Here is a 59,333-nt window from a genome sequence, read left to right as displayed (position 1 = left end):
AACTACAACTGGCTCCAAGTGCAGTGCAGCACGCACTTTTGCAATGCTTGTGGAAAACAAAGTCCCCTCTCTTTTGTTACTGGTCTTCAGACAACAATTGAAACAGGAAAAGCAATTATTGAAGAGATTGTCCCACAGGCTCTGAAAAGCTATCAGCATGAGGGTTGGGATTGGCTTGGGGGACACCTATGGCCCCATGCATTATCCTGGCATGAGGTCGCTTTGGCAATCGCCTGCCAATTTCCACCAGCACCTGGCTTTCCCATCCCTCCCCCCTTCATCATGCCCTCCTACCTGGTTCCCTTTTCTCCTCCTACACCTCCTCCTCCTCTCTAAAAAAAAACAACACAAAAAAAACCCCTGTGTGCCTGTTATTGTCCCAGGATGGGGACCATTAATAGAACAACAAAAAGAAGAAGAAAATCTGTACTGTTCGCTGAGTATGCCACAAAGTTGAAGGCATGTAATCACACTGCATTGTTTCCCATCATGATGGAATTGATTGTTGATACTTCTGGGGGAGAAAATCTCTTTGACTCAGCTTTGATAGAGTAGTTAAACACAGAAATGTGAAAATACCTGCAAACCAAAAAACTGCAGAGTGTATATCTTATGTTGCGAAAATATGAGCCAGTGGTGTACTGTTTGGCCAAAAGGCACAGTTGGAAAGCAGAGCCTAGATTAGTGGAAAAGTGGGAAATAACTGGTGCTATGTCTAACACTTTTTATTATGGCTGTTGAAAACCTGTATAACACAGCTGTTGAATATAACTCTCTTTTAGCACCAGAATCCCCGCCACCCACACAAAAACCTGGTCTTTCTCTGTTAGCCAAACACATCTTATTACAATAAGATCACCTCTGATCATGGGCTTACAAGAGCTAACAAGGGCCAGGGCATTACATATGAAAATCCAGATTGCATTGTTGTTGCCTTATGCTTGCCATTGTGTGTCATGCTTCCTCTCTTTACTTATATTAATCATTACAGCAGTCTCTGCTGCTGGCGTAGCACAGATGTTAGCGCATACTAAAACACTGGTTCCTATCCTTAACCCTCTTGAATGACTGCTGCAAATGCAAGAAATGACACCTATTGTTTCCTTCAAAATATAATATTTTTCATATTTTTTATGTTTTTCTTTCCTTGACTCTCACAGAACCTCAAACATATTTTGTGTATATATTTATGCTATATATACCTTGGTCCCTTTTCATTGTTATTCTCTTTGCAGGAATGTGACTGCAATTGTGTGTGCACATTTGGAAACCTGCTTTAAAAGATGCATGCGTGGAGGGTGAAGATTATTTTTGTTTCACAGAAGGCACATTATAGCACCATGGTAGTCATAACCACAACAGGTCTGTTCATCTCACGCAGTTAGGCCCAGTCTTTAAGGAAATAGACTCCAATCAGTGTTTTTGGTTACTAGTAACTGGCAATGTTGACTCTCAGTCCTGATCATATTTGAAGCATATAACAAATATAAAAGAAAAAGTAAAGCAAAGTCAAGTTGGGTTAAAAAAAATCACGTAAAATAATCCTAATATAAACCCTTTCACAAAAAGCAGAATTCCCCCCTGAACAACATATTGCCTACATCCTTCTTCAAATGCAATCAATTTGTCATCATGGTGACACTAGTTATCATGTTATGTTTCCTGAATTTAAATCACAAAGATTGTTTTCAGTCTTTAAAGGCGAATATACTCTATTTGTAAAAATAAAAAAGCAGGTCAACCCCCACCGCCTGCCTGAATGGGAAGTTGCGGGAAAAAAGTAGTTATCTTTCATTGTTTCTTCCTTTGTTTTTCTGATGCCAGAAATCATGTAAACACGTGCTGAGGCTGTGGCGGGATGTTGTTCATGGTGCTATCCCTGCCTCATGCATATCCATAACGGATTAAAGATTGCGCAGACATTATGCAACTAGATCTCCCCCCTTTATGCCTTGATTGGCATTTCTGGGACACAATTGGTATTGTTGTTTGTTTTTATTTACTTCTATCTATCTATCTATCTATCTATCTATCTATCTATCTATCTATCTATCTATCTATCTATCTATCTACCAACCTTCAAAATGTGGATGTTCACACTAAACCCATGTGCGCCCTCTGATTGCTCTGATGTTCCAGCAAACTTAAGAGCGTGCAGCCGCTCAGGGCATTGCGCACGCGCGAACAAAATCGCCGTGACAGGCAATGAACGAGCTCTTTAAATAATGGAAAGACGCTCTCCAATTCTAATTCATTGTCTTAAGAAGGGGGCTAAATTAACGACATTGTCATTTTTATTTGAAGAGAGCAATGAATATGTGAGCGCAGCTGTCCGTCCCCTCGGGGGAGAACCCGTCCTGTGAGCTTGAGTCTGTCTTGTGCTCTCAAGTTGAAAAACAAAAAAAAGTTTGTTGGAGATGCTGAATCACGCGTTTAATGCGATCTGAACTAATTGTAGCTTTTTGTTGACTCTGCAGGTGATGTAAAGGCCAAATATAATGGCCGCTTTGGCTGTAATTAACGATTTAATTGCAGGTGGTGAGAGTTAAGGGCACACACTGTTTAACGGTTTAAGTGAACGTCAGCATTACACCTTTTTTCAATAATACGCATCTCAGCGATTCATAAAACTGCTTTCGCTTCCTCAAGGGGAGAGCAGTTAGGGAGAGGCTTGTTATTGCTCCTGTTTGGGAGGAAGCATCACAACCGCAGCGTTCAGGGCAGAGCAACGGGTCATTAAATGGATGTCAATTGCTCATTTACCCATTTGCCACCTCTCAAAAGTGTTGAAAATATATCTGTCAAAAGACAAACGCAAGGCACAATTGCCGAACATCTGCTTTTCTGAATGAACGTTTGCCAGAGACCTTACTCCAGGGACCTATTAGCTTTGATTCCTGCGCCCGCTCTGATAAGGAATTCATCAAGTTTCTGACACCCTGCCAGATGTTGGGGAATTGCCGCTGTCTCCTGTTGGACATCCTGCTAATGGATTGTCTTTCAGCTCACAGCATAATAGAAATGTTTTTGAAAGAATGCTTTGTTTATCTTGGAGGGAGGTGGCTAAGAAGCCTCGAAGTAAATTTTATTTCGAATTATAATCCCCAGGTGCATTTTTTAGGCAATTTGTTGCTGCTGTCAAAGTGTGAGACGTTTTAGAAACTGAACTTGGTGAGTAACTTATTTTATTTTGCGATGTTTTGTTGTTCTTTTGTGGAAATGACAGGCCAACAACTTCCACTCATCACCTCGTGCGACACAGTGTTAGGGGCAAATAAATCGTCACGAAATGTGCATTAGGTGAGCGTCCAACCTAGCCTAGTGTGAGTGAGTTGAAGGATAATTGAAGGCAAACACAATGCCATTGTGTTCAACAGTTTCCATCACAAAAGCCACAAAACACCTTAACATATAAAGAAACACGTGGACTAAGGCACCTTGCGGATGCATATTCAGCACCCTGCCGAAGGTGAAACAACCTTCGATTAACTTCAGCACAAAAGGAGGCTTTTAATTATCAGATGTATGCAACTGATTGTTTATGAAGCTATATGCAGCCGCGTGCTGTTACAAATCCGTTTCATTTCAATCTCTAATTGTCACGCTGAGTTTAGAGGCACTATTCTGGTTAACCGTGTAGTTTTAATGCCTTCATTAAAAATATATATAAATATCAGCAGTGTCAGATTTTTCGTTTCTGTATGCGGAGATGGAAACCCTCTTATTTCACTCACATTCATATCCTCACACAGAGAAACAGTACACACTCCCATGCTCGGTGCAGTTATTCCATGATGCTTCAGTTTTGGCAGCATCCCATTAATTAAGGAGTGATGGGATAAAACCTGAACGTGTATCAGCAAAGCGGTCATGTGCAGATGTGCAGGCGCTGTCTCCGATACAGAGTATCCCAACTGCCGTGCTGCTGTGCCTTTGAGCAAAATAGAATACACCCTAAGTTATTAAACAGCCTTGTGTCAGATAACCCCTTGCTTAAAGTGTCGAATAAAAGCTAATAATAGCCTTGCATCTCCAGCTCTATCTTTTAACCTACTAACCGAGTTACTTGTGAATTGATCGAAATTTATCTTTGCACTTTGTGTCCAATAATGACTTAATTTTCAGTTAGCGATAAATTAGCTGCTGTTTTTTTCCTTTTTTTCCCTTTAAAGATCACAGCCTCCGTTGCGTGACAAAAGGCGTTTGGGACCTGCTTGTGTCAGTTTATCCTCTTAGAGCGAGCTCTCCCGCTTAGCCAGCGAATACTCTGGTACTGAGAAAACCGAGGAAGGTAAAGGGGTTGGGGTTGACCAATCAATCCGATATAAAACTTCAGCGGCGTGCGCAAGCGAGACGTACGTCTCAGTCCATTTTTTCCCCTGCAAAATGCACCCCCCCCCCTCTCCGCACCCAGCCCCCCCGCTCCCCTCCGCCTCCGATCCCTTCCTCCCCCACCACCACAAGAAGACTATATAAGCGGAGAGATTATAGGCTGCTGCACGCTGCCAACAGTCAGCTGCCATCCTCCGAGTGCACACACTGGAGCCCAGTACGGCAATCCATAAGATAACCCAAGATGAATGAGCAGGCTAATTGAGAGCCAGTTGTTGTCTGCTACAGTGGGACATTGTTGTTATACAGCCGCTAGTCTTTACACAACTGCATCCACGTGACCATCACTGCTTTCTAATCCATTGAGAACCCACTAGAAAAGAGCCTTTCATGTTTTTATCTCCGTCTGGGTTGAATCATCGGTACCGAGTTCTCATATAGTGTGGAAATGATGGCTTGTTTTAGGAAACAGCTTGAATGCACCTTATTGGCAAGCTGCATTTTAATTGCAGAGTTAAACGCACCCCTACATTAATGACCCAAATTCACATGAATGTGCTTTTTAATGACACTTAAACTGAGGTGTGATTAACTCTTAAATGTAGGTATATTAGAGTTGTGTTTATTTCCTCGTAGTATGCTTTCTTTACTCTTATCACGGTCACCTGCTGCGGGTCAGAGCGCAGCCACGTCTGTGCTTAGGACATCTCAAATCCGCGCGTAAAAATGCAACCTTCGTGCGAGCCGCCGTGCTTCGGAGAAAGCCGGGTCTCGGTTATTTGACGTCACGGTGTGTGAGAGGAGCAACTTGAAATGTGCGACTAGACTAGCTGGGAAGGGAGGGAGGAAAAGGGTAGGAGGGGGAGGCAAGGAGGGAAGGGGTGAAAAGAAATGAAATCAAACCAAATGCGAAGGGTGCGCTTGCGCAAAAGTAGAACAAAACAGAATTAGAATCAGTTTTTCTCAATAACTGTTTATAGCTGAAGAATACTGTGTGGTGGGGGTTTAAAGTATCCCTCTGTGTCAGACTTACCGGGAAGTAAAGTCGTCAGATTACACCAGTCTCCCAGACAGAGCAATAGGAAATGTGCATTTGTTGTTGTTTCTTTTATTTTAAAGCACTGAATAAATTCCTATTTATTACACGGGGCTTTCCCGATGTGTGCATGTGCACTTGTTGTAATTCAGACAGATTTTTTTCGCCGTTTAAATGCTTATTATGGCGCCTATTGATGTGTGTTAACTCCTTTGGTTGTTTTTTATGTAGCTGTGCCTTGTTCGGGTAGTGGGAGACGCTGAGGCACTGCCACTTTTGGCAACGATTCCTGCTCCACTTTCACGGTCACACAGTGTCCTCAGTTGCCCGTCTTCCACTCTGCATGACAGGATTATTATATATTTTTTTCAATCACTGTAAGCAGTCATTGAAGAAGAAGAAAATAAACTTTACATTTGCAGCTTTCATAGTCATAAACAGATGCCTTACCGGTCTTTCTAAAGTCCCTACACACTGCCAAGAAGTGGTCCTTCAACTTCCTCCCCCTAGGATTTCCATTGAACACACACACACACACACACACACACACACACACACACACACACACACACACACACACACACACACACACACACACACACACAAACAAGGCCAAGATACTAAGATGGCGCCTTAATCAGTGTCAAGTTCAAGTGACTCCTACTAAATAGCATGGCAAGCAGTGTCGGTTATATGCGTTAACATGCAGGGTGCAGAACAACATGCTGATAATAATCAACGGCGCAGTCTGACAGTCGCTTTTCATAATGTTTTGTTTAATTTCAGTCAAAATTTCCGTTCACATTTCTTCATAAATAGTTGATAAAATAAATCAACCAACATACAGTAGCCTAAAAAGTACAAGGAACGTTTGACTCTGGTAGCTATAGGCTAACGCATAGGCCTGCTGTTGTAACATGGTTTGCCTCGATGTGGCACAGTGACACAGTTCATCAGTAAAACATTTTTGCTCTTCAGGAATAACTTGGATTGTGACCCATTTCTCCCAGAAAGTGTTACAACATCACATTCTAGCTGTGTTTATACATCAGATATTATTCTCTGACCTCTGGACATGGGGCAGAAAGGTGGTGGGAATAAGAAAAAGTACTTCTTTTAAATTAAGGTATAGAAAATAGCATATAAAACATATATTCCTTAAATTATTTAAATAAACTTATTTCATATATCACTGTCAAGAGGTACCGTTTTTACATTTTATTTTAAAAGTAGTGCTGGTGGTCTGAAATTGTTCTCATATGAGTACAATATACTTTGTGTATGCATAATATTTAATTCTTGAGAATAGGTTACAATGCAATGCTGTAACTCTTTTTGCCACTGAACGTGTTCTCCCCAACCCACATAGATCTAGAATTCCTTCCACTAAATTTTGTTAAACACAAAAATGTCATCTTGACAAGTTATTCACACAAAACAAGCAAATGTGTAATCAAACTGCTCTATATGCAACACCACAACAAATAACACGCTTAGTTTCACAGAATTACATTTAAAACAATGCAAGCTGACAGACAAAAAAACCTTTTTTATTTTTGAAGATACTGTGTTGTGACAGTTCCATTGTTGCCGATGCACACATTTAAACATACTTGCACAAAGACACTGCTGGAACTAGAAAGGTTGCCATACTGGCGCATATAGTTCGGGTCTTGACCCCAATTTGAAATACTCAAAATGCTGTCACCTTGATTTGGAAATCATGACTTCGCACACTCTAAGACCTGTAGTATAGGAGTGCAATAGGCTGATGGGTTCATTCTTTTCTCTCTTTTTTTTCTTCTTCCCCCAATACTGAGTTTATGCTAAGCTTGACATCTAGTTCTGATTCTATAAAAGTAAAATACACAAAAAGTTTAAATTTAACCAAAAATAAAGATAACAACAGAACCGTTTTATAGCTTCTCAGCTCAACTGAACTCAGCTCTACAAAGTCAATGATTTTACATGTCAATGGTCTCATAAACAAAATAAAAGTGACGGAAATATCTGCATTATATATAGACAAATCCATAATATTCATATAAATGATTTAATTAATCCAAATAAGACACATGTAGGCCTATTGGTTAAAAAGGAAAAAATAAAACAACAACAAAAAACAGAAGGATACAATCGCGATGTTGGAGCTTTAGTTTATCATTTGTTCCATGTTAAGCTGGTTATGACCAAAACTGTACAGTTCTTGTTAGAAAACATTTCCATAAATATCATTTAAGTTTCAGAACTTATACCCATAATTAAATTACAAATTGATAAATATGGCATCATGGATATGTATTTACAACGGTATTAACAAAAGGCAACGTTATATTCAACGGTAACAATCGTAACCTAATACCACATTTCTCCACCTGAAAACGGACGTTGACAACAGATTCGACCCCATCAAACAAGGAAATACATTCACGAGATAATATTTAGTTATGATTTTTTTTTCTGTGTTCAAGTTCATGACAAAGACTTTGGCACGTTTCTTAAGACTGTTTGAAGTTTCAACAATCAATTGAAGAGGCGACAATAGAGCGTCACCGTTATATAAAACAGCGTGAAATAATTTTCCTTTTTTATTCTTTTTTTTTTAAATAAAAATTTGAGAAAATACATAAAATGAAAAATAAAACATTTTTTTCTGAAAACTTTAACTAAAAGATAAAAAAACATTTATTTATATTGAGAAAGTATAGCGTTTATTTATTCGTGATTTATTTGATTTCCTCAAAACTGCGGAATAAAAGTCAAATTTCGTGATCCTGAGAACGGACGTGGCCTGCTTGGTGCTGGCTTTTGCTCTCATCTCCTGCTGTTGTTCTTGTTCCAATCCCATTCGCGTGTGTTTGCGTGTGTATCTGATGATGATGATGATGTGTGCGTGTGTGTGTGTGTGTATGTGTGTGGAGTGAAAATGAATAGTTTTTTTTTTATGTTTTCTTTTCCTGCTCATCCTCTTGGTCCACATTGAGAGGGAATTTGTTCTTCTGACTTCAAACGTACCATTCATTAAAGTTGGGTGCCAGTCCTTCGCTGTGACCAGACGTGTTTTGTACGGCTGACGGCGGCGTTTTTGTCGGGTCCTCAGTGCTGGCTGAGACCAGGACTGGCGGTGTGGACGACTCGTATCCGGAGCTTGCTGCTGGAGACGATTCAGATCCTTGAGACTCATGAACCTGCAAAACATGGGGACACGAGCACTGAGTTACTGAGGCAGTCATTGTAAACGGTGACCTTTAAGTGTCTTTATGGAAGGAGACTGAACTTAAATGCGGATTAGCTCTGAGTTTTATGGGGCAACTGTAATGGTAAACAGGCGAGCTTCTGGACTGCATAGAAATATCCGCATCAACATACTGTTAAAGTTTATATAAAAACAGGTTTTCTCAAAGTACTAGATGGTTAAAATATATTTAAAAAAATTGCTTATTGCTAGCGGATATTTATAGAAGACGGCTATTTTAAAGAAAAATACAAATCAAAATCCATCATCAGAGAACAACAACAAAGGGGGAGGTTTTTTTAAAACTATTAATCGTTTAATCTTTTAGCTATTTAAAATCAAGAGCCGCTAACACACTAATTGTGATTGCACACCATTTTTGTACCTTTTTTTGCAGTGTGACTGGGCTAGCCTATAACATCTTAAAAAAAAAGCCTAAAGTTGTGATGGTCTCTGTCTGTGGTAAAGGAGGTGTAGTGGCGTGTGTGTGAGTGTGTTAATGTGTTTAAGGAGTAATGAAGACGTTAATTACCTTCATGTGTTTCCTGAGAGAGCTAGGGTGTGTGTATGACTTGTCGCACACTTTGCAGATGTATGGCTTGTCTGATGTGTGCACATGCATGTGCTTTTTCCTGTCGCTGCTGTTGGCGAAGCGTCTGTCACAGCCATCAAATTCACACTTAAACGGCTTCTCACCTGGAGGATTAAATAAACATCGTGAATTACCCCTCAATGGCCCGCACAAACAAACCCCCATTGTAACACCGACTGTAAATCCGAAGACACAAGATGTAAATTGTCTGCAGTCTATTATATAACAGAGTAACCTACATTTTCGGGGCGACATGGATACTGCTCCACTACTACACACTGCTCTGTCAGGCTTTATTTATTCAAGAGGCCTGCTCCTTCATGCTACTACTGGCCTCCTCAGTGCGTGTGCTCTTGTATAGTAAATACTGAATCAACAGGGCATTCTGTACCGTGCACTGGCTGAACTAGAGCGACAATTATGAACGCAGCCAGAAATTGCTTACTTGTAATGATGTGTTCAAAAAGCACACGAGCCCCGTGTCTGCCCTAAGCACCAATACAGCAAATGCACCGAAAGTTTGGCGTAAAGTAAATGAAGTATCTTTTGGACTGGCACAAAACTTCTCAGGACAAAAGCTGAAAGAATTAACGAGGCTGAACACTACAGCAAAGTTGCAGAGCAATGTGGTTTATACTCTACTGTGGAAACATTATCCAATCTGTATATTTTCAAATAATTTCGAAAAAAGGAAACTGGGAGCTTATCGCCATTAGAAAAGTTGGTCCAATTTCTGAAAAGGACCCCGTAAACAATAACACAACAACATGCACGTTTATATCTGGAACACTGAAGCACGGGGTCTATTTAAAAATAGGCTCTCTTTCTATATTTTTTACATGATGCTAAGATGCTGTTGGTGCCTACCTGTATGTGTTCTTTTGTGTATTTTCAGGTTTTCCGATCTGGCGAATATTTTCCCGCATCCGGGGAACGGGCATGGGAACGGTTTCTCGCCCGTGTGCACACGGATGTGATTGACGAGTTTGTACTTGGCCTTAAAAGATTTCCCTTCTCTCGGGCAGTCCTCCCAGTAGCAGACGTGGTTGCTCTGCTCGGGGCCGCCGACGTGCTCCATGGACACATGAGTGACCATCTCGTGCATGGTGCTGAAAGTCCTGTCGCAAGTCTTTTTGGGTCTGTTCATCTGGTTCTCGTCTATCCATTTGCATGATAATTCTTGCTTGATCGGTTGCCTCATGTATCTAAAGAAGGCTCCCGGACCGTGGTGTGTCGGCACATTCATCCCCATATTCATGTTGATGGGGTGGTTGTAGTTGTGGAGCTGAGCCCCGTAGTGGTCTGTCCGAGGGCTCGCTACAGGACGATACGGATCAGGTCTGCCGAAAATGTCCCCGCGCAAGCCAAGATGCATTTGGCTGTTAACAACATGTCCACTGGGTGAAGTGTGGCTCACTCCCTGGTCATGAAGTCCTGGAAACAACAAATGTCCTGGGTTATCGGTGATCCCGGGCGGCCCGTGGAGGCTCCCCGCCGAAGCTGCAAAGATCCCATGCTGGGTGCTCGGAGCTGTGGACTCTCCAACGCTCCGGTTCCGGAAGAGAAAGTCTCGTGTTGAATTGAAAGCTCCCCCGCCGTACGAGCCCACCTGCCCGCCGTGAGAGTGTCCCAGTGCAGCTGCATATCCACTGGCTTGCGGTGTGAAAGCTGATGTCTGGCTGGAAGCGATATCGTGAGCCACGGGGCTGATTTTAAAAGCAGCGGAGTGGGAGGAATCACTGAAGGGATTCAGTCCCAGACTAGGGTCTCTGTTCCCGATTTCGTGGTGCCGCGGCGTCCCGAAGCCCCCCACTCCTAACGATGCAAACTGCGGACCGCTATCAAGAAGCATAGTCATGAGCTTGAAGCAAACTCAGGAGCTGGGAAGAAAAAAACTGAAAATAAAATTAAAATCCAGTTTAGCGGAGCGCGCAAGCTGCACACTGCGTCGAGATGTACCACGTTGCGCGGAAAAATCCAAAAACAACAAAAACAAACCAAGCCAAAATGGGGAAAAATCCTATGCAAAGAGTTGGGAGAAAAAACTCCCGTTGACTGCAATCCGTGAGAAAGAGGATCAAACTTCCCCCCCTTACCAGGCGGATGATGTCCTTGGACTGATAAAGTCAATCACTCACTCCCAGAACATAAATGAACTCGGGAGGCAGTGCTACGACGGCCAATCGGCGTTCTGCTACCCCTGTAACACGTGACTGCGACGAAGGGTGGTAATTGGCTTGATTTCTGGTGATTGGCACAGTTTGGTATTGAAGATGGCAGTTCGTCTCAATTGCTTTCATTTGATTGGTTGTTGCAGGCATTATTTTGCAGGTATAACAACGCTCTAGCGCAGATCCTGCATGTGTTATGTGGAGCGCATGTCAAATGCAGCCGTACACGAGTCGTACTCCTGATGAAACTCCCAAACAATTTTAAAGATTCAGAGAAATATATAATCTACAATCTGTAGAGGATATACTAGAAAGTTAACTTTTCGAGCAACCACTTATGGCACTTTTGAACTGAAATTTGTAGTATTGAACTTAGAAAAACTAAAATGTGTTGTAGGTTTTATATAGTATCTATCTATCTATCTATCTATCTATCTATCTATCTATCTATCTATCTATCTATCTATCTATCTATCTATCTATCTATCTATCTATCTATCATTATCCTTTATTTTTTCTCTTTCATGTGACCAGTTTGGCTCTTATTAACTGAAAACTTGAATGTACTTGGCGCAGTTCCAAAATGTGGCTTTCTTGAAGCCGCTTGAAAGGGGAGGGGGGTATTTTTTTTTTTTTTTTTTGCAAAAGCTCTATAGGGTGTAAGACGGAGGAATAAAAGACAGAAAGAAAGATGGCAGTAATTGTAATATCCTGAGATTTTTTCGCTCAGCCAAAAAATTCGTGCCATTGAGCAAGTTTCACAGGGCTGCCGCTGACTCGCTGCAGGACACATAAAATCTGATCAAGTTCAGAGACGCGCTGAGTGCTTCAAGCGGCGCTTTTTAACTCCAAGCCTTTCACATCCTTTCCCCCTCAATCTGTCCCAGGAAGGAGCTCACATTCTTTATTTTAGGGGATCTGGGCTAAAAAAAAAAAAAAAAAAAAAGCGAGAGAAAAAAGAGAGAAAAAAATCAAATCAGTCCTTCATTCTGTTCTCGCCCTCATCCTACCGCATTCACTCCCAGAACATTTCGTCGAGAAAGAGTTATAGATTGAAAAGGTGAGTTTTCCTACTTATCCGTCGTCTTTCTGTGCTAGAGAGAGAAGAAGAGGCCTGTGTGAACTGCATGCTGTGGAAGTGCTAAACTCTACACTTTATTTAGCCCGTGGAGGTTACACGGGATTTAGTTTTGTTGAAGTGAACCTCGGCTGCTTAGTGTTTAGGCCTGTTACTCATATGTTGATTCAGTTGTTGCAAGAACCCGCAAACCTCAGTTTTTTCTTTTTCTTTTTCTAACCAGCTCGCATACTAATGTAACAATTGCGCTTTTGTACATAACGACTCGACAACATAACTCAATAACTTATTTTGAAGGGGGGAGAGGGAAAAAATGAGATTCACTTCATCGTTTTTCCTCCATAAGCCGCTCTCTCTCCCTTTCCCTCTCCCTCTCTCTCGCTCAGCCTCTCTCCCTCCCTCTCTCTACTTTTCTTCATCTCTCTCCCTTTCTCTCTCTCTCTCTCTCACGACGAAGGGATAGCCTCTCACAGTTTACTCCCCCCTTCATTCTCACACACTCGTCTTCTCATACTGCAACACAGTAAGCGCGTACACACACACACACACACACACACACACACACACACACACACACACACACACACACACACAGTGTAAGACGAACACATACACACAGAGAAAAAAAAAACTCATCGGGATTTATTGCGACCTTTGTGAACTTTCGCAAGCGACAAGCAGCCTGTTAAGTTTTCCTAAACTCCCTCCATATTTTATTGGCTCGTTGAAACGTGAATGCTCCATACACCACTTAAGGTTATGTGCCGTGTATTCGCAAGCCATATTACCGCTATGAAATAATTAAGTGACATGGTTAAGATGAGTCACAAATGTTTGTGAGCCACAGAGCAGCAGCGTAGGCACCGAGCTCTTGCTGAGAAAAAGGGGGGGGGGAGCTGTCATCAGCCAGGCCTAATGTAAAGCAACTGTTGCTTGAGAGTTAAATTTAAAACTACCGCTGATCTCTTCTTGTATCCTGGCATTTGTTGAATATTTTTTATTCAATTCACTGCACGAATGTGGAATTTGACAACTGGGGACATCAAACACTCATTTACTAATTATTCATGCTCTCATCAAAACAAACATAAAGAGAGTCAGGATTACAAGAGTATTAGGTAGCATTTTTATTTATTTTTTTATTTTAAAATTTCTGTTTTGTTCTGTATTTTATCCACGACTTCTTGCCAGGAAGGGGAGCATTTCCCGGGAACGTTAACATTATTATTATTATTATTTTAATTATTATTGAACAATAGAAAATGTGGGAACTTTCAAATAGTGGGGAAATAAACTTTCCAAAACTAACGTGACTGCGGTTTTGCGTATCGTTTGTCTCATGCACATCAGCTTTTTTTACCCCAAAATATTTAACATCGAGCTCTGCGCTGAGTGGCGTTTTCCTCTCACGTATGGACGTATCTATTTAATTTAATGTAGGTAAAGCTGCAAATCCATTTTACAATCATACTGATTTGTATATTTAATTTAATATTTTTATATGTTCTTTTTAATTGCCAATTGCATTAAATTCTTAGAGGAATATGCATATATATCATTACTTTGTATTTGGGTGTGTGTGTTTTTATTCATTCTGTAGCTAGACACATGTCATCCCCCCCCCCCTTTTTAAGTATCCGTAATGAAACGTGCCAATTTATTGAAGGCTCTTCTGCAGGACTGCGGTATTTATAATTTGCTTATTTAGTTATCTTTCCTGGGATTACCTCACTGGGCGTTGGAATAGCCTATTGGTTATAACATAATCTTCTTCCAACTGAGCATGCGCGTTACCTAAAAAATATCAGAATATTTTAGTGTGCATACCTCTGTGACAGTAGGCCCACTGCTGCTGGAAAAGAGCAGAACATAATCATCACCCTAAATGGTAAACATCTCACATTTATATGTTTATTCTAACTAGATGTGTTAGAGTCAGTAATTATAAAGGATTTTTCCATTGTGTAATTTCGTAAATGACCTAGATGCATGGTAATTCTATTCTTATATAAACCAGTAGACATATCACAGCCCAGTCTTTTTTCTCTCTCTGTGTATGTGCGTGTAGCAAAGTTGAGTGATTTTTTTTTAGTCCATGATGTCTGGCCTGTGGCCCACACTATGTTTGGCCGGCTTAGGCCGCTAGTGCTATAGACAAGTTTGTGGACTTGAAATTAACTCAGTAGTGACCAGACAGAAGTATAACCTTAATCTCTCCTAAAATGGAAAAGCTGCATCCGAATGCCACTGTATGTGATCCTGTTTTCAGTATTTACATTTTAAAATGTAAAGTAAAGTGATCAATGTATCCCAGAGGCACAATTACATGGATGATTCTGTGATTCACTGTTTTGGATAAATAGACAGTGTGAAGACTGAACTTCCACATTTTGCTGTGGTTGAAATGTGTCATGTCTGTTGCTTGATTTATTAAGAAAATGAATTGTGGTGCTTTGTGTGTTGAATAAGGGTGCATTCTCTATCACTTTTCCCACTTCTCTTATATTCGACGGAGCTTAAAACACTACAGTGGCTCAGGTTCGCATTCACTCGAACATCCAGTAAATTTAATAGAGTCTGAGAATAATAGAGGTTCTTTTATTTGTTCCAGTTCTGCTATTTGTCTTCATAACATGTGCATCCACTTATTTTCAGAATGCATAGTGCTTTCACAAAGCAAAAATTTACATTATGCTTTGTGTTTTCAAAACACAGGGAGCTGCAACAAATGCTGTTTTAGTTTTTCCTGCACATGTAGCAGCTGATAATGAGAAGGATTTTCTCATCATATTGCTTTACAATACAAACGGTAATTTAACTGTCTTGTAATATAGAATTTCACAGTGCCTGTATTACATTGATACTAGGCATGTTTTTGTGCTATGCATGTGTTTAGTTTTTTTCAATTCTCATGTTTTTCAGTGGCGAAATGTTTCCGCAGTTCCATATTTTCGTCATTTATTTCATTACAGGCTCATAACTGTATGTAATACAATAATAACTGTGCAGATCGTTGCATGTGTTTCATAGATTATATGGTCAGTTGGGCCTTGACTGACTACAGCACGTGGAGTTTGCCTTCATATGGCTGATGGAGAGGGCTAAATGACTTCTTGCTGTGATTTGCTCGAGCATCTGTCTCCAAATGGACTCATCCCAAACCTGTTAATTCATCTAAATTTCATAAAGTCATGGCAAGACTGCACTGCCATCCCTCATCAATTATAATATTTCAGCGCACTCCACACTAATGCATGCAGTTGTTTAAACAGCCACACAAACCCACATACACACGTTCTTATTACTACAAGAAAACACAAACACAGCTCACACAATCACAAATGAATATGGATACTTGAAATCATTTTGTTTTTGGTTTTCCATTTGAAGTTTTTTTTATTATTATTATTATTATTTATATCTTGTGTTACATTACAGCATTCACCATGTGTAACGCTAGTGATTTGTATACGGATAGTGACTAGATTATTATAGAAAAGCAGCCGTATTATTATAATATAACCTACAACAGGCTACATTTCATTTTAATATGTGTGTGTTTATGTGTGTGTGTGTGGTGGTGCTTGTTTTTCCCTTTTGTGTGCAAATAGTTTTCCCCAAAAAGGGTCTTATTTAATAAAAAAAAAAATAGACTTCTTCTCATCACCATCCAAGGTTAAATTAACTGAACTTGCTGAATTTTCAGTCCAGTCTATAACATTGCTTCGTATTCAGTAAGCCTTGAATTTAAACTGGCATTTGACTTGTCTTCCATTTTTTCTCTGCATTGCGCCTTTATAATATATTTGATTCATATTGACTAAGAGCGACTTGGAGCGACATGGACCTTGTGGCTGTAAAAACTATGCCCTGACATGAATGTTTTGATTGTTGCAAGTGATATTTCACATGCAGCAGTCACCAGAATTTCATCTGCCTTGTCAAACAGCCAGCATAAACCAGACTTATAAGGCTGCAGGGCTGGAGGAGATTTCAGATGTCAAAATGCTTACATTTCTTACAAAGTAGATATTTGACCTGAAGTTTTGTACATTGACGTGCAATTTTCAAATTAGTTGTTTGTCATAATAACATTGCATGTGCGTAAAGCAACATTGCAAACCCCTAACCAAATAAACACTGTTTACTGTCGTTGCCATTGCTTCCAATTTTATGATTTATTGTTTGAAGATAACCTCTCACAATATTTATCTCATGAAATTAAAAAATTGTTTAAATTTATGTAATATTTAAAGCAGGTACACTAACTAACTGAAGAGCTCACATTTCCTCGCTATAGCACAAAAATGGGGCAAATATTAAAAAGGCCTATTAATTGTTAGATATGTGTAAGCCTTTGTCTCAAACTTAACTTGCTGAAAAGGTATACCTGAACAGCCTCAAAATCAGCATATGAATTTAAGTCCTTAAAGTGCAGCTACTCTAAACAGTTTTCCTTTGTTTCCTGTAAATGAGGAACAGGGGTTATTTGAGGTCTCTCAGGCTTTTATGCCATCTGAATATATGATTGGAAACTTTCAGTTTATTGGCCTTTAAACCTCGATTTTTTTCGGAAATGCATCAGGTTAAAGGTTGATAAACATGAGCGTCCATTACAATCCTCACGGAATTAGGCCAGTTCTGGGAATGTCTACTATTTTCCAGCACTTAATGTCAAGTGGGCCCCTTGCTTTGTCTCTGCGTAGGACCCACTGCAGGTGACGTCAGAAAGTTTTTTTTTTTTTTTTGCACGTTGATTATACCACCAGCTCAAGTCTTTGGAAATAAGAGGGGTTTTCACCTTAAACCTGCAAGCTGCAGTTCGGATCTTACGCCGAGTTGTGTAGATTGAAATAAAAGTAACAGATAAAAGAATCAGGCTAAAGTGGTTAGGGTGAAAAAAAAAAAACCCCAAAAAGCTGCGTGTTTATCGAACCAGAGCCACGTCAAAGCTCGAAAACGTGCAGAAATATGTGTTGCAGTTCAGCAGCGTGGGGAGCTTGAAGCTCGCTGTCCTCACAGCACCCCAAAGTAAGAAAGTTTATCTGAGTTTCCTAGGAACAGTGGAGCCTATCCACTGCTGTTCGTCACGTTTCATAATCTGCATTTTACGTAACCATTTCCACATTTGTGCCAGCCTGCACGACGGTGCGTGAAGAACTTTTGAAAATTATTAATTTATTTAGGCTTAATAAGAACAGCGTTATATACAGGCGTGATTTACAATAAGCACATGGATAAAATAGTACATCTTGTTCTGCTGTACTCCCCAGTGACACTACTAGAAATGTATGTTTGAAACAACTTTTATTTCCAACAAGATGATTATCGTGCCTCGTAGGACTACTTGTTGCTTTATCAAAGTTGTATTTTCCATACTACACGAGCCCAATAGATTACTGCGTCCGTACGGAAATGTACTCTAAAATAAAAATGTACCACAATGATCTTACCCCGGAGAGAGAACAGTAGCCTTCTATTACTATTAGAAAAAATGTGGATCTAAACGTGGTGCTCATATAGGTTAATGAGTGCCGAAGCAATTATATTTTTGTTTGTTTGTTTGTTTGTTTGTTTGTTTGTTTGAATCAAACAACTGCTGCATTTGTGAGGAATAATATTCTATAACTCTGACTATTTTCAAACGAGGTGCTCTACTCAAAATGAAAGTCTTGACAATAATTGGCCTGGACACGCAAGGACCAGTCTCTCTATTATACTTGCCATGCAGGCAGGAGCAGGACATTTGCTGAAATAAAAGGCATGAAGGCTGGGGACTGATTATGTTGTGTTTTTGCTCACGTCGGTTTTTAATCACTCGATTTCTACTAGAAGATTAGTATTATGCATTAACCTGTGCGTTTTTCCTACGCAGAGATTTAGAGAAGGGGAATTATAAGACGTCGCCTGAAGTTAAAGAGGCTGCAATATTTGGGAGTATCGCGGCACATTTCAAAGCATTTTCTCTGCGATATTTGAAAACGGAGTCGTGCAGTGAACGCCTGCGTGTCCCTTTTAAAACAAACCCAGCGCCTGTCAATCACAGCGCATTCCAACCAATCCCAAAGCTCCCTTTTTAAAAGCAGGTTGGCCTGCTGTGCTTTTATATTGCACCATGGCCTGTTTCGAAGCATTTTTACTACCACGGTTATTGCCACAAATCAAGAGGGCAAAGTGAACGGCATGGGACTCACACCAACTTTAACGAAATTGAGTCTGGTTCCTACTTCTGCGAAGTTCACGGCCAAGAATTTCACATGCAGATGATATACAACAAGGAAAATGGAAACAGAATTTCTAGGTGTATCCTGAGTGCTGAATTGGTTGATTTTGCAAACTCATAGCCAAACTCACAACAAAACATGACAAGCCTTTCGAGGTTTAGTGGCTGCCCTCTCTCTTGCGTCAACCCCGGGGAGAGCAATACTGAACCCAGCGTGGTGCTGCCACCTTTGGCAGGAGAGCACATGGGACACCCCACTGGCAGTTCCTTAAAACTCTGCCCCTCGCACAATTTGCGAGACTACCCAGAGACGAGGTCCAGTGCATATGTTGACCATTCGGTTCCCAATTTTTCAGACTCTGGATACCCCAGTCACCGGTTAGAGCACAGCCCTAGGGGCATTATCATTGGAGCCAATCTTTCTGGAGCCGGCATGCCACCCGTCACTGATCAACTGGCATCAAGACCTAACCAACATGGAGGGATTGGACGCTATCGTGACTTTCATGGCTACAGAGACAACAGAAACCATACTTTTTTCACAAGTTATCAGGAGCAGGCCCATGCGTCCTCCGACGCATCTCGAGATCTCGGCAGCCAGATGATGCTGGGTCTGCCTGGCGACCTCCTCACCCGGACTCACCCTTACGGCCAAACTATCAGCCCCAAGGGAAACAGCCAGCAACTTGTCACTCAGTTCCTGGGTCTGTACAAACCCCTGAACATGGCAATTCAGCGTGGAGGAGGAGACGCTTTCCTCAGGTGCTCAAAACAAACAGTAAAGCATGAGCTGGTGTGCAAGTGGAGTGACGGCCAAGAGGGGGCTGGGAAGCTGCCTTGCTCCAGAGCCTTCGGGACCATGTATGAACTTGTCACCCATGTGACAGTGGAGCATGTCGGAGGACCTGAGCACTCTGAATATGTGTGTCACTGGGAGAATTGTGTGAGAGACAGGAAGCCTTTCAAAGCCAAATACAAGCTGGTGAACCACGTCAGAGTCCACACAGGGGAAAAGCCATTTCCCTGCCCATTTCACGGCTGTGAGAAAGTTTTTGCAAGATCAGAAAATCTAAAGATCCACAAGAGGACTCACACAGGTCAGTTAATGATAAGACAACAACACAAATAGTGATAATGATAATAATAATAATATTAATAACGTTTTAGTAGTTTTCATTTTTTACCAATGTGAACATATTTTTTATGTTTTCAATATTCAGTTTTTTTTCTTAAAAACATTTATTATTATTATTATTATTACTACTACTATTATTACTATTATTATTACTATTATTATTATTATTATTATTATTATTATTATTATTATTATTATTATTATTATTATATCTGCACAGCACAATGTAAAGTGTTATTGAAATGTTACGCAAAGCTTTTTGTGACACTTGTCGCCTTCTCCGTTACTGCCTGACAGAGAAGTAGTGAGACAGTTGCAAACTATGTGTAGTATAGGCAGCAGGCCTAGTGGTTTGGGTGCCTCTCCCACTTCATTCAGTGAAATTATTAAATAAATCCCGGGACACCGGAGAGTCGTGACGTAGCCGTTACGCTGCCTCTGCCTCCCAGGGACTCATCTCCTGTACTCAGGAACACTAACAGAGCACATCACACTGTGATGTAGCAGTAGTTGGTAAGTACAGAGATGACCTCATTCAGTGTAAACAAAATGAGTTATATTTGAATGATTTCCTTATGCCCTGTTGACGCTAATAGACATCTTACTTGAGGCAGTGTGAACCTTTTATAAAAAGAAAACTCACGCCACTCTACAGACTAACTTTTGACCTTTTTTCTGCACAACTAACATAAGCACAGAATCAAATATATATATAAAAATATTTCTGCTTGTGTTGTATATAAAATATTTCAAAATTTGCGGAACAAGATTTAATTACAATGAAATACAGCCAAATTGTACTGAATAGCCTCTTTAGAAATAAGAGAAGCTGGACCGAAAGGCGTTTATTAAGCAGCCCTTTTTCTTGTGCTGTAAATTATTTTACTAATGAAAGCAAAGAGACAGAGGCAGAACAGAGAGGCTTAATGGCATTTAAGCTATTACACAACTGCACACTCTGTTCAGCTTATCAATTTATGTAAAAATATATATTGAGATATTAGCTTTTTCTTTTTAATTCTGTTTTTAAATTTAGATAAATATGCACACGCAAGGATTACGATTCAGACTCTTTTCTTTTCTTTTTTTCCCCCTTCAGTCCGGCAGGAGGACGAGGGCTAGCAGCTATAGGCAGCTTTGTGCTAGAAGAACAATTAGTATCCTGATGGCCATAATTCACTCTAAGCATGGTAACTGAATTTAAACAAATCAACTGCGGTCGCAGGTTAATCTAATGCATGTTTAACTAGGCCCTGGAGCCTTTTTGATTTAGTCTGCAGATACACTGCCTCATTTGTTGCAATTAGCACCGCACCAAAGTTTCAGCAACTATTATTTGTAAATTGTTAGCAATTTACCTTTTAAGTGTCACATTCTTAAAGAATTCTAACCGATGCCTATGGGCGACTCTGTGTTTTGCTGAGCGAGTGATTAAAAGTAATTTCACACTGTTGGGCGAAACATGGCTGTGCACTTTTTAAAAAAAACAAACTTTTAGATTCCCATTTCATATGACATGGCCCACCCACTGACCCAGCCCACATAAACATTAGTTTACATGGTCAGGCAGAACATGCGGAGACCTGCAAACCTTTTCGTAACTCGCCGTCACTTTTCTCTTTGCACGTTTAGGTGAAAAACCTTTTAAATGTGAGTTCGAGGGCTGCAACCGGAGGTTTGCGAACAGCAGCGACAGAAAGAAGCATTCACATGTGCACTCCAGTGATAAACCCTACATGTGCAAGGTCAGGGGCTGCGACAAGTGTTACACCCACCCAAGCTCCCTGCGAAAACATATGAAACTCCACTGCAACAAGACCCAAGTCGCCAAAGACGGCGACGCGCGTCCTGGTGGTGGGGGTCACATTGCGGAGGGCAGGTCAAGCCGAGTCTCGGATGGAACCCAGATCAGCCCCACTCATCCACCCACCTCATCTCAAGATGTCCCCTTGTCCCCAGAGAGTCGAGACGAGCCGACCCCGAGGTCACGTTTCCATCACACATTTGACAGCAGTTTGGACTACTCAACACACAGGTCACAGCCCCTCTTGGACCCTTTGTTGTTACAGAGAGGCAGCTACAGGCCTCAGTCCTCCCAGTACCCCTGCAGCCAGACAGGTCACGCTTTTGCCCAGAGCTCAAGGACTTTCTCCCCTGCTTCTTCCTTTCAGAAAAGTATTGTTAATGGATGGTACACATGCCACAGCGGCGTGGACTCTTTCCCACCAAAGCAATGCAATAACATCCCGTCTCTCTGAGGTGTTGTTGGGACACACACAGGCGGCTTAATATGTTGGGCCTATTTTTTCATGTGGTAGCTCAAAACTACAGCTGTTGTTCTCTGTACTTTCGTAAATGTTGTATTACATATTTTGCGTGACGTCCTCAGTTATCCTATTGAGTATTCAATGGAAATGTGGCAAGCTTTATTTGTTGTCGTGAGGTCTGTTCGGTTGGGTTTGGTTTAAAGCCCATACATCTCCCAAAAGTGGATTATAGGAACCGTTATGTGTATTTCTAGTTTTCGTTGTGTTGCATAAGTATTGAAGATATCTATCTTTAAGTGGGGAAAAAATGACTAAGGATTTAATGGAAATCTGCGTGTTGATTAGTCTATTCTGAACTTTGAATCTTTTAAGTAAAAGGAAGTGTCTTGCTGAATGTAGCCCTGACTGTAGGGGTCTTTCTTGAATGTAAACTAGTCTAATGTATGTCTGGATGAATAGAAATATTATTCATGACTTATGTACGTTGCAAGATAAAATAAATATCTAATTTTTTTTCGCCCCCCTCAAGTTAAATGTTGAGGTTTAACAACCCTGCGTGACGGGCCTGGAGCATGAGCTGTAATTAAAATACCGCAAGGCTCACTAGTTTTTTTTCCTGCCCTTGATTATGTTTCACTTTTTGCCCCATTTTTTTTATTATTTTTATTACACACTGTGTATTATATGTATATTTCACATTTCTGTGCAGAGTAAGAGTGTGAGTATAAACCAGTGGTCGTGTTACTATTCAAACGTTTAATTAGCATACAGTTCAACTGTACATAAGCTCACTGTATAATTAATTATCCTATATTTTATTAAAGTGTCTATATTCTCTTTGATCAGGAGTGTGTGGTTAAGCCCAATCAATGCATGATGCCAAACCTTGTTCTTCCCCTTAAAACACATCCAGTGCTATTCGCCATATTTGCAAGTTTGCATTCTTGTGCAAGCCAGACCTACCGATGAGTCTGCATAATCTATATGTACATACATGCAGAGTCTATATTCTAGACTAGATGTGGAAGTGATTTGATTGAGGTAAAATCAAAGGTAACTGTAACGTGGTAAGATAAACTCTTCTCAATACAAAAAGGAAATTGCAGTCTACTCAACGAATTTAATTTTCTTAACTGCGCAATGATTTTTTTTTGTTGGTTTTTTTTTTTGGAGAGGCTGGAGATGTGTTTTTGTTGCGGGGTTTCGCGCGTGTTTTCATTTAGTGATATCAAATCTGATTTTTCTTCATGTTTAAATCAGTTTATAAATTTTATCTCCTTATATTATTTCTGTGTCTTATTTAGACGCACATATACACCATGGAGTGTTTTATTTTGAAGGTGAACAAGCTGTAAAGAAAAAAAAGAAAAGACCCAGATTATAAGTTAAACATACTTTAAAGATATTTACATTCTAAGAATTTTGACACTTTTTACATTCTAAACTGTTTTGCTAGACATATGTGCCGTTCTGTTTGATTTGGGTATTGGTATAAGTTAGAAACTTTTTTTGTCTGTTTGGTTTTTGTGGGGAAAAAAAGCTCAAAATGATTCACTTGATTGCTCTTTATGGATGCACATATTATTAATAGTTAAATGTTTTTACTTCGCCTATAGCACATTTTGGGAGAAACATATGATCACATTTATTTGTTTTTTGTTCCTTCAAATACAACCCTTCAATTAAAACTCTCTTTAAAATAAAAAACGTGGTATTGGGATTTCAGTTTGAAGCCTGTATTTGTCTGTACAGAGCTTTTAGTCCGTTTTTCTACTAATCCTGGTGCAGACAATAGCTCATTTTTAGTGAACTATTGTTGCTATCCAGTCTATTCTGAGATAACACTTCCTGTTTCCTGTCCAAGAAGCAACACCCCCTCTCTAACAATACCAAAAGAAAAAGTAACTGGAAATTAAGTGATCAGGTTCAGGTATGTTCTGTAAAGACTATGTACACAAGTATGTATGGTATAGCAAATACTGTATGTCCTTGTCCTGCTCAGGAAAGTATAGTGCTTGGTCATTGTGAAGGTGGCAATAATCACAAATAAAGTAAAAGAAAAAGAAATTCCACTCTACTACTATTAGAAAATGTTATTCATTGCACCTGTATGGATGTCAGCATATTCTACCATTAAACACGTCAATGACTAGTGCCATCTAACCTCATATACCAGTTTGTGTAATCAGGTCTCATGTGCACCAATTTTATGTTTCCTTGGAATATTTTATTATGTTGATCTGACAGGCTTTGATATATATATTGTTCTTTATTGCAGTGAAATCATTTTACTTATAGGTGAGTTTGCTCTGATCATAGAATATATGGGAAAAATAGGCTGAAACGACATCTGATTATGCACCCCTTACACATGTTACTTTATACACATTCTGTGATGTTACATAAGAGTTTGCAATTTTAGTTACATTTGCTTTTATTTTTACGTTATTTGTAAAACAATTTCAAGCGACATAAGTTTACTTCTACGCTTATAAAACTGTGGGAAAAAAATCCAAAAAACATCTTCTTTAATCTTCTCATCTTTTTTGACTAAAACACACATTCTTCATGTATTTCCACAATGTAATTGTTATCGAGATGGTGATACTTGCAATCTGTGATGCACTTGTTTATGCATTCTGGTTCTAGTGTTCGTTGCTCATGATGCTCATGGGAATAGATCTTTTGGGAGAGTCAGATATTTTTGATGATGCACTTTACAAATCCCTCTTGAATCTGACCGCAGCTAATTTTTGTTTTTAACTTTTCAGTGTGAGACTTTGTGAGAAGCGTCAACATGTTTTATTTCTATTTCAATAAGAGAAAAAACAGTTTTAACCTGTGTTAATGATTTCATTGTTGACTTTAGCGAATTGGTGCCGCTGCATCAGTACTGTTTAAGTTGATAACAATAACATTCATAGGGTTGAAGTTCTGTGTGGTAAGTACTGTGATATGGCCTAACATGAAGATTTCAAGTGGCTGATATTGTAAAATATTTATATTGTGAAGTGTTTCCTTTTTGAGCAAATTTAAGCCAACCTAGTGTGCTTTGATCAGTATGCTTTAATGATGAGATGACTGAAATTATGAGGCCACTTTGTCCTGAAATGCAACAATATCAATACCTTTCATCAAATGCTTTATGTACTACAGTTATCTTTAAAAAAATCTCGAGATATTCTGTAACTCATTCTTCTTCTACTGAACCCCAAACTGTCGCATTCTGCCCTTTTCTGCTCTGTTTCTAAAAATAATACATCTCTCCACAGAAAGCATAATAGAGGTGATCAAAAATAATTTTGAGCTCAAAGAAGCCTCTGTGTTTGTATAAGCAAAATAGTTCTTCTGTAGTGTTAGGAGTCAAAAGGTAACAAGCTAAACACTGATATTTTCAGCCTCCAGCACGTAACCCTTTCTTCATATATTCTGACCATGCTATGGTCTGAACCTTGCCACACCCTTCCCCCAAGTAATCACAACTGATTAGACCTCCACTTCTCAGTTTGCCACTTGTCTGCCGCCATCTTTACTTTTGTACTCTCTGCCTAGCAACAAGCATAGGCGCCATTTTGGACAAGGTATACAGGGTATACATCATTTTAATGTAAATAAATCTATTTCACCCTGGGATCTGGTAAATTACTATCTTGCCCCCTGGGCTGCTGTTGTGCCATACTTAGGTTGAGCGCCAACTGTGTAACGTGGTCTTTGGTTTTATGCATTATCATAACCACATATGGCATCTAGCACAACTTACACTGTGTAGCTGGCGTACTTTTCTGGGTGCGGCTTAGGGACTGAGCTTGGTCTGAAGAGGCAGGAGAATCTGTGTCAATGTTCATTCTGACTGACCAAATGTGTTTTTAATTGGATCTCTGGCTCCCCCCCCCCTCCTTCTTAGGTCAAGACAGTGGTTCTTTTGCTTCCCATCTTGGTTTCTTTTCATCCACCCCTCTGTGACCCTTCCCATTTTTAATTTTTTTCCCAGATCCTCTTGTTCCTCTGCCTCATCTATATCTATCCCTGCAGCTCCTGCCCATCTTCACCTTCCATGACTTCTTCGTGATGGCACCCTAATCTCTGCCAGAGTGGTCTGATGGTAAGTAGGTATCCTCCCCTGACATGCATGGAACTTGACTCACATATCTGCTTTTTCTTTACACTGCCACTCCATGGAAAATTGCAACACCACATGGAAAAATGAATGCAGCTGCACTGACTGCTGCTTTATTTTCTTTTGCTTGCCCTTTCCAGCTAAAGAATGGTTGCCACAGAGGGGTGATGTCAACACTGTATAATAAGGACAGTTAAAAAAAATGAACAAATTTTAACTCTGAAGTAAATTACTGGACAATATACTGTACAACTATTAAAAAAGACCGAATAGAAGAGTGAAATTTATGGGTCACTTGTTTCTATCTGAGAACATTTGTAAGGCAATCTGTTTCATGTCTAAGCATGTGCAGGTTGACAATTAATAAGCTCATAAAACACTCAGAAACTGTGCTCTTATGGTCGATATTGCAATCATCGCACTTACATGCACATGTTTTGTGTGGTTACGAGCCATGAAACGGTGAATAGCAATGCTGAATCCCAGTGCTATGCTCTTATGATTTAACCAAACTGATCCTTTAGTTTTCCCTCTCATCTTCATCTGCACTGTAGTTTTCTGATTTCAGTGGTGCCAACCCCCTGTGTAGTCCAGCTTGTACCAGGTCTTATTAAACTAGGCTCGTGTCACTCTTCCCTATGGCTGCTGTACTGTCAGCTTAATCCCAAGTCCCTGAAATACTCAGCTTTCTGACTGTTGTTAGAGAATTTACGAATAATTAGTGTCACTAAATAGAGCATCACTTAATAGCCAATATATAGCAGCATAGAGAGAAAGGTCCCGTCTATCCTTATATTTGCTGCATATTTGTCTTTTGATGCATTGCAATTTACCCCTGTGGTTGGTTCTTAAAAGATGCCCCTTTTTCCTTTTTCATTTATTATCTATGCCTTACATAACTGAAATTTTGACAGTTTTTGATGAGCCAGTTTTTGAGATTTCATGGTCTCTGGGTAAGCTGGGAAGCTCAGGAGGTAATCATATGACTGACAATGATCATTTCACATGGAGAATAAACAACAACCTAAAAGCAAAAGTTTTTTTTTTTTCAGATGTGGCCTGCAGCACTTGTTGTGGCCTGTTGCAATGCAAAAGGAAAATAAATAATATTTTAGAAGTCCACATCTCTCAAAATTCATGCTTTCAAGGTTTTTATTTTTTTTTTTATTTTTTTTTTATTTTGGGGGAGTTAGAGTAGGTTGTGTCGGGTGAGCCGACCTTTGAAGATCTTTCAACTCCTGCAAGCTCCAGGCCTATGAGATGCACTGCCATCCTTTTAAGGGAATGACCATAACTTTGGTCCCCTTGCTTCTAATCCCTCCTCCAGACCCTTGTCATCACAGATCAACCAGTCTGAGCCTTAATGTCCTCCACTTGCTGGCAAGGGCAGCTGGTAGCTTTCATGTATGCGAAGAGTCACATCAATATGCTTCAATCTGCACTTGGACCAGAAATTGATGCCTTTATCTTCATCTGTCTTTCTGAACAGTATATGATCTTTGACATACATCTTAGAGCTTCTGCATAATGATTCACGTTTTACAGAATGCATTTGAAGCATTATTAGAAAATCGCTTTGATTTGGACTCCTAAAGAGCACATTGCCTTAGATTTTACAAAAACAATGCAAAGAGATCCTAAATGGCTGTTGTCTTTGCTGTCTCTCAAAACTGTCACCTTTCATTAGAAACAGTTCAGTTCTGTTGCGAGATACAGACTTTTTGTACGATTTCTCAAATCTCTGCTGTTTGAGGTTGAACTTAAAAAAGAAATTACATTGATCACGGTCCAGGGTGTTTCAAAGTGGTGAGTAATCGTCAGTGTTTAATTTTATCTGTTGCAGTATGCATTGCAAGGCAGCTGCATGATCAAGCCTGTGAACTCTACATCTGAAGGAAGGATTCTGTTTCTGATCATATCCCTATTGAAGTCCATCCATTTGCCGAACATGGAGGTGTTGACGCACTCGCGCTTGCACTCACTGGTATGTGGTGGTTACATTTCTATGTACTGGACGTGACTGTGTGCCGATATTTAGTGTTTGTAGCAGTAGTGGGAGCGCATTTTAGAACGCTGTAAGGGAGGATGCATGGCAATCTCGCTGTTAACCTTCAGCCTTACGAGTTCACCCCAGGGCCTAAATCTACAATGATGGATATAAGGTGACGGGGAATAGGGGGTCTTCACACAACCTAGGAATTTCCCCTGATGTTTTTTAATTACATTTAGACCAAGATTTGCACTGCGATGATATTTTATATTAGGGGTGTATCATTAATGGAGGGGACAAATGTGATTTGTTGACCCTAAAGTGGATGGCACAGACAAAAACGGAGTAATGGCATTGAGGCAACAAGAGGGAATGCAAGGTAACCGGTTGATGATATATGTATTTACACTCATCAACAATATAATGTCCCCAGGGGACCAAGGTTTCATTTATATCCCTTTGAAATTAAAGCCCTAATGATGGAAATTATTAGCCACTTGCTAAAGAGAGCACAGGGGCATGCGAGAGAGTAATTAGTGACCAGTGAAGCTTTGAGGAGATGAAGTAATGTATTTAAAGGCAAAAATAATCATCAGTAAGGAAGCCTGGCCTTCTATTAGGTGCAGTCTATGATATGGTAATTTGATATGCATCGAGTGAGGATTCATGCATACAGCATCACATTAAATCAAAAACAGCTGCATTAATTTTTGTCTTACGATCAGTGGCACACCACCTTCACTGCTGACTCAGACCTGTGACGTGTTCACCTTTTCATGGATGACTTTCAAAAAGAACAAGGAAAAACTGATGGTATTTATTTCAGTCAGCAGGGAATAATCCTAGTTTTAAGCTATCTGAAAGAGAAGAGGGATCAAAACTCCATCTCTTATGTAACAGGAGAGTGTGTCACATTGTTTTTTTTAGGTCCTGTATTAAAGTAGGATATGGCAGAGGTAATTAGCAATTTTCCTCAGCTCAACTCCAGTACCTTATGCTATCTGTTTGGTTGCTGTTGTGAATGCCATAGCATTCCTTTCAGTTATGTAAGTGACGGAATTATGCAATCTCTATAAGTATGTTTCAGAAAAAATAATCTGCAACAAAAAGGAAAATATACTTATGGAAATGCTATGCCTACAGTATAACAAATACAAAATCCCCACCGTTTTGACATGCATCAGGTCAGTAATACCCAAACAAAAGCTGAGTGTGCAACAGAAGAAAGAAGAGAGGGAGTTTGTTTACTGTAGAAACAATGATATTTGTATTTAAAAGTGTACGCTTCTTGACTTTCAAGACCAAAGAAACAGCTACAAATGAATCAGTAACGCTATGTGTGTAATATATTTGACTCGTAATATCACTTCCTGTTTGAAAACATCATTAACTTTGCTATATGCATTAATTTCATTCAAAATATCCCACAAAAGGGACCATGAATAATTCCAAGGAACCAATGGAAGAGAGGGAAAAAAAGATACAGCCATCACTCATATCACGCAGCTGCAGTATAAGTACCCTTTTCTGCCTGTGTTTTAAAATGGTGTAAATGTCCTTGTATTGATCAACACATCTACACATGCCTACACATCTTTTTTTTACTGATCTCTAATATAAAACAGCTTTTACTGTTGTTGCATGTTGCATGTAAATCCATACGTATAATATCATAACAATATCAATTTATGTTTTTTCCATTTTAGTTTAATTTGGGGATCCCAAGTAAGAAGATAATTTCTTTTTCTTTTTTACTGTCTGCTAAGAAAGACAGATTGTGCGACTGGAAGGTGGTGTGTGTGTGTGTGTGTGTCTGCGTATGTGTGTGGGCATGTGTGCATTATGCGTGTGTTAAACGGGACCTAGGCCACAGCAGCGTGGAGGACTGAAGTCTCCGTGTATTCTAGCTCAGAGATCACAGAACTTATGAAAGACTGCTCTTTGATCATTTCCATTTCTAAAATAATTTGCTTTGAACATTTCAAGTCACTTGTGCTTTTATTTATGGAGCCTGTAGACAATCAAGGAGTTGAAAATAATTAGGCTCACGCGCACATGAGTGTGGACACGTATTCCCTTTCAATCAGTTAAAACCAGCTCTGTTAATTAAAGTTCTAAGCTGTGACTCTGCCCAAATAATTTTCTTGTAAGCTACTGCATTCCTCAGATCTGTTGTCAGTAGTGCATATTTTCTTTTGGTTGTTCCTTTCTATGTTTTTTTCTTACAGAAATCCCACTGACCCATATAGTTGATCTCATTCTTGAAGCATATAATATAGATTCCAAGTTAAGAGAATAGGGGCTCTATTATTAGTCCCATTTGAGGTGCGCAGCCTCCATCTAGGTACTGCTGTGTATTTCTGAATTCCCTGAGTGAAGGCATTACCATCTCATTTGGGTGAGGGTGAGATTACCTCATGCAACCGAGCTGTTTTATCACAGAATATCTAGGGGAGCTGAGCTGTAGCTGCTGACTGTTTATTCAGGCAGCTGAAGGAAGAGACATTCCAGACACATTTCACAAATATCACACATGACAACTTGTGATGCCACCTTACTGATGTTTCCCATGAAAGGTCTCTCACTAACAACAACATCCTATTGATCTTCAGCACCATTTTAACAACCTCCTCTCACCCTCTCACACATACACACCTGAGTGGGTATGGATTGAAAATGTTAGCGGTTAGCGGCTAACTTTGCCAACACATCCTTTGGTACGTCTGTCAATTAAGCCCAGTCATTGTAGGAGTGGCACAGGAGCAGTCCTGGGCAGAGAGAGAGTGATGATAATCAAAGGTGTAAATAACGGCTCATTTCGTGGTGCAGAATTAATATGCAGGACTAACATTTTTGTCCTTATTAAAAGGATGAGAACTCAAAACAAGAAATAAACTTCTTGGATTAAAATTTTGTGTTTAATTGGATAGATGAAAGGAGCAATTAGTTGCAGTTGAGTTAAGTTCTTTTTTTTCCCCAAGTCAGCTCATCTTAATTTATTTAAAACAAAAAGGGGAAATAGTAATAATGCATTCATTCACTTCTTTCATATTTATTTCACATTTTTATAGAACGCCACTGCAATTCATTCAACAGTTCGGCTATCGAATATCTTTAATTTTTCTATTACGTTTGAGATCATAGTTCAAACGAACTATATTCTCTTACTATGTTTTCCTTTTTTTCTATTCACACCTGTCTGGCCTTTTAAACAAAACAATAGCTAACATATTTGCCACAAACTTTATAACAGTTTTTACTGAGTTGCTTTAAATTTTAGTTATATTTCATAAACTGCATGCATTTCAGTTTTTTTTTTACATGAAGATTTATGGTACTACTGTTGCTTTATACTGAGCGTTTTTTTATCTACTGAAATGTGATGAGCAAAATACACTTTTCAGTGTAATGCAGTACAGCTCAAATGCACATAAGACTACAGCCTGCTAAGCTGCTGTTAATACTCATGCCGTTTAAAAGAAATTAAAACAACATTAGTATCAAAACACTGAATTATATCCTTGCTGCCAGTAGATTTAAATTCAAGGCCATTGTATTAGGCTACAATATAGTTAGGTAGTTAATAGTATAGTATTTTATCCCAGTGTAAACAATAAACTCCTAAATAAGTAGGCCAACGTTGTTTGAGTTTATTTTGCTCTCTGAAATATTACAAAAAAAACCCCAGACTACAGGTTAATGAGAAGTTCTAATTTCCCAAAGATCATAGGAGAGATAAACGCCCACCTTTTTAGTTCCTCTCTGGTTATTTCCTCTTTGCTGGCTCTACATTTGTAGGCATGAGATGCTCTTTTTGTAGATATACAATTTCAACCGAGTGATGCTGGTGCTGTTGTAACGTTAAAGGGTATGTTTCTTGTTGTGGAAAATGGGTGAGATGACTAGTAGTGTCGTTCTGTTATTGCACCGACCTTACTCATCAGTCAGAAATCAAAGCTTTGACAGTTGCCAACATTAAAGGGCTGCTTCTGGCACGTCTTGTGCCAAGAGGCTTCTTTATGCTGAGCATATTAATATACTGTAGGTCATGAGTAGGCTCATCTGCTGATCATGTATGAGAAGATGGATACTCTCGAGCCACACCAGGCACAGATCCAGCCAATACTCTTGCTGGAATATAAACTCATCCACTACAAGTGCACTAGCTGGCTACTGAAATGACTGAAGTATTATGACACAGTTTTTTAGTCAACCAGGAATTTAAAGTAGAGCTCCTGAAAAGTAAAAAGCAAACCTGAGTTTAACTGAAAGATCCATCGCTGCAAAAAACTAAATACAATTCCTTCTTCCTGGTGTCACATCTGTTTGTAGAAAAGAAAGTGATTCAAAAGTACAAGCTGTTCTTATTGTTAGTTGCATGTTGTGTACAGGTCATAAGCTCATATTGTTATTACAGGCTACTTTTGGGTTTTGATTTCAGACATTAAAAAATAATAATTCAAATGTAAACGCTTCGAGTTTCAGACCTTGTCACAAAATAACCTTTCATTTTTAGTCCACGTATCCACATTGAGGTATTTTGTCGCTATGTTTTTTCTCCACGCGGTTTGGAATTTTGACTTGGGCAAGCTATCTGTTTATCTGCACACGCAACAGAACTTGAACCGACTCTTTTTAGCATTAAAATAGTGTCTTAAAATCTCAAGGAAGTCAGAGTTAGCAGCGAAGCTAACAGCTGTAACTCTTTGATTTGCCGCTTCAGCCACACATTTATGATCATTAAGGCAAATGTAACTTGTGCCCACTTATTACCTGTAATTAATTCTTGCTGACTCTCAAGTAACTACTCATCATTTTTAATTTTAGTCCAGTTTGGAGTAAGTTTAGACATTAGATGTAAAAATGTTGAATTCTTAGATTTTTGCAGATAATTTGGCCTGTTTTGAGATTTAAAGTGTGTATTATTAGAATTTATATTGACACATTATTACTTCTACAATGAGCCTGTCTGTCTAGGCGAACAGAAAAAGCAAAGCCCATTCATCCTTCTGAAACCGCGTGCACAACTTCTACCGCTGACTGCTGCTTCACAAAATCACCAGCGACGAGTGCTGTTTTGCAAGGGGCGGTGTCTCTCAAAATTGAGATGGATGGTTTACAAAAAATATGTGAAACATAACATGCATGTTTCATGATGTCAGTGACAAGACATGGCACCATGTCTCCTGCAATGTAGTTTGTGCCTTTACCAGAGTATCTTAATTCCTGTGCAGAGACTGTGATTTAGTCTTTTTTGTGTGTACCGGGACATGTTTATGGGCTAATAGGCCTTTGTTAGTAGTACTCTATTTATTTAATACAATTGTAGTGTGAACAGAAGGAATAATAAACAGGCTGACTAAACATACGATTCTTCTTTTGGGCTGAGAAAACCCTGTGTAAGGACACAAAAGGGGGACGTTTCCACAGCGGAAAGTAAATTCTTTTGAAGTGGAACTAATCATCTGAGGGATGGTTTTCGTTGTCCTAACAACGCAGCTGAATTGGAATGAGCCTTCTTTTTTGTGGAAGATATGTTTTCTTTTTTTCATTCAGAACTGATGATGATAGCAGTTTCACGCCCTGTCCACCCACATTGTCCGTCCAAACTTCTTTGCAGATAAGTCTTTACTCGGAGACGCCGAACACACGGCGGGTGACTCTTGGACTGTGACGTCAGCCTCACTCTTGTGTCTCCCAGTCTTTCTCTTTTTTAAATACCATTAGAATGAAAGGGGAATCTCACAGCAAATCCTTGTCAATAACAATTCTTTCATAGTGCGAATGGATCAAGACTTAAAAAATACCCCATATCATAATATATCATCTTTTATATTATGATATGGATAATATGATGCATTCCTCTTTAGGTTAAGGTTATTTAAGTCAGGTTTTATCAAAACAAACATTTATGTTTTATAGAAATTAAAAAATATGAAGGTAAAAAAATTAACTAAAGTTACATTTCCTTCTTATGTTTTTTTCTTGTTTTGCAGTATTGAAGGCTCTTTTCAAGATGAGAAAAAATACTTCAGGCATCTTGTTGAAGTTTTGTGTGTGAACATCTTGAATGCTGTCATAAAAGCTTCAATTAAAGATCTTTACTCAGACGTTCTGTCTTTATTTACATTTCTGTAGTGACAACAAAGTCTGAAACAGTGGATTGCACATGAAATAATAGTTGAAATAAAGATTTTGATTATTTATTGTTGTTGTTTATTTTATGAACTAAACTTGGCTTAAAGTAAAATAAAAAACATTTCCTATATCACTATGATGAAAAAACAAGAAAGGAGAGCAGAGAAACTTAAATCATCGACCTGGTAACATTTGCATGCTTAACAGGTCTTAATTAAATCTATACAGAGAAAATTAAATGTCTCTTTACGAAGGCTTTGATAGACAATTATGATAAATACTGTGAACTGTTATTCCTATAATTGTCCATACTACTCATTCTATTAGGTAGTAAAAGGTTGGATTAAAGTGGACTGTTCTTTCTAAAGATAGCACATGTCTTTTACAAACTAAGTAAGCAATTATTGACTGGAAAGATGAGATCTGGCAATGATTCACTGTGATATAATCTTTTGTCTAAAGCTGGAGGGGTGTAGCTGTATGTTTCAGCTTGTGTCCAGCGTCTCCTCATTTGCGATCCAGGAACTGAAAAGGGTAACTTTGGCCTTATGACCTCAGCCTGAGAACTGTAAATCTTTCTTCCTCACACAAGCTGTATTGCTTTGCCTCTCCTGAGTTGTAAACTACTGGCCTTTCTGCTAGTCCTATAGCCATCCAGCCGTTTTATTGTCTCAGTAGGGATAGTGAGTTCAGGCAGTAGTCATCGACCAAGACAGAGGTGAACTGTTTGGGGAAGCCTCTCGGTGCTGTGCTAACTTTTCAGTCAGACCTGTCGAGTTTGAGGGGAACAAAGCAAATGCAGACTTGTAGATTTTAGTTTATATTAGGCAAAGCAATAAACAAAAGCTCCCGTTATGTTCGTTGCATATTAAAAAATAGTGAATTTTATGTGAAATGTGCACGATTAAAGATTTTGACTGAATTAAAACATCAATTATCTGTAAAATGTGAATGGACCACAAATTAGGATTTAACAGTCATCAGATGTCTTTGCTGGGCTCCAAAACTTATGAGTCTTATTTTTAACATTTAGACTTTTTCAAACCTTCTCTACTGTGTTTTCATGTTGATTTCAAACCCTCCCTACTGTGTTTTTTTTTCATGTTGATTATATGCAAACTTTTGATGGTGATTTAAATCTACATTATTTAAAACTTTCCCCATGGATGATTTATTGATTGCAATGTTGCACTTTACAAAGAGGAACATCCAAAGAACAACTGGAGCCTGATTTAAGTCACAGTATGTTGTAAAATTGTTAAAAATGTAATAAATCAAACTGCTTTTCATTACTCCAAAAAAGCAGCCTGTTGGCGGTAAAGCCATGAATGTAGCCACAGATTTGGCAAACAAATTAAACCCAGTGTGAGTATGTGTTGATAACTGCAGTGAAGTATTTGTATTAGTGAGAAGCAGGTGGCAGCCAAATGAGCAAAGTTGTTCTCAGTCAAAAACTATTTCAAGCTCAGCACAGATTTGTACTGAGAAATCATAAATCTACATGATGTTCAGTTAATGCCAGCTAGTCACACACCAATTAATGCGAATTTAGGTGGCTTTTACAAGATTTGGCAGCGATGTGATGTCACACAGGGGTGGATCCCTGGTTGCAGTGACAAGAGAAGACAACTCTTTCTTCCATAGGAACACAGAAACAGCAGGATGAGTCATGATTCTTTTTTGTAAGCGGTAAAACAAATTTTCAGAAGATGAATCATTTTTGTCTCCACACTGTTTGCCTGCTGTATGCTGCATATTCTCTGCTAAAGCCTCACCAGCACACACTAGTACTGACTGGAGCAGGTTAAGGCAGGACACAGTAGATAAGCACGTGACACACTTGAATGTAGGCCATTTTTAGTTCTTGTTGGGTAGAAGAGAAATTCAGCTCTTTAGAGGATACAAACTTAGAATCCTCAAGGAGCCTCATTTCTTCTCCTTCCAGCTCGAAATTGGCTCTTTTTAATGCAACTGAAAGCTCGCTGTTTTACAGGCACGAATAAAGAAGCGGATGTCCTAGAAATTCAAATGTTGTTTGCGATGGCCGTGTCCAGGAATACATTTTCTTGTCAGAGTGATTGATCAGCTATATTATAGTATCTTCGCATCCTCCAACTGTCCATTGGCTTGCTGGTATTTTTGTCATTTTTACATGCCATGCGGTAACTGGTTGCCATTGTCATCACGGCAGACTGGGAGCCGGGGAGAGGACGCCAGTGCTGTGCCAGTTGGCGCAAGTAGTGAAAACACAAGGCAGACACAGCACAATTCTAATTTTCATCGTTCCAGACACGAAGGTCACTGCTTTGGCACCTGCAGTTTTTACATGTTTGGCTAGTTATTGACTGAGTCCATGTACTTTGGATGTATGTGTAAATTGAACTGATTTATTCCTGTATAAATTATGAAAGTGTTGATTTCCTTCTCATTAAAAAAAAAAGAGGTCAGGTTATCCATGCACAGTTATGTAACACAGGGTGATTTAGGGCCACTCTAGTGATCAACTACAATAGTACAAGTCTATTAATAGGGCACACTAGTAAATAGATAATTACAAATCTTGTGATATACATTTATTTTTCTGAATTATATAACACCGTGTGTAAAGAAAGAAAAATTGTTTGTTCACAAGAGGCTCATCGTGATTGTTATTTAATGAGTTAGCTCTCATGCCCCAGTTCTGTTAAAGAAAAAAAAAATCAAAGAAATGCAGCTTTCTTCTTTGCTATGCTGCACACACAACACAGGAAAATGTGTGTACCTTAGGTTATTGTATGGCTTTATCAGTTTTCATGTAGCTCTTAAGCCTGTAGATATATTCTCCTGGTGGTGCTTTGCTTAGCACACAATAGTTCTGCAAATATCAGGGGCCAAGTCATTATCTTCTGCTCAGCAGGTCACATTATTGGAGTGTTGAACTAATGATATGTAATGAGCTCTCTGTGACACATGTCTAGCCACCCTTACTATCGTGGGGCCCATTAATAGATAACAGCATCATAATTAGCTTCGTTGGGAAGCCAAACCTAAGCTTATAAATATATCAAACAACAGTTAAGTTGCGTAACTGCAATGTATGCAGTTCTTATATTTTGTTTTCTTGTGTGTATGGTATTTTGATGAAAGTATTGTGTTCATCGGCACAGCTAAAAATTGCTAAGTACTATGACAGGCACTGATACCGTGTACTGTATAGTATACACAATACCGACAAGAGCGTTTTCAAAGTGTGGACATGTATAATTGTCTACAACTACTTTTTCTTTTTAAACAAACAATAATCTATGGCTAACAGAGCGTCGAATCATTATTGTCAGTGTTTTCACTGTGCTCAGTAAATTGAAAGCCCGGGACACAAATACATGGCTGTCTTAAAAATTTATATTGGAAATGGTTTTGATGTTGTACCCCACTGCAAACACTTTCAGCCTTCTGCAGGTCTCCTAGCAACAGCAAACAAAGGCAGGACCCATCTCAAGTTTCCCGTGGAGCGGCCAGTCCGGCGTGCCTTTGATCTTGACTGGGAAAATAGCTGAGTGGGCACTACTCGCATTTGTCTTTCATTTACTCCAGCACCCCCACCCCCTCCCAAAATGTTCACTCAAACAGCCAAATCTTTATCTGTCCGCAGCAACCAATACCCCTCTTGGATAATCAACCATAGCAAGAGAAGTCATTGATGCACTGTTTAGTCAAAATTGGACGTTTTTGTTTTGGAGCACAGCTGCTGCAGCTATCATTTGTGGTTCCATTGCAAGAAAACAAAAGTGTAAACCCAGATAGTTTAATCCAAGATGGTTTAACCCTTGTTTCCATTGTGTCAAAAGTGTCAAAAAAGACTTACCTCAAAATTTATGAACCTAATAGAGCCTTGGTACTTTTGAATGAAGCCGTTTATCTTCCATTGCAAGAAAATACAAGTGAAACCCAAGATTGCTTAACCAAGATAGTTTAGCTGTTTTCGCAGCGTGTAAAAAAGGACTCACCTCAGAATTTATCTGTCCATGTCCTTGGACTTTGGGACAAGGAACACATGAAGCATCTAAAACATTTTCATTCTTTTCAACTTTATAAACTCAAAGCACTTGTCTCAATGCCAAAAGGATACTAAGCAACCAGCGTGGATTTTGCAAGTCTCTGGGCTGACACAGTGCAGGAGAGTGCTCCCATTTAAACTCAACATTAAAAGTCTAGGCTGCACATGGGAAAAAATATTTAGGAAGTTTAATAATGCTTTCGAAGTAAGTCTTTGGAATCAAAAATACACAACTCATTCTATGCATAAACATGACCAAGTAAATGCAACACATCTTAAGGCTATTTAATGTTATCTTACTCTGCTCTGCTTTCATCCAAAACAGCTCAGACAGCTCGAGAGATTAAACAAATTGAAGTGTTACACACTGTTTTGGTGTAATTTACTGTAATTGATGTTTCTATCTAGTGCTGAGGCCTTCTGAAGCAATTGCTTGTGTTTGTAGGAAGGCATACAACCCAGTGGGATGTATTGACTGAGGCTGTTGACTAATACTGCTATATTGGCATGTTTTAATGCTCTCCCATTGTTTGACTAACAGACTCCGCTCTAAAGTTAAAGCACACCTTGCACACTGCAGAAAAAAAAGGATATCAGAGTGTGTTTTATCACTTTTCTCTATCAGAGATGACATAGAAACAAAATATTTTTTCTTTTGGTATCTTAATAGGTTAGCATCTAGCTATAATATATGCTATAATAACCTAGCTATAATATATGTTTGGGGTGTATCTTAGAGTCAGAATACTAACATTTTTTGTTATAAAAGTGCTGAAAGAGGTTTTGTTAAAAAAAACAAGAACAATATTTGCTCACATACCTTTTGTGATTTCATCCTTCTGTGATGCATACCCCATGGTGCTCCCATTGCCATATTTGCCACATTTTCGAGTGTTATCTTCAGGTATAGTTACACTAACATTGTCTGTACGAACAAAAAGGCTTCTTGTCTTATTTTTTGATGTAGTTTTCTTCCTCTGGAGCAATTTCCACAACCAAACTTCTGTTTCCTGTTTGAACATCCACACGTCTTCGCACACTACGGACAGAGATCACTTCTGAAACTGTGGTAACACTGTCCTTGTATGGACAGAAATTGTTTCAGTATTAAAACAAAGTTTTAAAATGAAAGCATATTACTGTGAATATAGCCTTCCGGTGCTTAGAACGTTTTTTTACGTTTAACCCACAAACTCCTGTGTTCTTGATTATGTGATTGTTGCTTATCAGAATCAGAATACTTTAAGAAAATTATGCATGTTATCCTTGAAATGCAATAATGTGCAAGAACAATGTGTCCACATCTCCAGTTATACCACATTGTGTTGCATATGTGGTCCATAAATGTACCACAAACTAACACCCAACAACAAGCAAGTGATCAAAATTGGGACTTGATGAAGAACACAGTAGAGATCACGAATGAAGCTATACAGCTATAAGATACATTATCTTACTGTTACAGGACTGTGACTCCACATAATAGTTTTCCCCCAGGACTGCTGAGTTTGGTAAATAACCACGTGTTTACTGACATATTAGCTAATGTCAGTGATATGCTTTGAAAAAAGTAAAAATGAATACATTTGCAATTTAAATTCATACATTTAATACAACTGTAACAAGACGTGCAACATAACTTGCTTAATGTACCGAAAGTGAAAGTGCAGAAATGGTTATATATGATGTTAACTGATCATATAGTGATGTATTAATCGATACAACAGCTTGAATGTTGTAGATTTTTGGATATGATTTGGATCAGATAGGTGATTAGTTCAAGAACATCATATGTTTTATTTGTAAAACTCAATTTGTTAAGTAACAACAAACCATAGATTAAAAAAATGCAATGTAATAAAAATACTATTTTAAATTGAAACGTGATGGAGTAAATATCAATAAAGAGAAATAAAAGTACCTGAAAATTGTCTAAAAAGAAACAAATTAAATGTAGAGTCATGCAATATAAGGCTTATCTTCAGAAATGGTGATTACATTATGTGGTGAAATAGGGAAATAGTTTTGATTGACAGTGCAGATGCCTTTGTAATTTCAAGACTAAAAGCAAACATGAGAACTTTGATTTAAGTATATTTGGTAAATGTACTGATGCCAATAGTTTCACACTCAAAAGTCTAAACAAACACTGCAGGTTGTTTGGATTTATTATTCCGTTTAGACATTATCACAACAATGTCAGCTCAGATTTTGTAGATATAGTTCTTGTCATAGTGCAAAGGTGCACTATTTCCAATTAACCTAAAAATGGGAAATAAATATTTTACCTAGTACTATTTTGTCAGTTGTATTATCTCTCATTCCTGTTGGTGAGTTTTTCAGTGTCTTTAGCAACTGAAAAAAAAACCTCCCAACAAAAACCATTTCATCTGTTATAGATGGTTGTTTTCAGGGAATACTTGTTCTAGCTGGTTCCTATTTTGAGTCGTCAAAGCAAATGTTCTGTAGGAGTGCAGTTTTTTTTTTCATTCCTTCAAGATCCTATTATGGAAGCATGGAAGTTTTTTTTATATCTTGGAATTGTAGGGAAAAAAATGCCCCACCCTTGCCTTCAGCTGCCTGTATTCTTCTCTACAAACATGTTACACACTGAGAAAGAAGTCACAATATTTAATATATAGTCACATTTTTTTCCAGGTTGAATAACAAAACAACAACAACAAAAGAGGTTGTGATCTAATACAGAAAATTTGAAGTGCTCAGACAAGGAGACCTTTACCTTTCAAGCTACCTTCTGACCTGGAAAAGCCAGAGTAACATTTCGTTTTGCATCTCACCTTCAAGAACTCTTTACTAGCTAAAATAGTTCTTCTGGGAAGAAAAGGAAAACATTTGAAGTAGATCTCTCTTCTCCCTCTTTCTCTTCCCCCAAAACCCATTTGAAGCCATTTTAGCATTTATATATAGTGTATTTCTGATTCAGAATCCTGTGCAAAAAGACTGTTATGGCATCAAGTATCATCACATTACCACAGACAAAAAATAAAGCATGTCTTCATGCTTGTCTGCACCAAACCCCACTTGGAGTACCCTTCTGATGACTGCTTGTGCCAACTGACAACAATGTTGGGGTGGAAAGAATGTATTAATATCCTCTTGAGCCCTAAGCATGAACATTTACTGTCACCGTTATTTATCCACTTATATGCTTACCAAATATAGGTGTCCTAAGAAGTAGTTTAGTTACTGGAAGCATTTCAGTATTTTTGCCTTAATGTAGCAACGAGGTGGGACTCTCTCTGTAAAAAAGAATCATTTCTGTTCTCATTTAATAAAATTATCAGTTGAATTGCTTTTTTATTAACAGCAGCTTAGGGTGCAAGTTCATTGTGCTGGAGGACATTAATGTATGAAAATAAGTTGCGATGTCTTTAAATGTAAAAACACACACTCTTATACACACCATCCTCAAAATTGCTTTCTTAGAAGCTGCAACTCACTTTTTATGCACTTAACTTTTCAGATTTGAATCCAGATAAATTCTTAAACTAGTTTTTGGTACTTTTTATTATTTTCTTTTTGTATTACAGTTTTAAGCATTTCTTGAGGACACGTGTTAATTGTTAACCTGCTTTAGATGACAGTGTTGGTTGTCTAGCTGGATTTCTGTTATCTACTTTACTACAACAAAAGGTAGATATGTTTTCCACCACACTGTTAAAATTGTCAACTTCAGTTGTACATCTGTCAGTGGAAACAGGATGGTGTTGTTTATGGTTCATCAGCTGATTGGATCTTGGGTCTTTCTGGCTTAAAGGATAGTATTTCTCCTATTCTTTTCAGGATTTCGAGTGCCATGTCTTTCTTAAATAGTCAGAGTTATTGCTCCCCCTCTGCCAGTCATGAATACTCTACTTGCCTGCTACCTAATAGCCTACTCCACCACCCTGTGCCCAGGAGATTTCATATGTTTTGTGGTTTCACACAATCTAACAAGTGCCCCATCTTGCCTGATCCTTGTTAATATAACACATGGCAGAATACAGTGAAATTCGCATGTGAAGAAAATTAATGAATCTTCTCAACAAACCAGTTTTGATCTTTCAAACCCAACTAGAGCCAAAACAGAAGCCCTCTTACTCTCAGAGGCCCAACGTGATGCTTTCAGTCCCTGTGGAATTTAAAGAGGGAATGGAAGCTGGCAAAGAAATTTCTCAGCAAAGTTGTCTTCTTCTCTCTCCTAAATTTGCCAGTTTTCAAGAGCTCATCAGTGTGGGCAACAGGCTTGGGAAATAGAACCCTTAGATACAGATTAATTTCATCCTATAGTTCCCCCACAACCTGTCTCCTTACGAAATATGATGATGGACAGACCTAGAGAAGGTCTTTGCAGCCAGCCACCTTTCTTGATGTATTCTCCATGGCAGGAAGGCAATCCTTAACCCCCCCCCCCCCCCCCAAAAAAAAAATGACAAAGGGATGAATGGTCTAATGATAAGTGCAGAAAAAGGCATGTAAAACCTTTCTCAACATACTGCTCTACTGGCTGCAACAGTGGAAGCCTCCAGTTTGGTTAACAAATACTGACTCAGCTTAGTATGGAAAACAAAACCTGGAGAGTTTTGTTCAAATGCTTAATCACTGACTTCAGTCAAATAGAGGTATTTAACAAGTTAAAAATTGAAATATTTGAAATATTTCTAATATCTCTACTTCATCTCATTGCCCATAGAGAGTGATGTGTGTTACTTTATATAAGAGTGCAGGAACACAACAATATGCTTTCTGACCTGTTTTGGCTTACAGCCTTCAATCCCTGGCTTCTCCAGTCTACATCTCACATATCCTTGGGCGAGATACTAACTGCCATCGGAGTACGGATGTGTGTCGTGTTAGATAGAAAGCTCTTACGTAGAAAAAGAAGAGAAAAAAGTGCTTGTGTGAATGGGTAAATAAGGCAAGTTGTATAAAGTGCTTTGAGTGCTCAGGTAGAGTAGAAAACCACTATATAAGAACCAGTCCATTTACCATAACTATCTTTCCAACCTCCATATTTTCTGTAAATAGCAGAAAGGCATCTATAAAATATGATTGTTATGATCTTGGCTCACAGGTCTTTGTCTCGTGAAGGAAAAAAAAGAGCAAAAAAAGAAAAAAAAACCCAAAGAAAAACATAAGTGAGCAAATATGGAACATAGAGATCGAGACCTGGAATCATTAGTGGTAAGCATGATATTGCTTTTCTGGCCCAATTTGTAATCTTAAGACATTAGCTCGTGAACACCTAATTTATAATTATCTGGAAAGTAAATGTCTTTTCAAATAATTCCTTTTAGAAGGGACAGCTATTCAAGATTCTCAGTGTCAAGAGCAGGGACAAAGCACCTGTCAGGGCACAAGGGTAGAGTGTAGAGAAGGGAAGGTTAAGGGCTGGGTGTATTTCTTTCAAGCCCTTTGCTTGAACACACGCTTTAATTTCAATCAGCAGTAGATTCTAAAAACTTCATATATAAAATCATGAATGAAACCTGCCAAAGAAGCTCAAATTTTGCTGACTTTCTCCATAACCTCCATAAGTTTTTTTTTTTCTCTTTCCCCTAAAAGTTGTACTTCTACCACCATCTTTGCTCTTGGGGAATTTTTCTATAGACTCCAACTTAGGTTTCTTTCAGAGTCATGTCTGTTCCTTAAGATTTCTTTGGTTGGTGTACTTGTACCTTGTCTGGAAGCAGATCACGCACTGTGTTGCCGCCACTTTGCATACTTACTCATGAAATAAAGCGGGAACCTTAAAGAAGAGTGCAATGTTTAAGTTAAGAGAACAAAATCATTTTTACACTTAATTTACTTTTGTTTGCTTTAGATAGGATCCAGATTAACACTCAAAAGACCCTCATGAGATTAGTGGATGTATTAATCATGTAAGCTGAAGTTATGTACTTTTAATGTATTATTACTGTTTAAGGCATACATGGTAATAGTTGTCGTTAGTATAAAAATTATTAAATGGTTCTTGGATACTTCAGATATACATGTTGATAAATGTTATAGATACATAAATGATTAAACGGATTCTTGTTTTTCAGCGTACACACTACCTCAGATGCTATGGTCCAGGCATCCTTAAACTTACCTATAATAAGCCCCTAATAATCTAATTTACTTTAAATATCAAGTTCAGAGCAAACAGTATTTTTACATGATATTAAATGTTTTATTTTGTGTTATATGGTAAAAAATATTAAATATTTCCTTTCTTTAAACAACTTATTGGAGGTGAGTGGCCAACCACAGATGGTCACATTCCCACTCAATCATTGTACCTGCATAATGTACCACTGTTGAGAGCTAAGGGTGTCGGAGTGGGAAAGGGTGATTCAAACCATTGTAAAGCAAGAGTGGGTTGGTGTCAATCATTTGAAAACTAAAGAAATTTAATAAATGTAATCAATACAAGTGCATTTATTAATTTTTTCTTATTAATATTTCTAAAATAGCACAGTGGCTATAAGGGACATTTTATACCTATTTTAAATGCAGGTACACCAATAGAATCAAGGTGTTACAAACAGGAAAATCTGGCAAAAATGTAAGGGTTGAACATTTGTAAATATATGTTTATTGAAAATATTATTGAATAAGTGGATCGGTGTACATAGACCCTCTCAGGTAAATACTTTGTTACCTTACCACATCACTCTAAAATGTCGAACTTGCTTTTGACCTCAAAAAAACAAAAAAACAACAAGTTTTACTAAGGTACTTTAAGGTATTTTCACTATGTGTGGCAGAATGTTATTAGGAAAAATAAAAAGTATTTAAAAATCTTACTACTGAAAATTCTTGGGCCCTCTTTTGAAATAGATTGACTGGACTAAAAGGCCCCCCTACTGGGTATATAAAGAACGCTTAAAGCTTTCGTGCCTATTTAGAGTAATGCGCAGACATTTTACACCATCTCAATCTGTCATCCTATATGTTGTGTACACATGGAAGAAATCAGTGTCTGTTTGTGCCATATAGAATCTTTAATATATGACATTTCTAGAGAGGGAAAAAAAAAACCCAACAACAACAATCATGGCACAGACGGAGTGGGGGTGGGGTGGCTCTCATTGGGGTTCAAAAGTAGAATGTAAGATGTCTGTCTTTGTCTAATCCAACACATTTTATTTTTATAACTGAGAAATCTGTTCAGGGACCCCAACATTTTTTTTTCCAACTGTCAGGGTGTCATTTGTCAGAAAAAAACAAAAAAACAAAAACTCCCACCCCCATTCCTTCTGTATGTTATGAGGTTTTAGCTCTTTCAAAAATGCAAGGTGGGTGCTTGTATCAGATGGACACGTAGACACAGCGACCTTCCACGTACTCTCCACACTCTGCGTGGAGAGTACAGGCGATCTCCTGATTTCCTCTTTTTTTTAACGGTGTTATGCACTTTAGCTTCATCCTCAGTCAGTAAAATATGCCTTTAAGATGACGAAGCATTTGGACTATAGTGAGCATTGTCCCTCATGATTGAGATGTTAACCTTCAGGGCAACCCTTGCTCTTCAGTACCTCATTTTTTCCTTCCCTCTTTTCTCTGTTCTCCTCCTCCTGCGTCTTCTTCGTTCCCCTTTACCCTGGTTTCTCTTCTCTAGCAGCCTGCACAGTGATGCTCTAAAGCCATTAGTGAGTCCTAGCACCGATAATGAAGCCACAGAGGTGGTCTGAGCCAGTATGGCATTGGCGCTGGAACACGGGAGGAGGGTAGATTAGGATAATTACCTAGCCATGGTGGAGCAATGAAAAAAAAAAATCTCTGACTTCCTGCAGGCCTTGAACAGCAAAGGAACACAGTTCAATCAGGTGCGACACCAATTGCTCAAAAAAGAAAGAATAAAGCAAATTGAAAAATTAGTTCCAAGTATTTTTAGTGAACGTCGTGTGTATATTAGACTTTTTAAAATTTTCATTTTTTGTTTTTGCAGGTGTTCTCCTCATTCCGCTCTTATGTATATATGTGTTTATTTGTTGTTTGCGAGGCTGTGATTTAGGTCTGTCACACATACTGTAAGGACATCCTAAATATCCACGCTCACAGAGACTTTGAAGAGCCTATGAGGTCAGGTTTTAAATTATGGTCTGAACCCACACCAAGCTTTCTCCCTCCACTCCTGTAAATCCATTTTCCACACAATGCATTTCAAATCAAAGCGACGTCACCATAACATGCCTTAGGAAACATTAAGCCATAGTGCGTTACTTTCATGTATGATAGCACAGCCCCTGTATGCTTTGATGTGCTCGCGTTTTTTTTTTTTAATGCTTTATTAATAATAACACATTGGCTCCTTCTCACACCACCATCAGCTTCTGATGTACCTTTCTCTCCTCCTGAACAACATCCCTCACTCTTTCCATGCCTCAGCTGCGTCATCCCTCCCCAGCCCCTGAGCCGTGTCTCAGGATTGGCCCGTTTGTGTTTGGGAAGGAGATTTGAAGGAATGACATGGGCCTTGAGATGAAGAGAGTTACAAAGACCTATCAGAGGGCAGAGAGTACAGAGAGCAGAAACACCATTGGCTACTGAGGAAATCAGACATGTCTTCATTTCTCCCAGCCATCCTCGCTGAGTGTCATTTCCTCACCCGAGGAGGGAAGCATAGGGGGGTGGGTGAGGATCAGGATTTGAGTTTCTGTTTGTGAGTGTAAGTGTGCGTGGAAATGTGTGTTTGCTTGCGTGTTGTGTGCAGTAAACATAGAAATACAGAGGGATGAGCATGTAGACACTGATAGCACTCACCTCCTCCAAAGCTGGCCAAAATACAAAGCAGCCTGCGCATTCCTAGTGCTGTCCTAGCTGAACACTATGAATGGGATGCCTGATTCATAGACATGCAAGCTTATCTCCTAATAAACTGCTGCAGCTTTATCACTGGATGTTTTACATCTGTGTTTTAATGGCAAAAGTATCCCAAATCACACAACTGCTGTTGAGTATTTGCTGATATTTTCCTTCTGGCAAATTCAATATAATGCCTGCAGTTTATTAGATCACTTAGCAGTTTGTCACAATAACATGTGTACTCCTGCACACAAACATCTGCTGATTTAATTTTCTTCTTTTGTGATGTTGTTGTGTTTGTATACCTCTTTGATCATGCTCCAATCTTCCTGTTATGTAGTATGATTGAATCTTGTGTATTTTATTTTCTGATTTTGATTGATCCTTTCTTCCCTACACCTTCTAGAGTACATTTTTTCCCCCAGCTCATTCATCTCTGCTTATATTCAGTGAAAAATAAATAAATATGTATTAACATGCTGAAATAACTCTGTTTTTATTGCTTTCAACATTTACTCTGTCATTTCCAAAAGCTTTCTGCTGATCTACATTTATTCCATTTATCAGGTGTGCACACGTGCCAATTATGCAGCGTTTTACATACTGATTTGACAGAATTTCACAGTGGAAAATCTTCCTAAAACACACAGTTTTGATGATGATACGAGACGTTACTCAGTATGTTTCTGCTTGTTAGGATGCAGTTGCTTGACTCTGGCTGTCTTCACAGTGATATGACTGGGAGCAATGGGGCTGAGCCCCGGCCTAATCTCTCCGCCTCGACCATAATAGATCTGTGTGGTCTAAAGGCCCTCTGGGGGCACCTGGCTCCCCTCCCTGCCATCTCTGGCTGAATCGAGTGTTGAGGCCATCCCAGCGCAGAGACCAAGGGTCAGCTTCAAAGGCCTCCTGCCCCCTTCCTGCCACCTGGTGTTCCATTTCGGTCGAAGGGTGCATTTCCTTTCCAGTCCCTCCACCCTCTGTTGCCCTTCTCAGAACAGGTTAAGGACATCGAGCTGGTACAGCTCCTCCCTGTGATCTCCTTCAGCCTCCTCCCTAGCCGCCCACATGCGGAGACAGGGTGAGAGATCAGTCCCACCCAAACATCACAGAGTCACACCATCATTTGAAATATAAGTCTGCTTTTGATTTAATCGAAGCCCAACAATATATATGTCTATACATTGAAGTAATTTGGTAGTATATAGTGAAGGATCTGCTACATTTTTATGAACTTGAAGGTGTGTAAGGAACTTCAAATCTGCAATCCACAGTTTGATTGTGTAAAGTGCATCATTAAAAAGTCCTGAGTTTAGTCATAGAGAAAATAATTACTTCCACACAAAGAATGAATATTTATAGCATACCTTTTAATCATATTATAACACAATATGTGTACATTGTTCCAACAGTTTTTTCAAAGGCAAGAGCTTGTTTATAAAGGAGCATTAAATAAGTAAACTTTTTGGCGGTCACTTGAAACACATTTTATTATTAACTGAGCACCATATCATCTATGGTATGAATAACTCTCTCTCTTTCCCTGTTGGTCAAGTAAAAAATGGCAGGACTATAAAACACACATTTTTATCTTCGTCAGGGCTGCTGGACAATAAGCTCCAAGAATACATATTAATCAATTGAGATTTTGAATCTTTTTATAAAGCTGGACCATTTTTTCCCTCCAATACATTAGCAGATCTCAGTATGTCCGCTACTCTTGTGAACAGGGATGAGAAGGAGAAAGAGGGAGAGGAAATAAAGGTCTGATGAGTTTGGCAAAGAGAAGATGGAGGCTGAGACAGATGGCATGAAGTCTGCAGCACTCTGGCGTGGCTCGCCTGGTGCTAAAATCCTCCTCTCTCACATTCCAACAAATCCTACCAGGAGGCTGGGGAGTCTGTCACACCACTCCAAGTATCCACACAGCTCGCTTCACCCTCCTCCCCCACCCACTGTTGCCCCCCTCGTGCAGCCGAGCCTCTGGCCACTCTGTATCACATTTCTACTATTTTATTCTCACGTACGTATAGATTCACATATTTGCATATTTGCGGTAGGTCATGTGGACCTTTACAGACCTCGGTAAGATAAGCAGCTCCAGGGGTGCAGATAAGAAGAGAGGCCAAGTGCATAATGAAGAGATGCGGCCTTGCTGTCACTGCAGTATAAAAACCTTATTCTGTAAACACTGGTGCAAATCATAAGGGAAAGACTGTACCATCCATTTATATCAGAGGAGACTTAAGAAGCTTTTTGATTAGTTTCACCGCAGTCAGCATCAGCCAATGGTCTTGAAGAACAGCTGTGTTACCCAATCTCAGTCCGAACATGCTCGTCAGACCCTTATTTTAAGGCTTCCCTTGGGTCTTACAGTCCAAAATGGACAGTAGTTTGACTGATTACACATAGCACAAACTAACAACTGGATCACGGGCTCCACATGACATCTTCATCTCCAAATACAGTACTATTGGATTGCCTTTGAATTTCTGAAGCATGCTTTCTTTCACCATCTCAAAGTGGTTCATCTAATAAGAACAGTCTAATTTATTTTACACTATGCTCGCTCCCCATGTCTCTTCCTCGCTGTCTTTCTGCCTGCCTTCTGTTTGTTCTAATGAATGACTTCTGAAATGAGGTGCTGCTGTGAGGAGGTCACAGAGGGCTTCAAAATCACATTACTGTTAATGATAATAAAAAGAACAATCTGTGTTAAACCTCTTGGATGTTTTCTTTTCTCTCTCCATATGGAGAGAATGTTTCATCTGCTACTATTTTGAACATCGTCATGTTTGGAAGTCTCTGCAATTAAAATGCGCACTAAATATTTTCATTTTCATTTTTGTTTTTTTTTTGGTGTTTTTATGCAAATGTTGTCTCTTTGCAGAAGAGTGTGTTCTGATAAAAAGGTATGCAGTGGTGCGCCATCTGGATTACAAAGTACATCACCAAGCACAAAAACATAGTGCGGCATAAAAGGTTTACCAACAGCACCTAAATTTCAAATGCGACTGTACCGTTTTATAAACAAATGCAATAAAAGTAAAGTAAAGGTGACTTTACCTCTTTGTGTGTACAGACGCTACACTGCAGATCTAACAACTACCACTGATTTGCATCTTATCATATGTATAGTTGTAATTTGTATAATAGCAGTCAAATAATAACAATAATAACAATTTGAACAGCTTCTGAATAAGTTTTAAGATAAAACTCACAACTTCAGGCAGATTCAAACAAGTTTCATCTTTCATGTAGGTTTTCAACACTAATGCATCACATGAGAATCTGACACCAACGTGTTTGCTGGGGTTGTTTACGTGGATGTCATCTTCACAAACAGATCACCATCACCACAGAGACAGAGTTTCTGGCTGTCCTTCCTACGTGGCAGGGCAGCATGGCGTCCCCAGGCTCATTGGCACTGCAGCTGTCACCCACAGGATGGAAAAGTGGCAGGGTCGATGACTGCACGGCGTGGCTTCTGGCAGCATCCCTCCCTTCCTGGCCCGGTGAAAGGGCAAGGATAGGGAGCCCAGTCTCTCAGTGCATTGATCGAGGGCCAGCCCTCCATTAGCCACCGTTAGAGCTAAAGGTCAGCTAAGGCCAACGGATGGGTCCTGCATCCGCATCCTATGGAGTGACTCATTCTCACATCCAGGGATTGAGTCCTTGTCACTTTGGTCTGCATTACCCCCTACTTCTGGTGGCCACATGAGGATGCCCATTCCTCTCAGAATAGCCCCCTCCCCGATGAGCTGATGCACCCTACTCAGTGACATTTTTTTTTTTGGGTTTGGTGTCAACCACATTCTCCATTATTTTTGCTTTTACAGATATTACTATCTCCTGCCAAATTAAAACAGCCTTCCATCTCATTTTCTCCAGCAGAAATTGCTTAATAAATGAGCAGGGCCTGATTTGCACTGATGATCACAGAGCAACACAATTGCATCAAATTGCTCACCCAGAGATGGTGCACCACATCGTGCTGATCACTGAGTGGCAACTACTGCCTGGTGTGGTTTACATTAATGCCGCCAGGCTGTGAAAGGGGATAATTGTGGTGCTAAATGCTGTAGAGGCTGACAGGATCCATTTCTTGACTTGTCAAGGGCAACAGCAAAAGAGTGGGTCATGCCGGGGTCTATCCACACAGAGGAAGATGAACTTGTTCGCACAAACATACATGCACACACGTGGGCACATGAACACACACATAGCCAGACAAAATCAGCCACACTCCACATAGAGATGATTGTCTCTTTCTCCTGTCAGGTTGGGCTTTTTTCCTAGCCATAGAGACCTCATCCTGGGAAATTGAGCAATTTCTGATTGAAAATAGTGCCGGTAATTAGAGCACTCACTATTTGTAACCACTTGGCAATACATTAGTATGCAAAGCTGGCAGCCAGCTTATCTTGGGGAAAACGTTTGTTTCCTTAATTGCCCTCTTAGGACAAAAGTGAACGGGGTGGGTGGGGAGGGAAGAGAGTAAAATGTTAACGTGCTGCAAGCTCAGAATAAGAATGGAGCCTGTGTGTTGAGGGGATGTGACTCCCTGAACACAGGGGTTAAACTCCACTAATAGGCTGCATACAGCACACATGGGTGCACACACACAGATACAGAGTAGTGGAGCATGCATACACTCACATATGGGCACACACTGACACTGGCACACAGGCACATGGAGGCACAGACAACAAGACAACTATGATGAGCCCATACATTCCAGAACACACACAATTAGGCACAATTAGCTCCACAGACATACTGTATTGTGTAAAATTGGACACGTGAATACAAGTGTTCAGCACGCCAGTGAATTAAATGGGTCTGTCTTTAAATCCATTAAGATGTGAAACACAGAATGGCTTTAGTTCCCTCATTTAGTTTGATAACTCTTTCTCAAACACTCACTTCTCAGTCTGGAACACTAATCTTTATCAGGAGACCTGATATAAAATTGTGCTCATACTTGTCATCTAAAAAGTGTCAAGGTTTGACTGCAATCTATGTGATATATTACAGTTAAACATATGGAATTTCTTAATAGTTAAGTCCTATAATGCCTCAGTTATTATTCGCACCGCACTTCTTTAAGGACTCTTTTACATTGGAAGCAGAGGTGAGTCCAACATGTGAAATTCTCCATTATTTTTCTTGCCATTTTAGGCACAGTAAGCTGGACCCTAATATCTATATATTTGCACACAGAAAAAAAGTTTCGTTTTTAATTAGAAAATGTGATGCAAATTAATTCTTTCTTTGCTTAGTGACTCCAGAGGCATTTTACTTTGAAGTAGTTGCTGAATTACTGTGATTTCCCCTGATTGTTGGACAAGAGTATCTATAACTTAGAGGACCAGACACATTCTGCATTTTCTAAAAACACAGACCAAATAAAACTTTGTACCTCATGGAAAAACAAGGTAGAATTATTAAATAACCCTTTGCTCATAGATTAAATTGGTTTCCATGATACATGCGAAAGCTGTATGAGTGAAGGCCTACCTTTAACTAATAAATATCCAGGCGTAGATATTGATATCCAGAAAACGTGATTTTAAAAGTAATGGATCTTGTTCCTACATATAAACAGGCTAACCTCAATCATAAAACTTTATTCCTTCTGATAAACTAATGGCACAGTCAGACCTCAGATGTGGTTTGTATATGTGTATCCTGAAGACTATTAGCCCTTAACTCAGTTCAAATCTTGTAAGCTGGCGCTTGATATTTTTTGGGCCCTTTAAAAAAACACATGAATGAAGTAAATGAAATATAAGAAACTGCGATGACCCGCTGTACTGTTCTCCTCTTTGAAGAGGTTATCACCACATGTTGAAACTCATCTTTCCAAGTCTAATCCGCTTACTCACAAGCAAGCACAAAGACGCAAAATCATTTCATATTAAGCACAATCAAAGTCAGTCAGCGCGGGCTTCTAAATTGCAATAGAAAACGTACTTTTTTCAAACAGCTACATTTGAGTGATGAAAAATCAAAACCACTGCAAGCGCCAATAATGGAAAATGTTTTTTTTTTTTTATGACAAATAGACTGTGGGTCGAATATCAGTAGCTTACTCCGTAATACGCTCTGCTGTAAAAAAAAAAAAAAGAAAGAAAGAAAGAAAAGAAAAAGAAAAAGAAAAAAAAGAAAAAAGACGATTTTCTATAAATTAAAATGCAACAAACATAGCTTTGGTTAAGTTTAGATTTAATTTACATTAACTTTTTTTTCGTCGGTTTTATCGGTCCTCAGCCAAACTAAAAAGCACAGTAATGCATAAAATTAAATATTTAAGAAGCTGAGTGTCAAAATTAGTACTCTGAAAGCACTTTTTTTGTCCTCGTTTTAAAGTTTTTAATCTATTCTCCAACAGCACGGCTTTAATGACTTTCACCAAATACCAGCACAAAAAAACAACAAACTCAAATGATGGGAGTAGAGTAGTTTGCGAAAACAATCATTATTAATTTCAAAATCAACAGAAGCCTTGAAGCTACAGGTGGATGAATACTGATGAAAACGTCACGCAGAGAGGGGGCCTATACGGGCCTTCTGATGTACTCTTATTACAAAATCCGCATTAAAACTGTTTTCCAATTAGTTTTTCTTTGGCCACTAAAATCATGAATCGTAAAGAGGCCATGGCGTTGCATATCGGCCAGTTTGACTTTTATCGGTATCCCATTAAATTTCCCTCTTTTGTCTCCGACATCTGTTGCATTTCATATTTTTAGTGAGGACACATGAAACGAAGTGGACTAAGCAAAAGTTTATGGGAGCAGAACAGATCGGAAAAAAACAAACTATGTTTCTATTCAAACGGCAAAGATCACGAAAAAATAAAAGCACGGACTCTAAAATATCATCTAAGTCACATCTGTTGGATCGCACCTGACAGACGTGAGTGACGAAACCCGCTCGCAACGATTTTGAAAATATTTGGAAGAAATCGTGGTAGGACAGCTGATATAAAGACAAATTGGTTCTGGGGGATGTTTTAATTGGGCGGCGTTAATAAACCAGTCCTTAAATTGTTTGTCTTAATTGTTCAAAAACTGGAAATATGAAGAAATACGTGCAAATGTTTATTTACACCTCAAAATCACGTGCACGCGCGGCGGGTGGTCGATGAGACTGTATGGGTGGGTGTTCCACATGCTCCAATTTCATGTCACCAATAATATCAGTCAATCAAAACTAATAATTATAGATTCGATAGGTCTAATTAAAGGTATTTATCTCTGCCTGTGTTCACTGGGTTATTACTCGAATTCGGGGCTTCGTTTGACGAGTTTAAGACACCAACAGGATGTTTTCCATTCGTCTTTGCAGGCTAAACTATAATGGAGGCTCCGACTGAATTCAATGTTTTTGCATTTTGCCAAACAAAACCTGAACCAACACAATAATGAATGCCGTGTTGCTTCAAAAGGAATCCCCCATTTAGACCATCTCCTAAGAATGTAAGGCTTCCTTAAAGTTGTGAGGGCCAAAATGGCTTTTGGAGAGCTGAATCAGTGTCCGTGTGTACACACCATGTCCAACAAAAGCAGGGGCTAATCCACCTAATTCACACAATGCACAGGGCCCTGTTTACATGGGATATACTCACACAGGGGCCCTCTGTCTCGTCTTCTCTGTAGAACAGACCGAACAAGGTATCCTACAGATGTTTTCGTCTCTCTCATGTGATGAAAGGCAATATGAAAGATCACCGACAGAATCTGCGTCAAATCCAAATCAGAGAATGTGACGCTAAGCCGAGAGCATGAATATGACTCCGTCCCCATCTTTCATCTTATTTTTTAGTCTGTCTGCATTCCTTTCATACTTTCATAGGAACCATTCCACTTTATTTAAGCATTTATTTTGCAGTGAAGGAAAATATTACTCAACAAAATGTGTAAAGTTATCATATCAAAGAGCTAAATGTATTTATATTTGAACATGAAGGCCTTTTGTTTGTATATTTGGTCATAACTGGTCAGTGAAATAAATCATAACCACAGACAACACCTAATTGTATTCAGGCCTTTTTTCTTTCTTTCTTTCTTTCATTTTTTAACTAAAGCAAATGAGCTGGCGCAGTTCTCCATACAGCACCTAAACACATCACACAGATGAATAAAAGCTTTAATCTGAAGAAGCTTGCACCTAGGGACTCCACTAATTACATTTGAGCGCAACAAACTTAAGTCGACATGTTATGAGTCAAAAAAGAATAAATTACAAAAAACATCACATTCCGTCTATTTTGTAGCAGGACGGTAAATGTACAAATAATTCAACTGTACCCTAATATTTAGCTTACAGCAACAACCTCAGTTTAATGTATTGTAATATTAAAATTATGATTTCAAATCCGGCCTTTAAGTTTAAAAATGTCTTTTACAGGATATAACAAATAGGCCTATATAATAATAATAATAGCACATATGTGAATATATATATTAAAGTTTTATAAACCTATATTTTCCTTTGCGATTTTCTTACACACATACACTGAAACTACACCAGGTTTCCCACAATTATAATTTTCTATCCAATATGAATATTTCCTTTTATACTCAGTGAAATTTCCAAATGATATCTCGCCTCTATATCTATTTAACCTCATAATGTTAAAAAATGTTTTAAACAAAATAATATTAATAATAATAATAATGATAATAAAATAGCGTTTCCGTTTTAAGGAGTCTTCGACAGACTATGCTCCCAGTCCAGACTGAAAAATGATGTTCTAATAATGTTCCAGAACATAAAGGGTTAACACAATATGCTACCTAACGAACAGGACTAACACCGAATGGCACATTGTTTTATTTTACACTATTAACTATTTATTATATAATGAAGAGATTTGGCAACCGACACGGGTTTTTTAATTACTTTCATTAACGTCCTAGATTTCCTCTTTATTCGACTTAGAGCCATTCACGTCGTTCCCGTCTGTAGGTGTGTTTCACTGTTTCCATAACTGCATTTTTTCCAGAAGGGGTAGGTAATTACTTTGGCACAGCCAGGTAAATTCCGGCGCTAAATTGAAATATTCTGCTTTAATCCTCACTAAATCCCCATTCTCAGGACACGGTGATGTGAGCAGCAGAGGAGTCATGTGGTGCTCCGGTAGCTTCTTCAGGTGAGCGTCGCGTCGCAGGGGGGCGGAGGATCTTCTCTCGACGCCATAAGCATAAAACAAGATTACTAGATCTTTATCGTCGTTTCAGCGTTTCTACCCCCCCTCGCAGAGCTGCTACTTCACAGTCTCAGGTTCAGACGGGGGAACGTTGCATAATGTGCAGGAAATGAATTGTAAGTTGTTTGGGAGAGGGGTATTTTAAACTTAAATTAATAAGTCATAAATAAACTTCCCTGCGTGTTTTCCAGGGTGTTTATAAGCAGGTGAGCTTGTTTATGTAAATTAATCTGGAGATGCATTACAAAAACAGCGCTTGATAGCTTTGCTTTTCTTGCCATTTGAAGCAGGAGAAGCTCTTCGCGATCACTAGACATTAAAAATAACATTTTTGTCGTCTTATAAACAAAACGGGGGAAAAAACATCTACGACTGAGCCAGACTATATTCCAGGTTTTTAGGTATAGTGTCTCTCGCAGGAGTAAATACTGGCAGAAGTTTGTACCTTCTGCTTGTCATGGTGCTGCCTGAATTTACCTTCCCCATATCTTTAATTTGTAGTCACCAGGAATAAAAGGCTGAATCTCAGCTCTGGCAGCTCCCACGTCAGTCTTTGCAGGAGTGGGTGACAGAGAACAGCAGAGGCAGATAGCATGCTAAAATCGCATCACTAGAGACCCCACATCAAAGTAGACCAAACCTCATATTGAGTGAACTTTTAAGCCAGAAAGACTGTGTGACATCAGAGCACCTAAAATGTGACTGTCATGTTTTTCAAACTTCGCTGAACACAAGCTCAAAGGCTTGAGAAGTATTCAATGGCAAGCGCCGTTCAAACGCTCACACTAAGATTAGCAGTCTTTGTCTTACAGGAACCTCAAAGACCAATTAGATTGAGAGATGTGTGTGACGAATTTGTCAAAAATAAGATGATAGATACCACTTTGGCAGTGAGCAAACATGGCTGGGGATTTCAGTCAAGCTCAGTCATTGACAAGACACTGTCAGACAGTGTGTCAACTTCAGGAGACCTGCCAGTTGAGAAAGATACAGCTTGGAATTGAGACTGATCAATTCCCAAACTGGCAACAAGACGTGGCTATGATAGCTGCACTTTATTTTGTGAAGTAAAAAAGTAAGAATTGCTTGGATATATTGTCAAGTTTTTATGCATCTTAAGTCTTCACCATCCCAAGATACAGAAGACAGAAAAAAAAAGCCTAGTGCATAATATTTATCTGCAGTTTCAAAACTTTAACACCAGAGTTTTAACCTTTCCGTATTTCTTTTTGGACACACGGAAGTGGCATATAGTGTACGTGGTTTTGTTGTTTAATGTACACCAATTCAACACGTCTAGTAGCTGAGCTTGTCTTTGGCCACTATTTCTGAAGTGAAATCCAATACTCAAAGCATTTTCCTCTTCAAAGTAGTCTCCTGTTGTGCTTTGTGACCACAATAGTGTCAATCTCATACTTTCAAAGCCTCATCTTTGTGTCAGCTTTGAGTAGCTGTCTATACATGCCTCCGAATAGACTTGAGGCTTTGATGGCTGGTCTGAAAACAGTTTGCAACAAATTCTAAATTGGAAAAAATAAATAAATCATTGATTTGGTTGTGCATTTAATTTGATCCATAAGCACAAACTATATTTCTACCTCAACTTTGTAATAAATGTTAGTAAGCTTAGATATAGCCAGCGGCAGAAAGAAACATCCAAGTCAGCTGTAAATTGCAATCCACCACTAGAACTCCAGCAGTAGTATGTGGTGATGATTAAAAAATCTATCAGCACAAGACAGGAAGAGAAAAATCAGTTTCAAAATGGACATTACCCCTTTTAGACCATTGTGTTTATAATAAATGTACCAATTTGTCTGACTTACTGCTAAAATTGATTAGTCTAGTAATAGAAAAAAAACACCAAATTTTAATCAAATGTTCAGTTGAAAAATGTGCAACATTTTCTCATAAACCTGCATTGCGTCTTTTTGGTGTGTTCATAGTTGTAAAACTAAATACCTTTTGGTTTTTGACTATTAGACATAGAAAGCAAATTGAAGGTGTCACCGTGGCTTATACATACTTTTTACTGTTTTCAGTCATCAGAACCATAATCAGAATACTTTATTAATCCAAGAGGAAATCATGTGAGAATTTCCATTCATTTTATCACATAAGATGAATGTTAGTCAATAGTTCCAGCCCTAGAGTTACATTTGTACAAGCACAAATGATCTTGTTTTTACTGGTTTAGTAGTTAACAATGTAAGGTTGGTGGGCATGAAAACTTATCCCAAACAATTGCCGTTTGAAAGGCTGCATTTAAAGGCATGCTAAGTGATTGGGATGATCAAATGACAATCAGAAGAAAAGAGAGGCAATCTCAATAAACTTTGTCATTCATCCATTCAAGGTTCAATCATATCACAGGCGTTTTGCATAACTATGAGACACTGGTTCTAATCCTCAAAGGGTTTTGGGGCTACTTGGCTTTGCACTGTAGTCATTCAAGGTCGCAACCCGGTAGGAAATATGGGCTGCCATAGCAACACAAAGATGGCCTCTAAAGGCTTAGCATAATTCTTCCCTAATAGAAAAATAACAGCGGCAAATCCCATCCTTAGTGAACTACCTCATTTGACAGAGGCAGACTCCCACCTGTGAAGCACATAGTCACCACACCAATGCTCTAAGACTACGATAAGATGAAAAAAAGCCCATCTCTGGATGGGGAAGGGCGCCCTAAGCTCAAGCTAAATTCTTTCTCTTCTCTGAAGCTGAAAACGGCCCACAGTGTGTCTTTGGCTAGCTTTAGGTTTTTGAAGCTGGACAATACAAGCTGCCAAATGAATCGTGCTCTCTATATAGTAGCCTACATAACTTTGAAGTGCTTAAGCCAGACTCTGAGAAAAACTTCTGGCATCAGAAGATGGCTTATATGTGCTCAAATCTGGGAACTGTTCTTTACCTTTGCTCTTGAAAATATTTAAACTCAGTCAGACCTGTTGAACGAGTGATCATGTCTATGAT

General features: G+C 39.0%; 2 protein-coding genes across 4 annotated transcripts; one reads left to right on the top strand and one right to left on the bottom strand.

Moving 5' to 3' along the window:
- Nucleotides 1–8,179: 8,179 nt before the first annotated feature.
- zic3 (zic family member 3 heterotaxy 1 (odd-paired homolog, Drosophila)) lies at nucleotides 8,180–11,335 on the bottom strand. Its single transcript, XM_040015698.1, has 3 exons — nucleotides 10,063–11,335; nucleotides 9,136–9,299; nucleotides 8,180–8,556 (listed from the first exon to the last, which is right to left on the bottom strand). Exons 1-3 carry the CDS (start codon nucleotides 11,051–11,053, stop codon nucleotides 8,374–8,376), a joined length of 1,338 nt encoding a protein of 445 aa, XP_039871632.1. The 5' UTR covers nucleotides 11,054–11,335; the 3' UTR covers nucleotides 8,180–8,373.
- On the top strand, nucleotides 9,546–53,198 carry zic6 (zic family member 6). Of its 3 annotated transcripts, none has more exons than XM_040015697.1 (4): nucleotides 9,546–9,550; nucleotides 19,096–19,764; nucleotides 21,435–26,171; nucleotides 28,030–28,511. In XM_040015697.1, exons 2-3 carry the CDS (start codon nucleotides 19,101–19,103, stop codon nucleotides 22,058–22,060), a joined length of 1,290 nt encoding a protein of 429 aa, XP_039871631.1. In that variant the 5' UTR covers nucleotides 9,546–9,550; nucleotides 19,096–19,100; the 3' UTR covers nucleotides 22,061–26,171; nucleotides 28,030–28,511. The 3 variants fall into 3 exon arrangements, with proteins under 3 accessions (XP_039871631.1, XP_039871630.1, XP_039871629.1); XM_040015696.1 differs by lacking the exon at nucleotides 9,546–9,550 and adding an exon at nucleotides 34,173–53,198 and having other exon boundaries at nucleotides 14,195–19,764; nucleotides 28,030–28,170; XM_040015695.1 differs by lacking the exon at nucleotides 9,546–9,550 and having other exon boundaries at nucleotides 14,195–19,764.
- Nucleotides 53,199–59,333: the final 6,135 nt, after the last annotated feature.

Source organism: Simochromis diagramma, unplaced genomic scaffold (genome assembly GCF_900408965.1).
Source record: "Simochromis diagramma unplaced genomic scaffold, fSimDia1.1 OVJJ01000685.1, whole genome shotgun sequence".
In the NCBI taxonomy this organism is placed as follows: domain Eukaryota; kingdom Metazoa; phylum Chordata; class Actinopteri; order Cichliformes; family Cichlidae; genus Simochromis; species Simochromis diagramma.
Note: the sequence above shows the minus strand (reverse complement) of the source record. Positions and strands in the feature narration are given on the sequence as shown.

Bases quoted from the DNA above. Each gene is read 5' to 3' on its own strand.
- zic6 (XM_040015696.1), top strand. From the start codon at position 18,807: ATGACAAGCCTTTCGAGGTTTAGTGGCTGCCCTCTCTCTTGCGTCAAC. The intron at 19,765-21,434 runs GTCAGTTAATGA...TTGCACGTTTAG, and splicing joins CCACAAGAGGACTCACACAG to GTGAAAAACCTTTTAAATGT.
- zic3 (XM_040015698.1), bottom strand. From the start codon at position 11,053: ATGACTATGCTTCTTGATAGCGGTCCGCAGTTTGCATCGTTAGGAGTG. The intron at 9,300-10,062 runs GTAGGCACCAAC...TTAATCCTCCAG, and splicing joins ACACAAAAGAACACATACAG to GTGAGAAGCCGTTTAAGTGT. The intron at 8,557-9,135 runs GTAATTAACGTC...CATGTTTTGCAG, and splicing joins CTCTCAGGAAACACATGAAG to GTTCATGAGTCTCAAGGATC.